This window comes from Gymnoscopelus braueri (genome assembly GCF_963280865.1).
Source record: "Gymnoscopelus braueri genome assembly, chromosome: 2".
Taxonomy (NCBI): Eukaryota; Metazoa; Chordata; class Actinopteri; order Myctophiformes; family Myctophidae; genus Gymnoscopelus; species Gymnoscopelus braueri.
In genome coordinates, this window is record NC_137604.1 from 17,779,457 (window position 1) to 17,851,545 (window position 72,089).

The following is a 72,089-nucleotide window of genomic DNA, read 5'->3' on the forward strand; positions in this document are numbered from 1 at the left end:
CATCTCAATCGCTTTTATTGATGTCAATATTGCTTATAGGCAACAAATAATTGTAATTTAGCAAAGAGCTACTGTCATATATGTTATGTTTTAATTAGAATGACCAAACCCCTTGAACTTAAACAGTAAACCATGCAACACAAACTCCATGGTCTTACCAGAGAGGAGGATGATCAGAAGTAATTCATAATCCATAGCTTCTCTGTGAGTAAATAAACAGCAACAGTTATCACCATGTAAACACAGACAAGATTAATTCATAGTGTACAATTTACAAATGTACAATTTAGGCATTTAGCAGACGCTCTCAATCCAGAGCGAGTGTAACTGTATCCAGATTGCAACTTTAATGTCATAACTTAAACATCACTACATAACTTATGGATTATTAGGACAATAAAAATAAAACATATCCTTTAAAAACAGTATGTGGACAATACTGTCAATAGAATGGTTTTGTGGTGTGCTACTTTAGATCAATAATATATTGATTATTGTAGCCTAAATCTAGGGTTTTAAATAAAATTTACTTAAAATAGTTGAAGGATAAATCAAATAGATTTTATTAAACTTTCAGATTTGACTGAAATCTGACTTAAAAGAGTATTTTATTAAAAAAAAATGTAATATGTTAAACATTCAAAACCATTTCCCACCAAATTCCTCCTTTTGATATACAGTTTAAGAGGACATTGTCTTCAAACCAACTGCCTGTAAAAGGTTAAATGAAAAGTACACTCACCATTTGAAAACTCAATGTCTGATGTTGCAACCGTTGATTTGTATCAATGAAATGGAGTGAATCTCTCAGAGCTGGACACCTTTGCCTGAACTTTGATAAGACACCTTTATTTTGTAGTGTAGTTGCAAGCCTTAATTATTTTCATATGCAAATACAGGGATTTTGGGATTGGGATTATGGAAAAGTTTCAGTGACCTTTTGGTCAAGGTGATCACTGGCATGTTGTTTACTGCAAGTATTTATAAGGATTGGTTCTCTATTTTTAATATGCTGGCTATTCAAAAATTGCAGATCTACTGCACCAGCTCGCAACAGAACACATTTTGAGAGATTATACTGCATGTAGAGCGGATATTTTCCAGAAATGTAGTTGGACGTTTTTGCCTATAATGGCCAAAAGAGGGACACCAGGGTTAAAGCGTTTAAAGTTTGAGTAATCGCTGATATAGATATATTCTTAGTTCATGCATAATAGAGAGATCAGAGGCAAGCAAAATTAAAAGGTTTTCTGGGGGTTTGGGACCCCAAATATTGTTCTGGAAAAACAAATGTTATTTTCCACATGTTCAGTGGAGGAGGTGAACAGATGAAGCTCAAATGAAATGTTTGTTGCTGTTGCACAATATGTTTACCCTAATTTGCTGTTAGTGTAGGGTGACTGACCCTTGTAGGGTGACTGTCCCGTTTTCAAGCTGTGTGTCCCGAGTCCCAACAAATATCTCATATAAATATGTCCCAGTTTTCAACATTCACCACAAAATTCTCCCGGTTTTCGCCAGAATTGCAATAATAATAGTTGTTTTCAGTGGTTGCGCCGTAGACGTTTATCATGTTCTTCACCTAACCAATCAGATAACATGAACAAATGCATTGCGTGTCTGAATTCAACGCTGAGGCTGATGTTTGTCGTTCTTTGCCTGTATACAACACCTATGGTGCGTATACATATACATGTGCACGGACGTGCATGAATGGGCACGCGTGGACGACGAACGTGCGTGAGCATTGATTCAAGGGCCCCGGTTTGAGGGGCTGAATATTTGGTCACCCTGTTAGTGTGCAAGAAAAGACAGTAAAAAAATGCTTTTTAAATAATACCTTTATCAAAGAACAGAGTAGAACCCCACTATCATTTAATGTGAAATATGCAGTATACTCTACGGTTTCATGCAGATCAATGTAACAATTTAACTCTAGAAAGCTTGTTTTGTGGCAGCGTGGCCAGCAGGAAAATTTAGACTATAATCACTTTGACATTTATTTTTGTTAAGCTTGATTGATTGATTGAGCAGTTTATTGAAAATGATTCAAAAGGATAAATACACAAGAAAGCCTTTAGGCTTGTTTCCATTGTGGTCTTTTTTATATTCATTTATATATTTGTGTATACTTAAATGCCTTTTTTTGCCTTATATAAGGCACTTTGAATTGTAATTTGCAACTTCAGAAAGCTTGTTTTGTGGCAACATGCAAGTAGGAAAAGGTAAACAATATTCTGCACTTTGACTTTTATTCTGTTTTTTGTATCCTTAAATGCCCTTTTTACCTTATGTAAGGTACTTTGTATTGTCATTGTGCATGAAATGGGATATACAAATAAATTTGCCTTGCCTTGTCTGGGTCATGCCCAGCCATGTCCTCTCCCTTCAGTCAGGTTCCCTGTAGTCACACCATCACGCATTAAATAAAATACTGCAACTTTTTTAGAGGCGAGATAAACTGCCTTTTTCCTCTTTCCTTTTCTTTTCTTTTTTTCTTTCTGTTTTCTGTTTTTTCAAAACCCTGTTGAACAGTAACATGACTCATGAGATCATTTGTACCTAATTTGTTGGGGTGGGTCTGCACCAGACAGTGACATTCATAGCATTTGTGGTGCCCAGTATTGTCTAACTGAATTCACTTTTGGCTCTGTATTGTATCTCAGTCCCCTCAATGTGCGATCAAAATCTACTGCAAACTTTGGATCCAGTCATAATCAAGGGAAGCTAAGGGAGTATCAAACATCTGAATGATACATGTTTATCACATTGCTCCAGAGATAGTTATTTGTACTGTATGAGTAGTAGCAAATGTGTGTTATAAAGAAAATCTACAGGCGGAAATGAGTGTGGCCTTTATGGGGAGTTGCATCATGATCCAACAAAATCACCAGTGAAAGTAATTATTGTACAACCTATGGTTCGAGTCCAAAACATTAAGTGGCCTGGCATAGCACCACCATGAGGCCAATAAACATGTGGGGTGGAGTGTCTTCCTTGGCCTACTGGGAGTGTGCATACAAAGTTTAATGCCAATCAGTCCAGCGGTTTCTGAGATCAAAGGCTTACACACGTGCGCGCACACACACACATGCGCACGCGAGCACACACACACACACACACACACACACACACACACACACACACACACACACACACACACACACACACACACACACACACACACACACACACACACACACACACACACACACACAAGCTCAAGCACACAGGGTGAACACATAATGTTCATCCGTCGGCATTCCGGCCTGGCACAGATAACTAACAAGTGCATATCATTAACCACTCAAGACCAAATTCTAAAATAGCAAAAATAGCAGATCTATAAGCTTGTGAGATTTTATACTATTTTTGCTACTTTTTATTTCATTTTAGAGAAATGTTCACCTATAATAACATTAAACTTTTCTCCAGTCATTCTCTGTTCTCTGGGGCCCCTCCCTCTCCCCAGACTCCAGACTAGAAAATGGACATTATTGGGGTCATAATGAACATTGTTTGGGGTCCCAGACCCCAAGACACCTTCCTGCAGTGAAAAATGATTGCTATAAGTAGTAGCATTATGACTGTAACAAAAGATTGTAAAAAATGACCGATAGTAGCTTTTGGAGGATTGAGCAGATAGTTGACCCAATTTAACCACTTGAACCTTGGGATGCTAATTCTGGGGCTAACATTCGGCGAAGATAGCAGATCTATAAGCTTGTCGAGCTTGTAGATTTGCTAATTTCGGCAAAGATATTCATTTGAGTGTAGAGTGAAAACAGGACAGGGCCTAGTATAGCACAGAGGCTTGGAGGACTCCGGTCAACAAAGTTTAAATGGCCTAATGATATGCTGTTTTTCTAAAGATGGTGTGACAACAGGGAAGCTGAGTGAAGGGAGAGGACATGCCTGGACCCAGACAAGGCAAGGCAAATGTAATGTATTTGAATTTCTCATTTCATGCACAACGACAAATAATTCAAAGTGCCTTACGTAAGACCAAAAGGGCATTTAAGGACAGATAGATAGATAGATAGATAGATAGATAGATAGATAGATAGATAGATAGATAGATAGATAGATAGATAGATAGATAATATAGATAGATAGATAGACATTTTATCGAGAAAATAAAGTAGCAAAAAAGCTTTCCACAGTATTGTTACATAATTGATCTGAAACCATAGAGTATATATTCTATAATTACCATAAAATTACAGTGGGGTTCTACTCTCTTCTTGGATAAGGGTAACATTACGAAATCTAATATTTGTCTTTTCTTTCATTTCTTGCACACTATCAGCAACAGGCTAAGCGTATCTCCATCAGGAGTATTGTTTTGTGTAAGAGCATTTAACCCTCTACTGTTCAGCCTCCACATGGAAACCTCCACATGTGTGTTCCCAGAACATTATTTGGGGTCACAGACCTGCCTCTGATGTCTCTATCATGATTGAAGCATGACCTAAGAATAATGTCTACATCTGTGTTTACTCCATTAAGGGTGTATGCCATTGTACAGTTTTGCCTTGTGGAAAAGTAGACAACAGCACTGTAGGCTATGAATACTTGCTGTAAAACAAGACAACAACATTCGGGGAGCTGCCCATTGGTCCAACAGCCCTCTATTCCAAAACCCCAACCGTTTGAAAAATGTTAGGTTAGTTTGAGGTTACGGTTAGTAATAATGTGCACCGTCAGCAGTGGTGGAAAAAGTAAGTAGTAAAGTAAACGTCAGGAATTCAAAATGTACTTGAATAAAAGTACAATAGTATTGGTATCAAAATGTACTTAAAGTGCCGAAAGTAGAAAGTACTCATAATGCAGAATGTTCTATTTCAAAAGCTTTTTAAAATAGCAGATCTACAAGCTCACAATGCGTCGCATCGCGACGCATTGTGAGCTTGTAGATCGGCTATTTTCAAATGGCCGAAATGTATGTAAAACTGAAGTGGTTAATGTATGTTTAGTAATAAAAATCTAAATCTAAAAAGTAACTAGTAACTTAACATTTCAAATAATTGTAGTGAAGTAAAAGTATTTTCCTCAGAGATGTAGAAGTAGAAGTAAAAGTACTGAAACTAAGAAATACTTCAGTAAAGTAGAAATACCTCAAAATTGTACCAAAGTACAGTACTTGAGTAATGTACTTGGCTACTTTACACCACTTTACACCACAATGTAGAAATACTCTGTTACAAGTAAAAGGCCCGTGTTCAAAATGTTACTTGAGTAAAAGTACAAAAGTATTGGCATCAAAATATACTTAAAGTACCAAAAGTAAAAGCACTTTTTGAAAATAGCCGATCTACAAGCTCACAACGCGTCGTGAGTAACTAGTAACTAAAGTTTTCAAATAATTGTAGTGGAGCAAAAGTACAATATTTGCCTCTGATATGTAGTGGAGTAGAAGAAAGGTACAGAAAATGGGAAATACTCCAGTAAAGTAAAAATTCCTCAAAAGTGTACTTAAGTACAGTAGCCTACTTGAGTAAATGTACTCAGTTACTTTACACCACTGCCTGTAAGTTTCTCTGCATAAGAGTGTCTGCTAAATGTCTAAATTGTAAATTGTAGGAACTATTCACCGAAAGTTCCCTGAACCTTTTCCACAATCCAAATCCTACACTCCCCGTATTTGCATATGAAAATAAAAGGTGGCAACATCACTAGAGGCTTGTCACGTATGTGTCTTAAACTCAGGTGAAGGTGTCCAGCTCCGAGATATACTTCATAGTTACATTTTGATCAAATCAACAGTTGCCACATCAGACATTGAGTTTTCAAACGGTGAGTGTATTTTTCATTCATCTATTTACAAGCAGTTGGTTAGAAGACTGATATGCCAGTGACAATTATGTTGTAATCTACAGTAGTAAATTACACACCACAAAGCAATTTTGTCAATGACAGGCGTTCTTTTTGTCCACAAACTGTACACGAATGATATTTAGAGTTTTCTTTTGCTTTTATGCCAGACGTAGTGTGAAGTGTGCTGTTTTATAATATAATGATAATATTTTTTATCACAACATAGATTAATGTGTTTACATGGTGATAACTGTTGTTGTTTATTTCCTCACAGAGAAGCTATGGATTATAAATTATAAATTATAAAATAGCTGATATACAAGCTCATAGCACGGCACTCTGTGCCGCCCTATGAGCTTGTATATCTGCTATTTTTGAATAGCCAAAATATAAAATAACAGTTGAAGTGGTTCAAATCTAAAATGACAGAGCCTTTCCCGTTCTTAATGGGTTAAACGGCTTTCGCCATTTGTATTAAAACATAACGAGACCATGGCAGCTGTTTGCTAAACTACAATATTTGTTTTAATATATTCCTTTATGCCATGAGCAATATGGACATCAAAGAGACATATTGAGATGGCAGTTAGATTTCAGAAGGAAAACATGCCACTGAATTACTTTTTTGAAGCCCTACAAAATGTCTTCTAGTTGACCAGATGACAATCTTCATGTTTGCATCATTTTGTGCACGCCAATAATGAGTCAAATATGATGTTTTTGTTGTTACCCGGGGAGGTGGAGGTTGTTGTCAGGATAAGTATTACCTGAACACCTTCTTTAGCTTTAGTTGGGAGGCTGTGTCAGTGATATTGTACAGTACAAAGATTACAGCTGGAACTATCTACTCTGTTTCAAAAGGCCTGAGGTCCTCTCTCCTCGGTTATTTATTTCACCACATTAACCACCAGGGCCGTGCACAGAGCACTGAGGGGGAAGGTGCTCAAACCCCACAAAAAACGGCATATCTGGACGATTTTTGGGGTGGTCTTTTTGTGGGGGTCCCTCGTGCCATTTCACACAAGAAATGTGGTTATGCTAATGGCGCAAGATGTTCCACAATAACTTGGGCCATGTCATTGGACAATAAAATAAAAACATATTTTCTGGTTTCTAGTATTGTGGAGAAAACTTTGACTGAAAATAGCTGATCGACAGCTCGACGTGTTGTAAGCTTATCGATCTGCTATTATCTGCGAAAGCTTTCCCCACAATACCGAAGCTGGAGTTTAAGTGGTTAACCCATGTGTGTCCCTATTATGGGTTTATTTTCAAAACTGGACAATCATTTCTTTGTTTTGTACGTAGTCCTTGAAAATAGTCAATCTGCAAGCGCACAAAATGTCATGAGTTTGTAGATCAGCTATCGATATGTTCATGTATGTATGTATGTATGTATGTATGTATGTATGTATGTACAACAATGTTAAGGGATGTGTCAATGTACAGTACAACAAAGTACGTACTGTATGTAGGGCTTAAGTGGTTAATATCTTTAAATGTAGTAGATGATCCAGTCATTTTGGCAACCAAAGAAGCATCATAATGTCGCCTACTCAAACTAATTGTGATGCTTGTCCTTGGTTGCCAAAGTGACTGGATACACATTTAATGACTTTGTGAATGGCACAACAACTCAAAAAGTTCCATACTGACATTGATTCCAATATGTCAAACTTGGTACCAGTTCTGATGTCAGTGTTTGGTGCAATACCGGTCAGAAACATTCTGGTCATAGTTTATTATTTATTATAACATTTACAGTTGACTTGGGCATATATGGCTCCATTCAAAGCAGTGTCCCTGCCCAATCAGATCATTCTCCATTGTAATCTAATTCTTGTGCAGGACACAGACAAACCTTTCTGTGGTAATAATGTGTACAGATCCAAGGCATGACACAGGTTTTCAGTTCTATCTGTACTTATAGATACTAATGATGTAATAGATAGATTGTAAGTGATCAGTTTAACTTAATTGTCAGTGAAATACATTGATCGGGTAGAAGAGAGCTTTCCTGATATACATCCTTATGATATGGATACTAGAAAATGTTCTCATTGTCCGTGGAGACATTGAAATCCATGCTGGAGCTGAAGAGTATATATATATACTGCCAACCAGCTACAAGGCACTCCATAACCTGGCTCCCCCCTACCCTCCATCCCTGTGTCCCTCCCCGTTCCCTCAGGTCCAGTGATGCCGGCCTCCTGGTGGTCCCTGCAGGACCAAGCTCCGGACCCGGGGCGACAGGGGTTTCTCTGTGGCTGCCCCTCCCTCTGGAATGCACTCCCCAACCATACCCTCCCTCCATTCCTTCAAAACCACCCCGAAAACCCACCTTTTTCCAGCTGAGGTCGAGTTGAGAATGTTCTCAACTTGTTTTACTGTTTTATTACTGTTATACTTATCTTTTTGCTTGTTATAGTTTTTTCCCCTAATAAAGTTGTGCCCCCCCCCCCTCCACACACGCACGCACGCACGCACGCACACACACACACACACACTTACTGTATGTAAAGCGACTTTGAGTTCTTAGAGAGGTGCCATATAAATGTGATGTATTATTATTATTATCATTATTATTATTGATCCATATTGATCATGTACAGTATTTCCTATGGATGTAGTCAGCGATGTAGTTTTATTTCTGAAAAGTCGAAGTTGTTGGAGAATGTGTTTTGAATCCAGAATGTTATCTAAAGCTGCACCACTATGTTGATGTTCCCCACAATACCGCACCAAATGTTTGCCATCGAGCTAATAGAGCCAGCCTGCTTGCACAGGGGAGGAACTGAATCTTGACCTTCAGGTCAAAATTCATGTCAGATCCTGTGTCTAGGTGAGATGACCTTTGACATGATCTAAATGTCTCAATAGAAGAGCAGAGAGACAAAACACAGCCACCCCAATTGTATATGTTATGTTTTATTAACATACTCTATCATACAGATTGGACAAAATGACATTGTACAGTATTAATTAAAAACAGTTACATTGTGCCACTCTAATTATCAAAACAAACAAACAAACAAACAAACAAACAAACAAATAGTATTTGTTGCAAACATTTTGTTTGAATGTATGACTTATAGACAAAGCAGGTCCTTATAAACAATGTTGTCAGAGATTCCCTCCTCTTCTTCCACATTCAAATCTCATTCCCCTGCTGGAGAAGGTTGTGTTGAGTTGCCCATATGCAAATACGGACTGTAGGAATGGGAATTATCGTCTACAGTCCAACCGAAAATATATTTGCACATCTCATTTCGAATGCAAAATGACAAATCAAAGTGCCTTACGTGAGACCAAAAGGGCATTTGAGAGAGAGAGAGAGAGAGAGAGAGAGAGAGAGAGAGAGAGAGAGAGAGAGAGAGAGAGAGAGAGAGAGAGAGAGAGAGAGAGAGAGAGAGAGAGAGACTTCCACTCCCTTCTTGGAAGGTAGAGATAAGGTGCACGGCCACCATATTGGCTAGAAATTGGGCCACATTTGTGTTTACTTGAATAAAGTTCCAGTTTGCACATCCACACTATAAATGTTTTATCAATGATGCCCCTGTCAAGTATTTTTCTCACCCAAAACATCTATAAAAGAGTTTTATAGTACCTTGGCTCTGTCTTTGCCCTCATTAACAATTCCAGGATCTATTACCTATATGCCATTATGCCACGCCTACAGGAACAACCCCTCATGAATATGCTAATGTGCCACGCACCCACGCCCCTGGAATCAACATGCAGAATAAATAAAATAAAAATAATTACAATAATAAACAAACACATCTCGGTCACACATGTATCACTATGGCAAAATACAATTTTAGACTCACTCACACTGTGTGTGAGTGAGTCTTTGGTGCACACATCAAGAATTTGGTGCACACATCAGAATTTGGTGCACATATCAAAACAAAATATTTTTAAATCTACAGTACTCCACACACCAAAAAGCAATTATGTCAATAAAAGGGCTTTTAACTGTCAACATACGTAAACAATATTTTCTTTTTGTCTTCGCCAGGCCGAAAGGCATGGCCGAGACTATGCTTTGCACCCTGTCCGTCCGTCTGTATGTGATTCTGTCTGTGTACAGTAAATGGTAAATGTATATAGCGCTTTTATCCAAAGCGCTTTACATTGATTGTGCCATTAACCCATTCACACACACATTCATACACCGATGGCGGAGGAAACCATGCAAGGCACCAACCTGCTCATCAGGAGCAATTAGGGGTTCAGCGTCTTGCTCAAGGACACTTCGACACTAACTCTAAGGGAGCGCCCCAGCCCGGGATCAAACTGGGAACCTTACGGTTTTCCAGTTCACTCTACCCGGCCACTCTACCCCTGAGCCACTGCCGCCCCAGTACAGTACAGCTATATACCATTGGCTTGATCGCAGCGAAACTGTGCACACACACTTCCTGGATGCCAGAGCAGAACCTCTGCCCCAAATTATTCACATGGGCCTGTTATAGTGCCACCAGGAGGCCGATTTGTGCAAAACACATTTTTTGACAGTACTCCTACAGATTTTGTCCAAACATCACGCAAATCGGTACACAGTATCTCTATAGTCAATATAAACAAAACAGGTCTTTCAGATGTTTCATATTCCATCCTGATTGGCTAAGATTGGCTTCCAAAGTTTGCAGGATTGGTTTGTTTTGAACAAAATGCCTCAAATCATGAACACAGCATTCCATTTCCGTGAAATTTTGCACGCACATTCCGACTAGGCCAAGGAAGAAATGCCACTTGAAAATGTTCAAATCAGCCTCATGGTGGCGCTATAACAGGCCGATTCACGTTTTTACCTATAAATACACCGATCTGTATAAAACTTTGTATGTGCACTCCCTGGAGGTCAAGGAAAAACGTTTGCCCTGCATTTTTCACATCTGCCTTTTATAACGCCACCAGTTATTATTTAAAAAAATAAAAATAACAAAATAAAAAGAAATTAAACAAAAATAAAAATAAAACGATTCACAGGAGGCAGGCAGTGATCACCCCATGTGCACAGTGCAGTACAGTAGAAGTAAAAGTATTGAACATGGGAAATATTACACACACACACACACACACACACACACACACACACACACACACACACACACACACACACACACACACACACACACACACACATCCTGGGCACTACACTCCCTCTGCCAACCTAGGGAGATCTCAGAGCCAAGCTCATGCCTCCTTCAATGCATGAGAGCTAACAAGTCTTCTTATCACCTGACAGGGGGCAGTTTCCCCGGTTGGACGTAGCGCGTGGAAGGAACACGTTATTCCAACCAGTTCCTTTCCCCTCCGTCAGGCGCCCCGGCTGGCCAGGGGGAGGCAGTATAGTGACCAGGATTACTGCATGTTTTTGTGAGGTATACCTACCCTAGGGAACACGGAGAGAACATGCAAACTCCACACAGAGAGGCCCTTTCGCCAACCCCACCTAGGGTATGGGCACTGATGCACTGATGACGTGGAGGAGAGGACACGCCCCCAGCGTCCCCTGGTTTCATATTCTTATCAACATGGGAGTGGAATGCTATGATTTATTTATACAAATGTGTGTATGTATGAGTCCCTTTCCAATGTGTTTGTTCTTTGTTCTTAAAAAAGGGGATGTTTTAGTGTATCCTTTCAAAAGGTTTCTATAGCACATGCACAAAAAAATATTTAGTAAGATAAGATTTGAAAAGATGGTAGTGTCTTCCTTGGTATTACTGGCAGAGTGCATGGAAAGTTTGGCATCGACTGGTCCAGGCAGGAAAGAACTAAAATATAAAATAGCTATCACTAACACCAGTGTGCACAAGTTGTCAATGACTGTAACATCACTCCAAGTGTAAATAATTGTCATTCAGTGTAATGCGAAGTGTTTAAATAAAACAATTTAAAGAATGCCCAATGCCCATTTTTTATAATCACAAGGTTGTATATCAATAATTGTACTAGAAATGTACTATCTATAATAAAAACAACATTATTTTATCTTGAATTCCACATATTTGATGAATGTTTATTACATTGTTCAGTGAAAAAAATGTAAAAGCTATGATTTTTTTTGTTGTTGTATGGGTCACTTTCCACTGTGCTATTCTTTCAAATGGTTTCTATTGGACATGCACAAAAAATATTTAATAAGATACCAAGCTTTGCAAAAATATTTGGGGAGTGTCTTCCTTGGTTTACTGGCAGCGTGCATGAAAGGTTTGGCATCGACTGGTCCATGCAGCTAAATAACTAAAATATAAAAGCCACTTTACACTATAGCACTAACACCAGTTAAGTCTAATGGGACATTGCCGGGCATGTAAATAGAGGTGCCAGAGTGTGACGCCTCCGGCTTTTGAGGAAGCTGCCGTATTTGACGAGTTGGGTTGAGAATGTGTAGCGAAATGTTCTCGAAATATTTGCAGTTACTTGAATCTCTAGCCAACCAGGGGCCTGTTCCTCAAAAGGTGAATTAAAAAAGCCTGGCCTTAAGCCAAATCCAGGCTTGACAAAGTCGGGTCCGAAAAGCCTCGTTTATTCCGTTCCTCAGACGCCAAGCCAGGCTGAAAAGGAGCAACTTTGTCGAGCTAGGCTATGTCAAGCCAGGCTGTGTCCAGCCAGGATAATGAAGCCAGGCTGAATGGGCGGCGATTCACCGGCGACGTATTTCTATAAAAGACCATGAACTCGAGCGCAGATTCCTTGAACTTGACCAATCATGGCAGCGGGGAACAAAACTCGAGCAGCGTTTTTCTCTGTGGCCGAACAGCAGCAGCTCATGCAAGCATATGAGGAAGTGAAACATGTTATCAACAGAAAATGAAACGGGATCGCAATAAATAGATCCAGGGAGAAAGCGTGGCAAAGTATTGCAAGCACACACAGAGTGTGTGAGCGTGTGTGTGTGAGTGTGTGTGTGTGTGTGTGTGTGTGTGTGTGTGTGTGTGTGTTTGCGACGGACGGTCAACAGGACGTACGGACGGGACGGGACGGGACGGGACGGGACGGGACGGGACGGGACGGGACGGGACGGGACGGGACGGGACGGGACGTACAGACGGGACGGGACGGGGGGGTTGACCGCGACGGGATGAGCGGGGGACGGGACGAGACACGCAATAACCCCACATTTGCAAGACCACTTTGGTAGAAATTTGGGTTGTGTTGTTACCTTGCCATCATGATGTAACTCCAAAGGTGGACAAGAAATAAAAAATAATTTCTCCATTGACTAGAAATTGATAATTTAAAATATGCTCCTTATTGACTTGCAAAGAGGCTCCTTTAAACCCGTAACTAATAATGTATATATATATTTAAATATATGTATGTATATATATATATATATGTATGTATGTGTTAGACATTTTTTATAATATTTAAAAAAAAATTGGTAATATATTATCAAACATCTAACAACAATATGAACTATAATGTTAACAGAGTGACAATGACATATCACATGAGTTATTGTGAAACAATTATGATTCATGGTCACACACTATTTCAGTAATATAATTACATTGATTATATCTTATTGTATTGATTTCATTTTATTTGAATGCAGGGTCATTCAAATGAGTCCATTTACAAACACATGTGTTGAATTAACTGTGGAAAAACTTGAAGAACAAAGACACTGGATTAAGTAAGCTTGGCTGTTAGCCTGCGCCTGACAAGGCTAACTTCACAGCTAAATTGCCATGGTAACTAAGGTAGGCTTGCTTCAATTCTCTTTTGTGGAATCGGATAAGGCTAAACTTAGCCAGGGTGAACTGGCTAAACTAATCTTCAAGATAATTCACCTTTTGAGGAACCGACTCAGCTCTAATCCTGGCTAAATTAAGCCAGGATAGGTGGTAAAGCCAGGCTTTAGCTCTAATTCACCTTTTGAGGAACAGGCCCCAGGGAGTAACTAACTTTCAACTGCGCTGGAAGACTCCCACAAAACAGGAGAGTCCTGAAGTTGGAGAACAACACTTTCCACAACACGCCTATATATTGTCGGTTACTTTCTTAATAGTGGATAGAATTAATCTACCAGACAGACAGACAGACAGACAGACAGACGAGTTTTTGTTTAAATATTTGTATTTTAGAATAAAATAAACTGTACGTAAAGGATATTTTCATATTTATTTCCCTCCTTATGCCCATTGCATTAAAACATAATCAGAATCAGAACAGAATCAGTTTTATTGTCACATCACAGGTTTACAAGGTAAAGAAGTGGGTGAAATTCGTTTTTGTACATCGTTCCCATCGCAACGTTAATTTCCATAGAAAGAAGAGGGGGGGGGGAGAAGAAGAGGGGTGGGGGGCAAGTGGGAAGGAGATCAAAACAAGAGAGCAACAGAAGGCCAGACAAGTTATCTACATATTTATACACATGAGATAGACACAGATGTGATTGAACTTTTTTTTTGGCTGTTAACGATAGTTTTCTTTAAAATACGATTCAGGTACGATCATTTAACATTTCCTATTTGGCAACACTGCTGCTACGTGCTGAGGCTAAACCTGTCGTCATAAGGAGTATTGTATTGTGTAAGAGCATTTAACCTTCTACTGTTCAGCCTCCACATATCTTTTCAGCCTCCAATTACAATCATGTGGTTTCAAAATCACTTTGTGTTCCCAGAGCATTATTTGGGGTCCAAGACCCCTAAAAACAAATGGGCCTCATTCAGCAACGGTACTTAAGAGGAAATTTCTTCTTAAACCCACTTAACACATTGGGTGCCAGAGGTTTATTAAAATATTATACGTTGAGTGCCAGCATTTCTTCCATCCACTTGCGTTTTTTCGTGCTGTGAGAAGCCCCGACGAGGAAGTGCATGTAAACAAAGCGTGCGTGCGAGACGGCGGAGGGTCCCGACTAACGCCTGGAACAATAATATTTCCAACGCGACCCTCCATTGCAGCGTGATCGCCGATCGAAAACGGCTCGTTTCCACCACATTAAAAAGAAATGGAGATATTAAGCTTTTAATCAAGGAGATAACATTGAAAACGCCGACCGGAAGGATTTTTGACATGGAGCCACATCCAGCTTCTTCTTCTCAGAAACTCCTTGGGTGATGTCAAAGTTTCGTTTTAGCGCCCCACGTGGCCCACATGTATAAAAATAGAATTGGGTCAAAAACGGTCCGGACCGTTTTCGGCACTTCTCGTTTGGACCCTCAAAAACGGTCCGGACCGTTTTTGGCATTCAATGTGTTAAGAAGTTTTTAAGAAGATTTCGGTATACTCCAATGTTTTCTTAGCTGTGATATGTTCTTAGGTAAGAACAGAATCTACGCACACTTTCTTAAGAGGATTTTTTTTCTTAGACCCATTTAAGAGGTTTTTAAGAAGATTTTGGTATACTCCAATGTTTTCTTAGCTGTGATCTGTTCTCAGGTAAGAACAGAATCTACACACACTGATGAGCACTCTTAGGCTGGCCTTTGAGTTCTTAAGTGTGACATATTTGTGCAAAAATAATTAATTCTCGAAGTTTCTTCAATTCTACAGTTGTATAATATAGGATTTAAATTACAATAATATTTCTTATCATATCTTTAGAGCAGTGGTTCTCAAAGTGTGGTCTGGGGACCCCCAGGGGTCCTTCAGGGAGTTTCAGGGGGTCCACAGCAAACGAAGAACAGTTTAATCACTTTAACCCTATTTTATCCTTTGTTTGAAAATAGCCGATCTACAAGCTCACAACACGTCCCATTACTGGCCATTTTGAGCTTGTAGATCGGCTATTTTCGAGACATTTTGATAAATCTTGAAACATTTTCCCTGGCAGAAAATATTTTCAGGTGGGGGTCTGCAGCCAAATGCATGTCAATTTGGGGGTCCTTGACATGAAAATGTTTGAGACGGGTCTGAAATTACAATCTAACCCAAACGGACCCGGTTGAGTTGAAGCCCAAGCCCCATACCTAACCCATAACCCCCACCCAACCCACCCTCATCACCCCCCATACCCCCACCCCCATATCCCCGACATTCGCCACACCCCCATTTTCCAGTCCCCTTCCTACCTGAAAGCCCCCCTATAGCCTACCCACCCGTCATACCCATCCCCATACCCCCCACATAGCCCCCTACACCCCTCCTTGCACCACCATATCACCCACCACACCCCTATTTCAACCCCATTACATACCAAGCAGCTGCTACCCTCCATATCCACCCACCAGCTTTCAGTAATAAAATGTTTTATATCCACGCTACTCCTGAACATGAAATATGGATAACATTTTTAACAGCTAATTTCAGCAAATGTACATTGATGTCTAGTGGTGATATGTTGATTAATGTGAGAGAAATGATAAAATACATGAATTAATTAAATAAAATAATTTGCTGTTCACTTCAGAAGTACCTCCACAGATCTATTAATTTATTTATTTTTATGTTTGGAGTCTGGTGTTCCACCATCTGTAGACTTATAGTTTAGGTATTCTTTACTTCATTCTCTCAATTTTATTTGTGTGTGTGATTTCCTGTGATTTCTGTGTGCAGCAATCACACACAGGTGTGACTGCAGGCAGAGCCATGCAGTCATGCCTTATATGGGGATTGGTGGGGCGGCTCCCTATGGTAATTAGGATGAACTGGCACACCCCTTCAAGTTACAAGGATTGGGATTCATCATCATCAAGAACATAGTTACGAACAATTCTGCCTTTTAAGAACGTTTCATGAATCTGACACAACTTCTCTTAGGAATTCACTTAGGAAGAAATGTAAGAGGAAACATTAGGAACTTATTGCTGCATGAGGCCCAATTGTTCTTGCCACTGATGTCTCTATTATGCATGAACTAAGAATATATCTACTGTACATCAGTGTTTATTCCATTAAGGACGTATGCCATTGTACAGTATTACCTTGTGGAAACGTGGACAACAGCACTGTATAAATACTTGCAGTAAAACAAGACAACAATAGTCAGATTTTTTTTGTATGTAGGTTTAGAGTTAATAATAATAAAATGCTTTGGAATAAAGAGCCATCCGACCAATGCCATGGCACCCAACATGAGCCAAGCTGTAGTAACTATTAATCAAAATGTCACTGAAACTTTTCCATACTATTTGCATATGAAAATAAACGTTTGCAACAGGATGGATTAAAGAGGATTAAAGTTCAGATAAAGGTACCAGCTCTGAGAGATTTACTCCACAGCTCCAGTTCTTCAACACGCACAACATCAGACACTGAGTTTTCAAACGGTGAGTTTATTTTTCATGTATCTACAGGTGGTTGGTTAGAGGACTGGTACACCAGCGTAAGGAATAATTTGGTGCAGAAATCAAAACAATATATTGTTAATCTGCGGCTACACCACAAAGCTGGGTTGAGCTGAAACCAAATTTCCCCTAACGGTGCAGTGTTTTGACATTGACAGCAAATTTAGATTTAGTTTTAGCGTTGTGAGCTTGTAGATCTGTTATTTTCAGAGCGCAACACCCGAGCGCAACCGAGCAAAATGAATTGTCTTTTAGTTGTACTGGATCTCTTCTCCACTAGTCCCTCCCTAACATTTTAGTCTAGTTTGTATTTGTTGACGAAATTGTCGATATATTTAGTCTCAGTTTTAGTCATTGTAGCTTAGTTTTAATTTAGTTTTAATTTAGTTTTCGTCAGTGAAAAAAGGTAGTCGACGAACATTTTTCGTCATAGTTTTAGTCGACAAAATCAACACTGCGGTCAATAGTAAAGCAATTCTGTCAAAGACGGGGCTTTTTTGTCCACCTACGTAAAGGACATTTCATTCTTCTTTTCCTTTTAAATTAATGTTGTGATGTTTTCCTCATGAAATTGTATCACAACATATTGATATTTTCTGTGTTTATATGGTGATAACTGTTGTTTATTTCATCACAGAGAAGCTATGGATCATGAATTACTTCTGATCATCCTCCTCTCTGGTGAGACCACGGAGTGTGTGTTGTTATTTCTTGGATATAGCACTCAAATTTACTTTTTAAGCGCATTGGTCATTTGTATTAAAACATGAGGCCATGGCACCTGTTTGCTAAACTACAATATTAAAATGTTCCTTTATGCCAATAAGCAATATGGACAAGAAAGATTGAGATATTAATTGGATTTCAGTGCTGTAGGTGCAAAGGCACAGAATAACTTTTTGAAGCCCGACACAATGTCTAAAAACAATTGGACAAAATCTGTAAGAGTTGTAGCAAAAAGATTTGAAATCATTGGACCGACATTCTTCCACGGCCTATGTGTGCAAAATGTACACCGTTCGGGCTGTTCAAAGACAGACAGACAGACAGACAGACAGACAGACAGACAGACAGACAGACAGACAGACAGACACACGGATAGACAAACACACGGATGGACAGGGGTGAAAACACAATGGTGGAGTTAAAGATGCATGTATCAAGCTCTAAATCCACTATTCTTGATCTCTTCAGGATTCTACATACCCTCCTGCTGTGTGCTTCGTGAGTATCACGTTGTTAACTTGAAAAAGACCTGGATCGATGCTCAGAGCTACTGCAGAGAGAAGTACACTGACCTGGCCACCATAGAGAACATGGAAGATGTGGAGAGTCTGAAAGCAGTCAACACTGTCAACTCTGGCACATGGTTGTGGTTTGGACTGTATGATGACCCCAAATCCTGGAAGGGAACCATAGGCCATGATGTCAACTCTTGGAGATGGTCAGCCGTTGATGCACCGATCAGGACAGAGTATCATAACTGGAATTCTGGCCAGCCAAATTATCGTTTATCCACAATGCTCTGTGTGTTAATCACTCCTTATGGTTTTTGGTGGGATGCACCTTGTGAACGGGAAAAACATTTTGTCTGTTATTATGGTAAGAATACCTTCTCTTTTTTTTGCCTAAACAATCAAAAATAATGATATCATACTTAACACACACATGTGTGCACACATTGTACACAGATTGATTTTACATACAGAAGTTTATAAAAATCTAAATAATCTACAGTACTCATACTACAGTACAACACACACACATGTCATGTGTGCATTCACTAGTACACACATACTGTACGCAGATTGATTTTACATACAAAAGTGTCTGCAGGCATTTGGTCCATAGTGACACTGTTTCACTGTTCTCTTCCCTAGATAATGGAGTCCAACAGAAATATATTTTAGTCAAGAAGGCATCATCATGGAAGGCTGCCCAGCAATACTGCAGAGATCGTTACACAGACCTGGCTGTTATCAAAAATGCTGAAGAGAACAACCAAGTTGTGTCTTTATTTGAAACAAATATTAATGCATGGATCGGCCTTTACAGAGTAGCATGGACATGGTCTGACCAGAGCAACCTCTCCTTCACACACTGGGCTGATAAACAGCCCGATAACTCTCGTCCAAATACACATTGTGTAGCATTGCATTCCTCACACTTTACTTGGAATGATGGAGACTGTTTTGTAAAGTATGCATTCCTCTGCCACAGAGGTGAGTGTCTTCTCCACAACACAAAATCTTTAGCACAAAAGATCAACATTATCTGTATAGGTCCTATGTTTTTTTTTTACACATTATTTAGTTTTTTATGTGGTGTATGTGTGTGTGTGTGTGTGTGTGTGTGTGTGTGTGTGTGTGTGTGTGTGTGTGTGTGTGTGTGTGTGTGTGTGTGTGTGTGTGTGTGTGTGTGTGTGTGTGTGTGTGTGTGGGTGCGCGCACGTGGGGTGAGGCAGCTGTTCAAGGAGTGAAGGTGATGAGGATGAAGATTCAGACTGATGCTGACCTGACAAATCCAGACATTAGTGTCCAACTCCTACAACAGGTAATCAACTCTTAAGGATATTTAATGCTTCAGAGAAAAAGTGTTGTGTGTCATTTCACTTGACATATTTCTTTTGTCCAACAACATAACCCGTCTTTTTTTATCCGGCGATATGTCATAGTGGTGACGGGCACTGCACTCCCTCAAGTCCTTGCCAATGCGCGCACTAAATTTGAAGTCGGTCGGTCCCATATAAGCACATATATAAGGCCATATATGGGCACAGCGGTCAGATCTGTGGCCACTTCACACAATCTAGCTATCACTAACAACATGTGTGCACTCTGTTGCCAATGACTATAACATCACTCCAAGCATAAATATGAAACATTATTAATTCTATAGCCTTAAACTATTTTACGAGTTGGGTTGAGACTGTGTAGAAAAATGTCCTCGAAATGTAGAGCAATAGCTGCCCTTTAGCAGGCCAGCAGTAAAAAGCTTCTCATGTCTTATTTTCCTCTTCAGTTACGTGAATCTCTAGCCAACCAGGGAGTAACTAACTTTCAACTGCGCTGGAAGACTCAACCCAAAAAACAGGAGAGTCCTGAAGTTGAAGAACAACACTGCAAATCCACAACAATCCTAGGTTAACTTCTTAATAATGGATAATATCAATCTACCAGTTGACTGACAGACAGACAGACAGACAGACAGACAGACAGACAGACAGACAGACAGACAGACAGACAGACAGACAGACAGACAGACAGACAGACAGACAGACAGACAGACAGACAGACAGACAGACAGACAGACACGGATAGATGGATAGATTTGGGTTTCCTTTTCATTTCAGGTGAAAATAATTGTAATTATTTCCAAAAGAACATTTAAAAAGTGTTTTTTTTTATTTACATATTTTGCTTTTAGAATAAAATAAACTGTACGCAAAGGATATTTTCATGTGTATTTTCCTAATGTCCATTGTATTAAAACATAACATAGATAAACACAGCTACAAAACGACATGCTTTTATTGATTGATTGACATTTTATTTACCTTATATTTTAAATTATACTGATATGCAATTATTTTAATTGTAGTAATTAGGCATTAGTTGCCTCTTTCAGAAATTATTATTTTTGTGCAAGCTCCATCATTCATACTGAGGAAGAAATTATGTTATGCTATTATGATTGTTTATTATATTTTACCATCACTTATAGTACTTGAATAATACATTGTGACATGATACCTATTTGGTAACCTGTTGGAGCCAAGACGTCTCCGCTAGGCCTGATAGCTATTGTTTATGTTACAGCATATCTGTTATGGTTCAGCTTGTCCTTGTAGCAGCTAGTATAACTATGGTCTGAGCCCTGTGATCGCTGGCAGAAAAACCTTACCGATCTGTGTCAGACTGTGTGTCTAACGTAAATCTCCCCATTATATCATGTAAATTAAAACATAACCATCACCACCTACAATATCGTCTGTGACTCCTATTGCCTCATCAATTACTGATTGATCCAGAATTCCAAGGCAGTAGCTTTCAGGGGGGGGGGGGGGGGGGGTGGGACGACAGAGAAAGGGAGAGCAAGGGGAAAACATAGGGGGAAATGAAGACAATAACATTTGAACCCTCAGTCTATGATTTGAACGCATAGCATAGGTTAGACATAAGGTGCACGTACAAAAAATATAGCAGCAGGTGCATTACATGAAGTACAGCACTAGGACGGTATAGACATAGGCTTACTGTATGTACTTGTGACATAGTCCACATGAGGTAAAAAAGAAAATAATCATGGATCAGCAGGTCCACATGTAGGAAGGTAGTTTGCATAGGGTCAAATCCACAGTATGCAGCTGTGAAAGATTTCAATGACTGTAATCAGAAGGAATGATTCCTTATTTAAGGCAGAAAGTGTAATGTCAGATTTCATAAGATGTTTTCCATAGTTTCCGTATGTATGTATACTGTATGTATGTGTAGTTGGATGTTTCTCACTAAATGCACACACATGCACTAACCCACGCACGCATGCACACAAACACACACACACACGGCCACATGCACATGCACACATACACACACTTACACGCACACAAAGGTACTATAACCACCAGTCAACACTGTCTATAACCACCAGTCAACACAAGCCCTAATGTGCTTCCCTGCGGAACCCCACAGTTCACTGGGAGGGACAGGGTTCCATTGACATCAACCACTTGTTCTCTTCACCCAAGGTAGGATTTGAGGTAGGTCAAAGGTGACTAGTTGACTAGTGGACAAATATTATGCCCCCACACCACCTCTGCCAATATCCTAGGGTGATCTTGAATTCACTTCACTAATTATATTTGAACATACATAAACTAAACTCTTTTCACTGATCCCATTGCAATTAATTAAGGTAGTCTACTGATCTTTCAAAATAATGTTGGGAATGTTGGAAAAAAATCAGGCTTATAGCCTGGCATTGGCCAGACGTGGATTCACTCTCACGTTCCTCCCCGGTATCAGTCTGGACTTCGGCCCATAGGGAGCGAGTATGAGAAATCAGAAAAAGATTTTGATGCTTTTCACTGTTGTACGGACAGCAGTTGAAATGCAGTCACTGATTGGCCCGATCAATTTCTGATAAAGACAGTTTGTCTTTATAGTGCCAACTTCTCAGTAACTAATATAACATTACACTGAGAACTATAAGACTGTTCATAATAAAACCGTTTGGCACGTTTAAAAAAATACATAATTTTAACATCACTTCACATTCTTATACACCAGCGCACCGGGAGCAACTGACGCTTTAAAGCCAGCCCAACGTGAGTTGGGGGGATGGGAGCAGCAGCATACAGAACGGCCACTGAAATATTTGTTTGGCTCGGAGCCACAACTTAAATAAATCCTTCGGGAAACGGGATGTACGGACCACCAAACGGAAAGTGAGTGCCACAAAGTAATGAACAAATGGAAATGGAAATGTGTTTGGATTTCAATTTTTATATATTGGTTTTAGTGGGATTCCTAGTAAACCCTGTGTTATGGATGGTGTGACGGACATGCCACTGGAAAGGCACCTGGTTAGTTTGTTTGTTGGTTTGTCATCTTATTGTTGTGGGCTTTTATTGTTTGGTTGGTACTTTTTATGCTGCATTTGTGGTTTGATATATGCACCTTTTATTGGTTATGTGGGACATGTGTTGATTTATGACAGTTTATTGAAAAATACTTTTTGTTTCTTTAGTTTTCACGTTGATCTATAATAAAGAATCTTCAAAATCATCAGTCGGACTCCAACCTCTTTCATGCCCAGCTGGGAACTGCTACAGTCTTCACGTTACTTCCTTTCTTTGATGTAAACACAGTCAACGTGACTGTGACGTATAGCCATGTAATTTGGTGACGCATCCGATCGCAATCGCCATGGCCGGAGCGGAACATGGCAGAAATGTAGAGCTAAGGCCAACCCTCTCACGTGAACTAATATAAGCGACGTGATTGGTTAAAAACCTTAACCAAGAACAGTCAAGATTGGCTAAGTTAAAGATATTTAGTGTAGAGTTAAAACACTATAGTATAGAGTCCTGGGGGCTCCAGTCAACTAACTTTATATGCAAGCAGGGGTCTTCAACAGGGGGTCCGGGACCCCTAGGGGGTCCTCAGATCTACTACAGGGGTCCGCCAAATGTGTGATTTTTTTTTACCTTAACCACTTCAACCATAGTATCCCTTTTTCTGAGGAGAACTTTAGCCAAAAAGAGCAGATCTACAAGCTCACAATAACGCCTCGCGCTGCGAGGCGTTATTGTGAGCTTGTAGATCTGCTATTTCTGGCAAAGAGGTATATGTGTAGAGGGGGAAAAAGAGCAGACCAAGTAAACAAAAAAAAGTTTAATCTGAAACACTATTTTATACAATATAGTGGGGGTCCCTGCTTCATCTCTCTCTCAGCTAGGGGGTCCCTGCTTCATCTCTCTCTCAGCTAGGGGGTCCCTGCTTCATCTCTCACTCAGCTAGGGGGTCCCTGCTTCATCTCTCTCTCAGCTAGGGGTCCCTGCTTCATCTCTCTGTCAGCTAGGGGGTCCTTGGCCTGAAAACGTTGAAGACCCCTGGTTTAAGATATGCTTTGTTGTGACAACAGGGAACCTGCCTGAAGGGAGAGGACATGGCTGGACATGATCCAGACAATTAAGGTAAAATATTTGTATATCACATTTCATGCACAATTACAATTCAAAGTAACTTACGTAAGACCAAAAGGGCATTTAAGGATAGATGGATAGATACTAGATAGATAGATAGATAGATAGATTTTACCCTCGGTACGACTTATGATCAAATCAATAATGCCAAAATGCAAAAACGATAATTTAGCCAGATCACAAAAAAGGTGTATGACTTTACTAAATTCCCCGGCTGCTGATTCTTGATATGGTTTGGCTTTTCAAAATAAGTCAGCAAATAAGGTAAATAATTATGACCATAGATGCATGTTCTCTCTAAACCAGAACGTCTTTCCAGTCCAGTTCCAGGCATTTATTTGAGTAATAAGGTCCAGGAAGTTGCCTGTATCCACGCAGCGTATGTGATGCATTTTCCTCAAGTAGGCGTGTTTCTTACTTTAAATAAATATTACATATTTACACCCGTAATTTGTCTTTTTTTTTCTCTGTGTTAGTGTGTACAATAGTTTTCTTTAGACTATGATACGTTTAATCCTCTGGTACGATAATTCAACATTTCACATCTGACAGTGAATGAAACAAAGCCTTAAATAGTATCATTGGTAACACCTGTGAAGGAAGTAAGAAGTGGCCCAATATCTTAAGAGCATTTAAGGCAGGTACAGACTGCAAGACCTTAAAGTGGTCGGGGGGTCATCTGATCGTTAAGCATAACACACTGCAGGAGTTTATTTCTTGAAATCGGCTGTCATATATCGTTGTGGTTTTCACACTATATGATTGATCCCCGACAAGGGCTGACACACTGCAGGATAGTTCACTAGGATGCTATCTCCAGAGTCAGACCCAATACATACATTTGTGTTTATTCCAATTCATTTTAATCGACGTATCCCGTGATATGCCTCTCTCCCTCTCCCCCTCTCTCTCCCTCTCTCTCTCGCACGTCAAGTGCGCTGAAGTCAGTGACAGCGTTGCCATGTCCGCTTATTATAAGCGACTTTGGGATACTTTTTCTGTAAAGTTGCTTGAAAGTGTAGTTGCTTTTTTGGCCTTGTTTCCTAATATTGTTTGAACCAGTTGTTCTAAAACATTTTCATGGGAAGGACCCCCAAATTAATAATAATAATTAATTGTCCGCAGAGGCGCAGACGACCTCCCCCTTCTGAGAATATGTTGTGCCATAGACCCCCATACAAGATCTGTGTGGATTTGGAAAATATTCCACAAATTCCCCCCCCCCCCATAGCCTATCTACAACGTGAGCTTGTAGATCGTCTATTTTCAAGTATCCAATGTATTTGTATATAGGCTTCATGCATAGTCGCTTGTTGGGCTTGTTTTCACAAACCTGGTTGCTTATTTCTCTCGCAAAATCTGGCAACACTCAGACAAACATACACACACACACACACACACACACACACATACAGATCGCTCGCTCTCTGCGTCTCTCTCTCTCTCTCTCTCTCTCTATCTCTGTGCAATAGTCTCAAATAAACAGCCCCCTTCGAGCACGCTCGCTCACTCTGTTTTATAATAATGTTTAACTTAATACAGGACTGGACAGTAACTATGCGGGAGATCTGTTTGTTGTGGACCTTCCATAGCCACGGTGGCTGTAATGTGCTCTCATTGGCTGTGGCGCTGATCTCCTCGCAGACCCCTTTCATACTGTATGATACTGTGAGATGTCTAGTCGGCGACATAGCTGAATATCTAACATGGTAGTTATCTGAAAACGGTCGGAAAGCCGTCGCAGAGCGGATTATCGCGCCCATATCGTCTCGCGGTGCCTTTCACACACAGCGAGCATTATCTCGCAGATCAAAGGCCGATCTGCGTCAGATCGGGAGGTTTTGTCGGCGAGCGCCAAAAAATGTCGGCGACAGCAATCTCGGACCAAATCTCCTGCAGTGTGTACGAGCCCTTAACCTTCTCCTGTTCAGCCTCCACATATCTTTTCAGCCTCCAATTACCATCATGTGGTTTCCAAACCACTTTGTGTTCCCAGAACATTATTTGGGGTCCAAGACCCCTAAAAACAATGTTCTTGCCACTGATGTCTCTATTATGCATGATGCATGAACTAAGAATATATCTACTGTACGTCTGTGTTTATTCCATTAAGGACGTATGCCATTGTACAGTATTACCTAGTGGAAACGTGGACAACAGCACTGTATAAATACTTGCAGTAAAACAAGACAACAATAGTCAGATTTGTTTTGTATGAGGTTAGGGTTAGAGTTAATAATTTATAAAAGGCTTTGGAATAACGAGCCATCAGACCAATGCCATGGCACCCAACATCAGCCAAGCTGTGGCAACTATTAATCAAAATGTCACTGAAACTTTTCCATACTATTTGCATATGAAAATAAGAGGCTTAAAGTTTAGGTAAAGGTACCAGCTCTGAGAGATTTACTCCATAGCTCCAGTTCTTCAGCACTCACAACATCAGACACTGAGTTTTCAAACGGTGAGTGTATTTTTCATGTATCTACAGGTGGTTGGTTAGAGGACCGGTACACCAGTGTCCTCTTATATCAAAAGGAATAATTTGGTGCAGAAATCAAAACAATATGTTGTTAATCTGCGGTAGTAGACTACACCACAAAGCTGGGTTGAGCTGAAACCAAATTTCCCCTACCGGTCTCAGTGTTGATTTTGACAGCAAATTTTGATTTAGTTTTAGCGTTGTGAGCTTGTAGATCTGTTATTTTCAGAGCACAACACCTGAGCGCAACCAAACAAAATTAATTGTCTTTTAGTTGTACTGGATCTCTTCTCCACTAGTCCCTCCCGAACATTTTAGTCTAGTTTGTATTTGTTGACAAAATTGTCCATATATTTAGTCTTAGTTTTAGTCATTGTAGCTTAGTTTTAATTTAGTTTTAATTTAGTTTTCGTCAGTGAAAAAAGGTAGTCGCCGAAAAAAATTCGTCATAGTTTTAGTCGACAAAATCAACACTGCGGTCAATAGTAAAGCAATTCTGTCAAAGACGGGGCTTTTTTGTCCACCTACGTAAAGGACATTTCATTCTTCTTTTCCTTTTAAATTAATGTTTTCTTCATGAAATTGTATCACAACATATTGATATTTTCTGTGTTTATATGGTGATAACTGTTGTTTATTTCATCACAGAGAAGCTATGGATCATGAATTACTTCTGATCATCCTCCTCTCTGGTGAGACCATGGAGTGTGTGTTGTTATTTCTTGGATATAGCACTCAAATGTACTTTTTAAGCGCATTGGTCATTTGTATTAAAACATGAGGTCATGGCAGCTGTTTGCTAAACTACAATATTAAAATGTTCCTTTATGCCAATAAGCAATATGGACAAGAAAGATTGAGATAGTAATTGGATTTCAGTGCTGTAGGTGCAAAGGCACAGAATAACTTTTTGAAGCCCGACACAATGTCTAAAAACAATTGGACAAAATATGTAAGAGTTGTAGCAAAAATATTTGAAATCATTGGGCCAACATTCTTCCACGGCCTATGTGTGCAAAGTTTACACCGATCGGTCTGTTCAAAGACAGACAGACAGATAGACTGACAGACAGACAGACAGACAGACAGACAGACAGACAGACACACGGATGGACAGGGGTGAAAACACAATGGTGGAGTTAAAGATGCATGTATCAAGCTCTAAATCCACTATTCTTGATCTCTTCAGGATTCTACATACCCTCCTGCTGTGTGCTTCGTGAGTATCACGTTGTTAACTTGAAAAAGACCTGGATCGATGCTCAGAGCTACTGCAGAGAGAAGTACACTGACCTGGCCACCATAGAGAACATGGAAGATGTGGAGAGTCTGAAAGCAGTCAACTCTGTCAACTCTGGCACATGGTTGTGGTTTGGACTTTATGATGACCCCAAATCCTGGAAGGGAACCATAGGCCATGATGTCAACTCTTGGAGATGGTCAGCCGTTGATGCACCGATCAGGACAGAGTATCATAACTGGAATTCTGGCCAGCCAAATTATCGTGTATCCACAATGCTCTGTGTGTTAATCACTCCTTATGGTTTTTGGTGGGATGCACCTTGTGAACGGGAAAAACATTTTGTCTGTTATTATGGTAGGAATACCTTCTATTTTTTTTGCCTATACAATCAAAAATAATGAAATCATACTTAACACACACATGTGTGCACACATTGTACACAGATTTATTTTACATACAAAAGTTTATAAAAATCTAAATAATCTACAGTACTCATACTACAGTACAACACACACACATGTCTTGTGTGCATTCACTAGTACACACATACTGTACACAGATTGATTTTAAATACAAAAGTGTATGATTGGTCTGCAGGCATTTGGTCCATAGTGACACTGTTTCACTGTTCTCTTCCCTAGATAATGGAGTCCAACAGAAATATATTTTAGTCAAGAAGGCATCATCATGGAAGGCTGCCCAGCAATACTGCAGAGAACGTTACACAGACCTGGCTGTTATCAAAAATGCTAAAGAGAACAACCAAGTTGTGTCTTTATTTGAAACAAAGATTAATGCATGGATCGGCCTTTACAGAGTAGCATGGACATGGTCTGACCAGAGCAACCTCTCCTTCACACACTGGGCTGATAAACAGCCCGATAACGCTCCAAATTCACATTGTGTAGCATTGCATTCCTCCTACTTTACTTGGAATGATGGAGACTGTTTAGTAAAGTTTGCATTCCTCTGCCACAGAGGTGAGTGTCTTCTCCACAACACAACTAAGTTTCAAATCTTTAGCACAAAAGATCAACATTATCTGTATAGGTCCTATGTTTTTTTTACACATTATTTAGTTTTTTATGTGGTGTATGTGTGTGTGTGTGTGTGTGTGTGTGTGTGTGTGTGTGTGTGTGTGTGTGTGTGTGTGTGTGTGTGTGTGTGTGGGGGTGGGGGTGGGGGTGGGGGTGGGGGTGGGTGCGCGCACGTGGGGTGAGGCAGCTGTTCAAGGAGTGAAGGTGATGAGGATGAAGATTCAGACTGATGCTGACCTGACAAATCCAGACATTAGTGACCAACTCCTACAACAGGTAATCAACTCTTAAGGATATTTAATGCTTCAGAGAAAAAGTGTTGTGTGTCATTTCACTTGACATATTTCTTTTGTCCAGCAACATGTCACACAACACTTTTTACACAACCCTTCTTTTTTTATCCGGCGATATATCATAGTGGTGACGGGCACTGCACTCCCTCGAGTCCTTGCCAATGCGCGCACTAAATTTGAAGTCGGTCGGTCCCATATAAGCACATGGCCATATATGGGCATATAGCGGTCAGATCTGTGGCCACCTGTTGGGTTGAGACTGTGTAGAAAAATGTCCTCGAAATGTAGAGCAATAGCTGCCCTGTAGCAGGCCAGCAGTAAAAAGCTTCTCATGTCTTCTATTCCTCTTCAGTTACGTGAATCTCTAGCCAACCAGGGAGTACCTAACTTTCAACTGCGCTGGAAGACTCAACCCAAAAAACAGGAGAGTCCTGAAGTTGAAGAACAACACTGCAAATCCACAACAATCCTAGGTTAACTTCTTAATAATGGATAATATCAATCTACCAGTTGACTGCCTGACAGACAGACAGACAGACAGACAGACAGACAGACAGACAGACAGACAGACAGACAGACAGACAGACAGACAGACAGACAGACAGACAGACAGACACGGATAGATGGATAGATTTGGGTTTCCTTTTCTTTTCAGGTGAAAATAATTGTAATTATTTCCAAAAGAAAATTGCTAACGTTTTTTTTTCATTTACATATTTTGCTTTTAGAATAAAATAAACTGTACGCAAAGGATATTTTCATGTGTATTTTCCTTTAATGTCCATTGTATTAAAACATAACATAGATAAACACAGCTGCAAAACTACATGCTTTTATTGATTGATTGACATTTTATTTACCTTATATTTTAAATTACACTGATATACAATCAATTTAATTGTAGTAATTAGGCATTAGTTGCCTCTTTCAGAAATTATTATTTTTGTGCAAGCTCCATCATTCATACTGAGGAAGAAATTATGTTATGCTATTATGATTGTTTATTATATTTTACCATCACTTATAGTACTTGAATAATACATTGTGACATGATATCTATTTGGTAACCTGTTGGAGCCAAGATGTCTCCGCTAGGCCTGATAGCTATTGTTTATGATACAGCATATCTGTCTATCTACTGTATCATATTCAGCTTGTCCTTGTAGCAGCTAGTATAACTATGGTCTGAGCCCTGTGATCGCTGGCAGAAAAACCTTACCGATCTGTGTCAGACTGTGTGTCTAACGTAAATCTCCCCATGATATCATGTAAATTAAAACATAACCATCACCACCTACAATATTGTCTGTGACTCCTATTGCCTCATCAATTACTGATTGATCCAGAATTCCAAGGCAGTAGCTTTCAGGGGGGGGTGGGGGGGGGGGGGGGGGGGACAGAGAAAGGGAGAGCAAGGAGAAAACATAGGGGGAAATTAAAACAATAACATTTGAACACATAGCATAGGTTAGACATAAGGTGCACGTACAAAAAATATAGCAGCAGGTGCATTACATGAAGTACAGCACTAGAACGGTATAGACATAGTCTTACTGTATGTACTTGTGACATATAGGTAAAACCACATGAGGTAAAAAAGAAAAAATCCACATGTAGGAAGGTAGTTTGCATAGGGTCAAATCCACAGTATGCAGCTGTGAAAGATTTCAATGACTGTAATCAGAAGGAATGATTCCTTATTTAAGGCAGAAAGTGTAATGTCAGATTTCATAAGATGTTTTCCATAGTTTCCGTATGTATGCATACTGTATGTGTAGTTGGATGTTTCTCACTAAATGCACACACATGCACTAACCCACGCACGCACGCACGCAGGCACGCACACAAACACACACACACACACACACACACACACGGCCACATGCACATGCACACATACACACACTTACACACACACACAAAGGTACTATAACCACCAGTCAACACTGTCTATAACCACCAGTCAACACAAGCTCTAATGTGCTTCCCTGGGGAACCCCACAGTTCACTGCAAGGGATTAGGACAGGGTTCCATTGACATTAACCACTTGTTCTCTTCACCCAAGGTAGAATTTGAGGTAGGTCAAAGGTGACTAGTTGACTAGTGGACAAATATTATGAACAAAAGCTATCGCCTCTTACCACCCCCCCCCCCCCCCCCCCCGCCCCCACACCACCTCTGCCATTATCCTAGGGTGATCTTGAATTCACTTCACTAATTATATTCGAACATACATAAACTAAACTCTTTTCACTGATCCCATTGCAATTAATTAAGGTAACGTAAATCTCCCCATGATATTATGTAAATTAAAACTTAATCATCACCACCTACAATATTGTCTGTGACTCCTATTGCCTCATCAATTACTGATTGATCCAGAATTCCAAGGCAGTAGCTTTCAGGGGGGGGGGGGGGGACGACGACGACGACAGAGAAAGGGAGAGCAAGGAGAAAACATAGGGGGAAATGAAGACAATAACATTTGAACCCACAGTCTATGATTTGAACGCATAGCATAGGTTAGACATAAGGTGCACGTACAAAAAATATAGCAGCAGGTGCATTACATGAAGTACAGCACTAGGACGGTATAGACATAGGTTTACTGTATTCACCCAAGGTAGGATTTGAGGTAGGTCAAAGGTGACTAGTTGACTAGTGGACAAATATTATGAACAAAAGCTATCGCCTCTTACCAAAGTTTGCAGGATTGCTCCGTTTTCAACAAATCATGCCTCAAATCATGAACGCAGCTTGCGATTTCCGTGAGATTTCACACACACATTTCCACTAGGCCGAGGAAGAAATGCCACTTGAAAATGTTCAAATCAGCCTCATGGTGGCGCTATAAATGGACGATTTGTGTTTTTAACTATAACTGCACCGATCTGCATGAAACTTTGCACGCACACTCCCTAGAGGCCAAGGAAAAACAACTGACCTGCATTTTTCACATTTGCCTTTCATAGCGCCACCAGGAGGCCGACTTATGTAAAACACATTTTTTGATATTAAGCCTTCAGAATTAATCCAAATTTCACGCACATCGGTACACTTGATCTCTATAGTCATGTGATCAGGATGGATCTTTTAGAATTGTCATATTCCATCCTGATTGGCTAACATTGACATCTAAAGTTTGCAGGAGTGGCCCGTTTTGAACAAAATGCCACAAATCATGAATGCAGCGTCCGATTGTGGTGACACTTTGCACGCACATTCGCACTACATTGAAGAACAAATGCCACCCTTTTAACATTGCCCTATTATAGCGCCACCAGGAGCCCAATTTTGCAACACTTTTCTTTTTTATATTACTCCTACAAATTCAAACATCATGCAAATCGGTACACATATAGTCAAGTGATCAAGATGGTTCCGTCCAATTTTTCATATTCCATCCTGATTGGCTAATTCCGAACATTGCTGCCCCACAATAACCTACCTGACCTGGCGGAGACCTGTGCTCCGAGGAGCACTTTTTCTAGTTATATTTGAACATACATAAACTAAACTCTTTTCACTGATCCCATTGCAATTAATTAAGGTACTGTACCTCTTTCAAAATAATGTTGGAAATGTTGGAAAAGCATCAGGCTTATAGCCTGGCATTGGCCAGACTGATAACGTTCATTCACTCTCACGTTCCGCCCCGGTATCAGTCTGGACTTCGGCCCATATAGGGAGCGAGTATGAGAAATCAGAAAATGATTTTGATGCTTTTCACTGTTGTACGGACAGCAGTTGAAATGCAGTCACTGATTGGCCCGATCAATTTCTGATAAAGACAGTTTGTCTTTATAGTGCCAACTTCTCAGTAACTAATATAACATTACACTGAGAACTATAAGACTGTTCATAATAAAACCGTTTGGCACGTTTAAAGAAATAATAATTTTAATATCACTTCACATTCTTATACACCGGAAGCGCACCAGCACACTAGGAGCAACTGACGCTTTAAAGCCAGCCCAACGTGAGTTGGGGGGATGGGAGCAGCAGCATACAGAACGGCCACTGAAATATTTGTTTGGCTCGGAGCCACAACTTAAATAAATCCTTCGGGAAACGGGATGTGCGGACCACCAAACGGAAAGTGAGTGCCACAAAGTGAGTGAACAAATGGAAATGGAAATGTGTTTGGATTTCAATTTTTATATATTGGTTTTAGTGGGATTCCTAGTAAACCCTGTGTTATGGATGGTGTGACGGACATGCCACTGGAAAGGCACCTGGTTAGCACCTAGCTGGAGAGGGAAAACGGTGAATGTCATTTTTATGTTTGTTTGTTGGTTTGTCATCTTATTGTTGTGGGCTTTTATTGTTTGGTTGGTACTTTTTATGCTGCATTTGTGGTTTGATATATGCACCTTTTATTGGTTATGTGGGACATGTGTTGATTTATGACAGTTTATTGATTATGTGTTTATACTTTTTGTTTCTTTAGTTTTCACGTTGATCTATAATAAAGAATCTTCAAAATCATCAGACGGACTCCAACCTCTTTCATGCCCAGCTGGGAACTGCTACAGTCTTCACGTTACTTCCTTTCTTTGATGTAAACACAGTCAACGTGACTGTGACGTATAGCCATGTAATTTGGTGACGCATCCGATCGCAATCGCCATGGCCGGAGCGGAACATGGCAAAAATGTAGAGCTAAAGCCAACCCTCTCACGTGAACTAATATAAGTGACGTGATTGGTTAAAAACCTTAACCAAGAACAGTCAAGATTGGCTAAGTTAAAGATATTTAGTGTAGAGTTAAAACACTATAGTATAGAGTCCTGGGGGCTCCAGTCAACTAACTTTACATGGTTTAAAGATATGCTTTTTCAAGTGAAAGATGGTGTGACAACAGGGAACCTGCCTGAAGGGAGAGGACATGGCTGGACATAATCCAGACAATTAAGGCAAATATATTTGTATATCACATTTCATGCACAATTACAATTCAAAGTAACTTACGTAAGACCAAAAGGGCATTTAAGGATAGATAGATAGATAGGCCTACTAGATAGATAGATAGATAGATAGATAGATAGATAGATAGATAGATAGATAGATAGATAGATACAGTAGATAGATAGATAATTTTACCCTCGTTACGACTTATGATCAAATCAATAATGCCAAAATGCAAAAACGATAATTTAGCCAGATCACAAAAAAGATGTATGACTTTACTAAATTCCCCGGCTGCTGATTCTTGATATGGTTTGGCTTTTCAAAATAAGTCAGCAAATAGGTAAATATGACCATAGATGTTCTCTCTAAACCAGAACGTCTTTCCAGTCCAGTTCCAGGCTTTTATTTGAGTAATAAGGTCCAGGAAGTTGCCTGTTTCCACGCAGCGTATGTGATGCATTTTCCTCAAGTAGGCGTGTTTCTTACAATAAATAAATATTACATATTTACACCCGTAATTTGTCTTTTTTTTCTCTGTGTTAGTGTGTACAATAGTTTTCTTTAGAATATGATACGTTTAATCCTCTGGTACGATAATTCAACATTTCTCATCTGACAGTGAATGAAACAAAGCCTTAAATAGTGTCATTGGTAACACCTGTGAAGGAAGTAAGAAGTGGCCCAATATCTTAAGAGCATTTAACCTTCTCCTGTTCAGTCTCCACATATCTTTTCAGCCTCCAATTACCATCATGTGGTTTCCAAACCACTTTGTGTTCCCAGAACATTATTTGGGGTCCAAGACCCCTTGTTCTTGCCACTGATGTCTCTATTATGCATGAACTAAGAATATATCTACTGTACATCTGTGTTTGTTCCATTAAGGACGTATGCCATTGTACAGTATTACCTAGTGGAAACGTGGACAACAGCACTGTATAAATACTTGCAGTAAAAGAAGACAACAATAGTCAGATTGTTTTTGTATGAGGTTAGGGTTAGAGTTAATAATTTATAAAATGCTTTGGAATAACGAGCCATCAGACCAATGCCATGGCACCCAACATCTAGCCTGGTAAACCCTCCCTCCGGAAATCTCAATTCCATTTCATTTCAGGAGTGAGTCTGGCCTGATCCGCCTGTCTGCAATATTGGCTGTGCTGGAGTTGGGCGGGAGTAATACCGTTGACTGACAACCCCTTCAGCCAATGATAATTTTTCCCCTTCAGCCAATCAGCAGTTCACCAGTCTTAATGTGACGCGACGGGACTTTTGAGACAGCCATACCCAAAATGGGTTGCCTTTTTCGGGTACAATGGTGTCACTGCCCGCCCCTACCGGTTCTCTAATTATTATTTTTTAAATAGGCTTTGTCATGATTAATTGACCACATATATGAAGTTAAACAACTAAATTCTATCCAAACGATATCTTATAAGTAAATTCCGTGCCTCAAAATAGAAGTTAGAGAGCTTTTTGAAGTAAAAAAATAGCGGAGAATTGGCCGCACAAGAAAAAGATGGCTGCCGTTCGTGTTTTGGGCTCACTCGAACTCGCCACCTGATTGGCCAACGTAAGCTGTCAATCACAGAACAATGAGCGACGACGCTGATAGGCGCGGCCGTTTGGCATACACAGCCAATATTGCAGAGAGGCGGTTCATGCCAGACTCACTCCAGGAATCAAATAGAAATGAGATTTCCGGAGGGAGGGTTTACCAGGCTACCCAACATCAGCCAAGCTGTGGCAACTATTAATCAAAATGTCACTGAAACTTTTCCATACTATTTGCATATGAAAATAAGAGGCTTAAAGTTCAGATAAAGGTACCAGCTCTGAGAGATTTACTCCATAGCTACAGTTCTTCAACACTCACAACATCAGACACTGAGTTTTCAAACGGTGAGTTTATTTTTCATGTATCTACAGGTGGTTGGTTAGAAGACTGGTACACCAGTGTCCTTTTATATCAAAAGGAAGAATTTGGTGAACATATCAAAACAATATATTGTGAATTTGCAGTAGTGCACAACAAAGCTGGGTTGAGCTGAAACCAAATTCACAAGATATTGATATTTTCTGTGTTTATATGGTGATAACTGTTGTTTATTTCCTCTCAGAAAAGCTATGGATCATGAATTACTTCTGATCATCCTCCTCTCAGGTAAGACCATGGAATGTGCATGTTGTTATTTCTTGGTTATGGCACTCAAATAAACTTTTTAAGTGCATTGACCATTTGTATTCAAACATAACATATGAGGCCATGACAGCTGTTTTCTAAAACAAATACATTTAAATTTTCCTTTATACGGACATATGGACATCAAATAAAGATTGAGATGGTAATTGGATTTCAGTACTGTAGGTACACATGGCACAGAATTACTTTTTGAAGCCCTACTAAATGTCTACAAAGTTTTTGACAAAATCTGTAAGAATTGTAACAAAAATATTTGACATCATTGAGCCGACATTCTTCCACGGCCTCCTGGGAGTGTGTGTGCAAAGTTTACGCCGATCTGTCCAGCGGTGCCAGAGATTAGCTTTTCAAAGACAGACAAACAGACAGACAGACACACACACGGAAGGACAGGGGTGAAAACACAATGGTGGAGATAAGTATTCATCCAGCTCTAAATCTGCTATTCTTGACCTTCAGGATTCTACATACCCTCCTGTTGTGTGCTTCGTGAGTATCACTTTGTTAACTTGGAAAAGACCTGGAGCGATGCTCAGAGCTACTGCAGAGAGAAGTACACTGACCTGGCCACCATAGAGAACATGGAAGATGTGGAGAGTCTGAAAGCAGTCAACTCTGATGGCAACTTGATATGGTTTGGACTGCATGATGACCCCAAATCCTGGAAGGGAACCATAGGCCATGATGTCAACTCTTGGAGATGGTCAGCAGTTGATGTGCAGATCAGGACAGAGTATAATAACTGGAGATCTGGCGAGCCAAATTATAGTAAAGCAACACAGCTCTGTGTGTTAATCAATCTTTATGGTTTTTGGGGTGATAATCCTTGTGAACAGGAAAGACATTTTGTCTGTTATTATGGTAAGAACGTATTGCCTATACAATCAAAATAATGAAATCATACTTAACACACACGTGTGCACACATTGTACACAGATTGATTTTACATACAAAAGTGTATGATTGGTCTGCAGGCATTTGGTCCTTATAGTGACACTGTTTCACTGTTCTCTTCCCTAGATAATGGAGTCCAACAGAAATATATTTTAGTCAAGAAGGCATCATCATGGAAGGCTGCCCAGCAATACTGCAGAGATCGTTACACAGACCTGGCTGTCATCAAAAATGCTGAAGAGAACAACCAAGTTGTGTCTTTAGTGCAAAGAAAAGATGATCCATGGATCGGCCTTTACAGAGAAGCATGGACATGGTCTGACCAGAGCAACCTCTCCTTCACACACTGGGCTAAAGCCCAGCCCGGTAATCAGGGGGGCGGAAATCAACATTGTGTTGCCATGTTTTACCCACAGTTAACTTGGGCTGATATAGAATGTAGTCAAAAGCGTGCGTTTTTCTGCCACACAGGTGAGTGTCTTCTCCACAATACGACTACGTTTTTTTGCACAAAAGATCAACATCATCAGTATGGTCCTATGCTTTTTTCATAATTTGTGTGTGTGTGTGTGTGTGTGTGTGTGTGTGTGTGTGTGTGTGTGTGTGCGTGCGTGCGTGCGTGCGTGCGTGCGTGCGTGCGTGCGTGCGTGCGTGCGTGCGTGTGTGCCCGTGGCAGCTATTCAGGTGAAGGTGATGAGGATGAAAATTCACACTGATGCGGACCTGTCAAATGCAGAAATTAATGACCAACTCCTACAGCAGGTAATCAACTCTTAAGGCTGTTTAATGATTCAAAGAAAAAGAGTGACATATTTCTCTTGTCCAGCACATAGTCTCTCTCTCTCTTGTGTGCTCCATACCATTATGTGCTCCCTGTAGGAGGTGGAGAGAATGAGGTCTGTCTTAATCTCGTGGGAAAGTGAAGATATTTTACTAAATGCGCGTTTTCTGGCATTACATTTCAAATGGATATGAAACTAGAGGACAACTAGCTGACCCCAAGTTAATTATTGTTGAGTACAAACAAGCGTTACAACTTTTAATGCAGTCGCAATGAGTCCCCTCCCCATGTTCTATGGCTGATGTAGGATATGCTTAATATAAATGTACTTCCGCTGGCTATTGTGCACATACTTAGTAATATTATTATTGTCGCGCTCAATGTCGACTATGGAATTCAGCGTGAGAGAGAGAGAATTAGAGCGAGAACTAGACAGATGGAGAGAGAGAGAGATAGAGAGAGCATAGACAGAGAGAGAAGAGAGGGGGGAGGGAGAGACAGAGAGAACACAGATAGAGATATAGAGAGAAATAGACAGAGAGAGAAGAGAGAGAGGGGGGGGCGGAGAGGGAGAGATACAGAGAACACAGAGAGAGAAATAGAGAGAGGGGGAAAGAGAAAGGGGGAGGGGAAGACAGGTAACTTTAGTAGTCAGCGTTTTACTGTGTTTGCATCATTAGCTGTGCATTATTGCTTACAATCAGTGCAAATAATTGCTGTTATTTGCATCAACATTGACCATGTGGTCCTCATGTCTTCTATTCCTCCTCAGTTACGTGAATCTCTAGCCAACCAGGGAGTAACTAACTTTCAACTGCGCTGGAAGACTCAACCCACAAAACAGGAGAGTCCTGAGGCTGAAGTTGAAGAACAACACTTCACTGCAAATTCCACAACAAGCCTATAGGTCACCTTCTTATTAAAGGATAATATTAGTACCAGGTGACTGACTGACTGACTGACTAACTGACTGACTGACTGACTGACTGACTGACTGACTGACTGACAGACAGATAGATTGGGTTTCCTTTTCAGGTGAAAATAGTCTTTGAATTGTGATAATTTCCCTAAGAAAATATGTTTACATATTTTGCTTTTAGAGCTGTACGTAAAGAATACTTTCATATTTATTTTCCTTTTATAGCCATTGTATTTAAAACATAACAAGATACACACAGCTGTTTGCAAAACTACAATGCTTTTATTGATTGATTGATGTTTTATTGACAAAATGTTCATACCTGACCTTATATTTGACATAATACTGATATGCAATTATTTTAGACGTAGACTACATGTAAGTATAAATTAGGCATTAGTTGCCTGTTTCAGAAATTATAATTTTTGTGCAAGCTCCATCATTCGTAGTGAGGAAGAAATTATGTTATGCTCTTATGATTGTTTATATCTAACCTTTATATTTTGCCATCACTTTAGTACTTATATAATACATTATGATATGACATGATATTTGGTAGCCTGTTGGAGCCAAGATGTCTCCGCTAGGCCTGATAGCTATTGTTTTATAGTTACAGCCTATCTGTTATGGTTCAGCTTGTCCTTGTAGCAGCTAGTATAACTATGGTCTGATCCCTGTGATCGCTGGCAGAAAAACCTTACCGATCTGTGTCAGACTGTGTGTCTAACGTACTTCTCCCCATGATATCATGTCAATTAAAACATAATTAACCATCACCACCTACAATATTGTCTGTGACTCCTATTGCCTCATCGATTACTGATTGATCCAGAATTGCATGACAATAGTTTTCAGAAAAAGGGTTTGGGGTTGGGGGTGGGGGGTGGTCAAAGAGCGGGAGAACGCAAGTACAAAACATAGGGGTGAAAAAAAAAAGAAGATAAGTACATGCATACACATAGCATAGGTTAGACATAAGGTGCAGCCCTATCTTGCACGCTGCCTTACCCCTTATCCCTAAACCTTTTCGGGATTTTTTACTATTTTGAAAATAATTTAAAAATTGTTCAAATAGCCGATCTACAAGCTCACAACGTGTTGATGTAGATCGGTTAGTTGAACTTTTTTTAAATGTTTCTCAAAATAGTAAAATATGGCTAATAAGTTTAGGCATAAGGGGTAAGGCGGCACACACAATAGGGCCCTATATAGTCTTACTGTATGTGCTAGTGACATAGTCAAAGAGGGAGGTAGTTTGCATAGGGTAAATCCACAGTATGCAGCTGTGAAATATTTCAATGAATGTAATAAGAGGGAATGATTCCTCATTTAAGGCAGAACGTGCAATGTCAGATTTCATAAGATGTTTTCCATAGTTTCTACAAAAATAAAATAAAACAGCAATCATACAGCACTGCCTCACATGCTATGTGTGTACGGTATGTATGCATGTACGGAATGTGTGTAGTTTGACGTTTCTCACTAAATGCATACACACACACACACACACCCACACCCACACCCACACCCACACGCACACGCACACGCACACGCACACGCACACACACACACACACACACACACACACACACACACACACACACACACACACCTTCCACCCTGAGCTAGCAAAGTGTTGGAATTAGCTGGGTCATGGGCTTAAGGCTGAGTAGTAGTCGAATCCGTTTTTTTTGGGAGGTCTGAAACTTAGTTTTTATAGTGATATTGAGGTTTTGGAGATCCAAGAGGTTTAAGCATATTCAAAATGGCATTGCATGAGGGCTCCAGCTAGAGTAGAGAACAAGAACACATTGCAGTTGCAGGCTACTTTCACATCGTTAATGTATAGAAGGAAAAGTAACAACCCTAGTATGCTTCCCTGGGGAACCCCAAAGTTCCATTGATCAACCACTTGGATAACACAGAATAAGACAAAAGGATAGCACAAAAAGACCCAGGGGGCTTGTTTCCATCCCGTTGTATTCCACATAGTTTAACCAGTTTAACCACTTGAAGCATCCCTGGGACGCTAATACTGGGGTGAACATTATGTGAAAATAGCAGCTCGAAAATAGCAGCTCTACAAGCTTCAAGATTGGCTAAGTTTGGCAAAGATATTTAGTGTGAGTGAGTGAGATAAAACACTATATGGACCCTACGCACGCTGCCTTATCCATTATGCCTAAACTTTATAGGCCATTTTTACTATTTAGAAAAACATTTTGAAATTGTGAAAATAGCCAATCTACATCGACAAGTTGTGAGGTTGTAGATCGGCTATTTGAACTATTTAAAAATGTTTTTCAAAATAGTAAAAAAAAAAAATATATAGGCATAAGGGGTAAGGCGGCGCGCAAGAGGGCCCTTACATAGTTTTGCTATAGTAGGCAGTACTAAGCACAAAAAATGGCCAAATCGTTACGCGGCGGATAAAAGCATGAAATTTGATACAGATGTCCCTTGGCTCATCCTAAAACATCCTAGAAGGGGTGCCCAAAAAAATCTTAAACAGGAAGTGAGTTATGGACAAAATTAAAAATGGCCACCTAAACTGTTGCCCGTTGACTCAAAAGACACCAAAAGAATCTCCAAAAAGCATGAAATTTGGCACATATGTTCCTTGGGTCATCCTAAGACATCCTAGAAGGGGTGCCCAAAGGAATCCGAACAGGAAGTGAGTTATTGACTAAATTGAAAATGGCCGCCTAGTGTTGTCGATTGACTCAAAAGACAACTAAAGAATCTCATAAAAGCATACAATTTGGCACACATGTCCTTTTGGTCATCCTAAGACATCCTAGAAGGGGTGCCCAAAAAGATCTTAAGCAGGAACTGAGTTATTGACAAAATTGAAAATGGCCGCCTACAGTGTTATCTATTGACTCAAAAGACAACTAAAGAATCTCATAAAAGCATACAATTTGGCATACATGTCCCTTGGGTGATCCCAAGACATCCCAGAAGGGGTGCCCAAAAAAATCTTAAACAGGAAGTGAGTCATTGACAAAATTGAAAATTACCGCTTACAGTGTTGTCGATTGACTCAAAAGACAACTAAAGAATCTCATAAAAGCATACAATTTGGCATACATGTCCCTTGGGTCATCCTAAGACATCCTAGAAGGGGTGCCTGAAATTATCTGAAACAGGAAGTGAGTTATTGACTAAATTGAAAATGGCCTTGTACAGTGTTGACAGATGATGCAAAAGACACTCATTAAAAATAATCTCATAAAAGCATGACATTTGGTACAAATGTCCCTTGGGTGATCTGAATGCATCCTAATGGGTGCCAAAAAAAGTTTTAATAGTCTCTCAATGTAAAACACTCCTCCCACACGGGCTGCACTGCTACAATATTCAAATCGAGCAGCCAATCTGGCATTTGGTCCAGAAGCCTGAAAGCTATGCAATCTCTACCATCTCCTGACAAATATGGATGGATTAAAGTCGCTGATTCGTGGACACCTTTATGGACACTCTTGCCAGAGGCTGCTTAAGTTTGTAGAGAACTCAAGTGTGGCTGCAAAGCTGAGCCCTTCTGTTCGAGAAAGTGTAGATGCCGGGATGCTGGGTTACCTTACAGAGCATTATGCCAATGTGCTGGTAATTGCGAAATGGCACACATGAATACATGTAGTTACTAAACACTAATCACAAAAAAACAGTAATGATCAAGAAGAAAATACATGAGAAGATAGTGTAAAACAAGCAAGAAGATGTAGAGTGCAAAATAAATAAGATGCAGAGAGTAAAATAAGAATATGCAGAGTAAGATAAGATGCAGAGTAAAATAAATAAGAATATGCAGAGAGTTAGATAAATAAAGAAGATTCAAAGAGTACAATAAAAAAATAATGCAGAAAGTAAAATAAATAAGTGATGTAGAAATTAAAACAGAAGGTAGACTACAAAATACGGCAGGTTATGCACTGCATAACCTGTCGTATTGGTCTGCATAATATGCAGACTGCCATGGTCAACTGTTTAAACAGCCATTTAGAATTTCTTCAACATGGTCCCTTCCTAAAAAGTTTAATAAACAAGCAAACAAACAAATAAATAACCCCTTCTAGGATATATTAAGAAGCACTCAATGTACGTACCAAATTATACACTTTTATGACGTCCCTTTATGTTTTCTTTTGTGTCAACTGCTTTAGGCGGTCACTTCCTGTTTAAAACCTTTTTGGGCACCCCTTGTAGGATGCGTTCAGATCACCCAAGGGACATTTGTACCACATTTCATGCTTTTATGAGATTCTGTAGGTATCTTGCATCATCTTTCAACACTGTAGGCGGCCATTTTCAATTTAGTCAATAACTCACTTCCTGTTTCAGATTATTTTGGGCACCCCTTTTAGGATGTGTTAGGATGACCCAAGGGACATATGTGCCAAATTGTATGCTTTTTGGAGATTCTATAGGCTTTTTGAGTCAATCGCCAACACTGTAGGCGGCCATTTTCAATTTAGTCAATAACTCACTTCCTGTTGAAGACTTTTTTGGGCACCCCTTCTAGGATGTCTTAGGATGACCCAAGGGACATGTGTGACACATTTTATACTTTTTGGAGATTCTTTAGTTGTCTTTTGAGTCAATCGACAACACTAGGCAGCCATTTTCAATTTGGTCAATAACTCACTTCCTGTTTCAGATTTTTTTGGGCACCCCTTCTAGGATGTCTTAGGATGACCCAAGGGACATGTGTGCCACATTTTATGCTTTTTGGAGATTCTTTTGGTGTCTTTTGAGTCAACGGTCAACAGTTTAGGTGGCCATTTTGGATTTTGTCCATAACTCACTTCCTGTTTAAGATTTTTTTGGGCACCCCTTCTAGGATGTTTTAAGATGACCCAAGGGACATCTGTATCAAATTTCATGCTTTTATCCGCCGCGTAACGATTTTTCACTTAGTGCCCCCTACTACTAGTGAAAGATGGTGTGACAACAGGGAACCTGACTGAAGGGAGAGGACATGCCTGGACATGACCCAGACAAGGCAAGGCAAATGTATTTGTATATCACATTTCATGCACAATTACAATTCAAAGTACCTTACACAACACCAAAAGGGCATTAAGGATAGATAGATTGATAGATAGATAGATAGATAGATAGATAGATAGATAGATAGATAGATAGATAGATAGATAGATAGATAGATAGATAGATAGATAGATAGATAGATAGAAAAAGTGCTCCTTGGAGCACAGGTCTCCGCCAGGTCAGGTAGGTTATTGTGGGCCAGCAATGTTCAGAATTTGCCAGTCAGGATGGAATATAAAAAATCGTACGGAACCATCTTGATCACTTGACTATAGAGATAATGTGTACTGATTTGCATGATGTTTGGACAACATTTGTAGGAGTAAAATAAAAAAGAAAAATCGGCCTCCTGGTGGCGCTATAATAGGGCAATGTTAAAAGGGTGGCGTTTGTTCTTCAACGTAGTGCGAATGTACGTGCAAAGTTCCACCGCAATCGGGCGCTGCGTTCATGATTTGCGGCATTTTGTTCAAAACGGGCCACTCCTGCAAACTTTAGATGTCAATGTTAGCCAATCAGGATGGAATATGAAAAATCAAACAGATCCATCTTGATCACATGACTATAGAGATCATGTGTACCGATTTGCGTGACATTTGGATAAAATCTGAAGGCTTAATCTCAAAATATGTATTTTACATAAGTCGGCCTCCTGGTGGCGCTATAAAAGGCTAATGTGAAAAATGTTTTTCCTTGGTCTCTAGGGAGTATGCGTGCAAAGTTTCACGCAGATCGGTGCAGTTACAGTTAAAAACGCAATTTGGCCTTTTATAGCGCCACCATGAGGCTGATTTGAACATTTTCAAGTGGCATTTCCTCCTCGGCCTAGTGGGAATGTGCGTGTGACATTTCACGGAAATTGCAAGCTGCGTTCATGATTTGAGGCATTTAGTTCAAAATGGACCAATCCTGCAAACTTTGGAAGCCAACCTTAGCCAATCAGGATGGAATATGGAAAATCAGACAGATCCGTGTTGATCACATGACTATAGAGATAATGTGTAATGATTTGCGTGATGTTTGGATAAAATCTGTAGGAGTAATATAAAAAAATTGATTTTGCACAAATCGGCCTCCTGGTGGCGCTATAACAGGCCAATCTGAAAAATGACCTAGTTGCTTGTTTCTCTCGCAAAACCTGGCAACCCTTGAAAAATCATCATCAATCATTCATCCCATAGGCGGGGGGGCTGTAACCATGACGACAGTCCCATCAGCCGGGCCGAACTCAGAATTTCCGCTGTAATAAACATGTTGAATTGTGGCGAAGAGAAAAAGGGGCTTCCTCACGGTGTGCATATAATGATCAATCAATGTGCAAGTGCAGAGCAATTGCTTAAGCCACTGAGGAGAACCAAGCAAGATTGACACACTGACTGATGACTGAGTGATGACTGACTGACTGACATTCCTGAAATGATATGTAGGTAGGATTGCGTCACCTTCCTAAAATAATGGCGTAATTCATTTTTTGTGGCTTTTTATTTTTTGAAAAGATCATGCTGTACCCACCCCAGTAGTATAATGACCTATGTCAAGAGTGTGACCTAGACCATTTAATTTAGCGTAAGTCAAGAATATATGACTTAGGGAATGTAATGTTGCGTAAGACAATGTCACTTAAAAAAAAGTTAAATAAGCAGAACGTTTTTGTGTGAGGTTAGGGTTAGAGTTAATAATGATGTGCTTCGGAATAAAGAGCCATCAGACCAATGCCACGGCACCCAACATGAGCCAAGCTGTGGCATCTATCAATCAAAATGTCACTGAAACGTTTCCATACTATTTGCATATGAAAATAAACATTTGCAACATCACGAGAGGCTTAAAGTTGAGGTAAAGGTACCAGCTCTGAGAGATTTACTCCAACTGTTCTTCAACACTCGCCACATCAGACACTGAGTTTTCAAACGGTGAGTGTATTTTTCATTTATCTACAGGTGGTTGTTTAGATTAGAAGACTGGTACACCAGTGTCCTCTTATATCAAAAGGAAGTCAATTTGGTGCAGAAATCAAAACAATATATTTTTAATCTACAGTACACCACAAAGCTGGGCTGAGCTAAAACCAAATTTCCCCCACAGGAGCAAGCAGGTCAATATTAGTAGTAATATTAGTAATATTAGTAATTCTGACAATTTTTGTCCACACACACGTAAAGGATATTTTATTGTTTCTGTTCCTATGAGTAAGTAATGTGGTGATGTTTTCTTCATGAAATTGTACCCAAACATATTAAAATTGTCTGTGTTTATATGGTGATAACTGTTGTTTATTTCACCACAGAGAAGCTATGGATCATAAATTACTTCTGATCATCCTCCTCTCAGGTACAGTAAGACCATGGAGTGTGTGTTATTTCTTGGTTATGGCACTCAAATTAACTTTTTAAGTGCATTGGTCATTTGTACTAAAACATAACAAACGAGGCCATGGCAGCTGTTTGCTAAACTACAATATTTACATTTTCCTTTATGTCTATAAGCAATATGGACATCAAAGAAAGATTGACATGGTAATTGGATTTAAGTACTGTAGGTACACATGGCACAGAATGACTTTTTGAAGCCCTACAAAATGTCTAAAAAGAAAAATATTGAAAAAATTATGGGGCAGATATTCTTCCACAGCCTCCTGGGAGTGTGCATGCAAAGTTTACGTCCAGCGGTCCAGCGGTGGCAGAGATTAGCTGTTCAAAGACAGACAGACAGACAGACAGACAGACAGACAGACAGACAGACAGACAGACAGACAGACAGACAGACAGACAGACAGACAGACAGAGAGACAGACAGACAGACAGACAGACAGACAGACAGACGGATGGACGGGGGTGGACAGGGGTGAAAACACAATGGTGTAGACAGGGACGTGCTGGCCACTGGGAAATTCGGGAAAATTCCAGAACGGCCGCGCCATTTACGGGCCGCCAGACGGCCGTTTTTTGCTCCCGTTTTAGGATTATTAAGGTAATTTCCGGGTCGCGCGGCCCAATTATTAGTTACATTACTGTTGGGCTGGGACGTTTATCAGCAGTGGCGCAATTTACACAATTTACATAGGGTGGCGCAATTTACATAGGGTTGCCCCCCCCCCGTTGACAAAACAAAACGGTGGGCCGGTTCGGAAAATCCCAGAGCTGAATTTTGGTCCCAGCACGCCCCTGGGTGTAGATAAATATTCATCTATCAAACTCTAAATCCACTATTCTTGACTTTCAGGATTCTACATACCCTCCTGCTGTGTGCTTCGTGAGTATCACTTTGTTAACTTGGAAATGACCTGGAACGATGCTCAGAGCTACTGCAGAGAGAAGTACACTGACCTGGCCACCATAGAGAACATGGAAGATGTGGAGGGTCTGAAAGCGGTCAACTCTGTCAACTCTGGCAGTTTGTGGTTTGGACTGTATGATGACCCCAAATCCTGGAAGGGAACCATAGGCCATGATGTCAACTCTTGGAGATGGTCAGCAGTTGACGCACCGATCAGGACAGAGTATCATAACTGGCGTTCCAGCGAACCAAATTATGCTGTATCCACATCACTCTGTGTGAAAATCAGCCAGGATGGTTTTTGGGATGATAAACCCTGTGAAGGCAAAAGAAGTTTTGTCTGTTATTATGGTAAGAACTTATTGTCTACACTGTATACGATCAACACACAAACTGAACACACAGACTGGCATGTACATGTGTGCATTCACTTGTGAACACATGCATGCACACATACGCAGATTGCGTCAATGGGAAAAACGTTTGTTGGCAATTATGAAGTATTATAATATTTTATACTTATAAGTCATTATAATAAGCTTATAATGTGTTATAAAGCATTTTGAGTATTAATGAGCGTTTATAACTGTGATTATACAGGCTTATGAGCAGATTATAACGTATTATGTAGCTTGTGTTTATAATGCATCAGGTACATGGAATGCATAGCAAGTGTTACCCACACGGTCTGTAATACAAGTACTTGTGCACATGTACACAGATTGATTTTAAATGCATGCGCTCATTTGTCTGCAAGCAATATTGGTCCATAGTGACACTATTTCACTGTTCTCTTCCCTAGATACAAATGGGGTCCAACAGAAATATATTTTAGTCATGAAGAAGTTATCATGGAAGGCTGCCCAGCAATACTGCAGAGATCTTTACACAGACCTGGCTGTTATCAAAAATGCTGAAGAGAACAACCAAGTTGTGTCTTTATTTGAAAAAAATACGAATCCATGGATCGGCCTTTACAGAGTAGCATGGACATGGTCTGACCAGAGCAACCTCTCCTTCACACACTGGGCTGATAACGAGCCCGATAATAAAGACAGAAAGCAACATTGTGGAGCCGTGATTTCCCCACAGTTTTTTTGGGCTGATGTAGATTGTAGTAGAAAGGGTGCGTTTTTCTGCCACAGAGGTGAGTGTCTTCTCCACAACACAACTACGTTTTTAGCCCCAAAAAAATCAACATTATTAGTTAGGTCCTATGTTTTTTATGTATTATTTTGTATTTTGTATTTTGTATTTTGTGTGTGTGTGTGTGTGTGTGTGTGTGTGTGCGTGCGTGCGTGCGTGCGTGCGTGCGTGCGTGCGTGCGTGCGTGCGTGCGTGCGTGCGTGCGTGCTCGGGGTGAGGCAGATATTCAGGAAGTGAAGGTGATGAGGATTAAGATTCAGACTGATGCTGACCTGACCAATCCAGACATTAATGAACAACTCCTACAACAGGTAATTAACCCTTAAGGCTCTTTAATGATTCAGAGAAAAAGTGTTGAGTGTCACTTGACATATTTTTTTTGTCCAGCAACACGTCACTCAACACTTAGTACTAGTAGGTGTAGTAAGTCGTGTAAATATATTTGTGTTATCAAACATACAGTTGTGAATGTTCAGTTTTATCGTAAATTGATCTTCAATTGTTTATTCATTTATTTACTAAATCTAAACGTACCTTGAAGAGATATTTTTCAAGTCTTATCAACATGGGAGTGGAATGCTGTGCTAGTTTATGCAAATGTGTGTATGCATGTTTGGGTCAATTTCCACTGTGTTGTTCTTTAAAAGTGTCTTTAAGAGTGTCTTCCTAGGTTTACAGGCAGCGTAAATGAAAAGTTTGGCATCGACTGGTCCAGGCAGGAAAGAACTAAAATATTACACTTTCCATAAACATCAGTTGGAAACATGTGTGCACCAGTTACTACTCCGTCGCCAATGAATGTAACATCGATCCAAGCATATAAATGAAACATTAATATTTCTATAGCATAGCCTATAAACTTCCCTATGTGTGGGAAATGTAGAGCAACAGCTGCACTTTAGCAGGCCAGCAGTAAAAACCTTCTCATGTCTTGTATTCCTCTTCAGTTACGTGAATCTCTAGCCAACCAGGGAGTAACTAACTTTCAACTGCGCTGGAAGACTCAACCCAAAAAACAGGAGAGTCCTGAAGTTGAAGAACAACACTTTACTGCATATTAATCTACCAGGTGACTGACTGACTGACTGACAGACAGACAGACAGACAGACAGACAGACAGACAGACAGACAGACAGACAGACAGACAGACAGACAGACAGACAGACAGACAGACAGACAGACAGACAGACAGACAGACAAACAGACAAACAGACAGACGGATTGTTTTGGGTTTCCTTTTCAGGTGTGAAAATAATCTTTGCATTTTTATCATTTCTAAATTGCTAAATGTTTGTTGTTTGTTTACATATTTTGATTTTAGTATAAAATACACTATACGTAAAGGATTATTTGTATTCATATATATATATATATATCCTCATATTTGACATAATACAGATATGCAATTATTTCAGTCGTAGACTAAGTTTCAGAAATGATTATTTTTGTGCAGGCTCCATCATTCATAGTTTTCAGGAAAAGGTGTGTGTAGGTTGGGAGAGCAAGGAGAAAACCTAGGGGGAACACATGACCAGATGAGGCAATTGAGGCAAATTTGTATATCACATTTCATGCACAATTGCAATTCAAAGTACCTTACCTAAGACCAAAATGGCATTTAAGGATGGATATATTGATAGCAGTAATATTTAGGCTCTATACACAGCAACCATATTGTCAAGAATTGGGCCACCTCGTACTTCCACTAACTAAGGTTGTGTTCCATCTAGTCAGAGTCAGGGTGCTGATATTGTGCATGTTGGCTCACTGGACGAGTTCTGCTACATTAACTGGAACAGAGCCTTAACCAGTATCATTGGTAACACCTGTGAAGGAAGTATGAAGTGTCCCAATGTCTTGCCAATATGGCTGCTTAATAGGCTATACTTATCTTCATCAGTAGAATTGTATCGTGTAAGAGCATTTAACCTTCTACTGTTAAGCATCCAGTCTGTTCAGCCTTCAAGTACGGTAATGTCTCTGATGTCTCTATTATGCCTTTTAGGGGCCAATTGTCATTGTTTTATTTTGAGTGAATGCATGATTAAGATTAAGAATATTTTTTGTAAAAGGTTTATAGCTGGTATTTTGATTACATAACAAATGTCATGTCTAAAAGGTCTAATGGATAATCTGTTTGATGTTTAAAATAGGGCCTACTTAGTCTGTATTTGAAGCACCTGTGTATAAATGTGATGACATCACACTCCATTTTAGTGAGGTCTACTTGTTTTTTCGAAGGGGTCCTTACGGAAAAGTAGACAGCACTGTATTAATACTTCAATCGGACCAATGCCATGCCACCCAACATGAGCCAAGCTGTAGCAACTATGTCACAGAAACCTTTCCATAATATTTGCATATGAAAATAAAGGTTTTGCAACCTCACCAGAGGCTTTTCAAATACATTTATATGTCTTAAAGTTCAGATAAAGGTACCAACTATGACCAAATAGGGGGCTACAATTGCAAGCGTTTCAGTGCTGATTTAGAGTATATTACATAATTAAGTGCAACAGAGCCATATTAATATGTATGGTTTATTTTTCACTGTGTTGTTCTTTAAAAAAAACTGTCCTTTCAAAAGGGTTCACAATGACAAACACGAAAAAAGCTGAAATAACATACACACTGCTAAAATAGCCTATTTGGGGAGTGTCTTCCTCGGTATGCTGGCAGCCTGCATGAAAAGTTTGGCATCGACTGCTACAGGCATAGGAAAGAACCAAAATATAAAAGCCACTTTACACAATAGCACTAACACCAGAGCTTTAGACCATACACTGTGTGCACCAGTTACTACACTGTTGCCAACGACCGATGAGCACAAACTCCAAGCATAAATATGAAACATTATTTTTATACTACCAAATGCATGGGATCTGTAAAAGTCAAATGGGGCACCACAGGCACGTACATAGAGATGCTAGAGGGCGCCAATGACTATAAAAATGGGACCCAACACCTCCTTGCAGGGCACTTAGCATCAAGGGTTGAATTGTGGCAATTGTGACACTAGCGTCATGTCCAGGGGATGTACATCAAGCCGCCTCACACTACAGATACTAGAGACAAGGCTTACTTTAGAGGGCGCCGAGAGTGATGCCTCCGGCTTTTGAGGAAGCTGACGTATTTGACGAGTGGGGTTGAGACTGTGTTGCAAAATGTCCTCGAAATGTAGAGCAACAGCTGCCCTTTAGCAGGCCAGCAGTAAAAACCTTCTCATGTCTTCTATTCATCTTCAGTTAAGTGAATCTCTAGCCAACCAGGGTCTAACTTTCGACTGCGCTGGAAGACTCAACCCACAAAACGGGTCCTGAAGTTGAAGAACAACACTTTACTGCAAATTCCACAACAAGCCTATTGGTCACCTTCTTAATAATGGACAATATGAATCTACCAGACGAACAGACAAACAGACAGACAGATAGACAAATGATTTTGACAAACTTTCTAAACTTATAGGTCACCTTCTTAATAATGGATGATATTAATCTATCAGGTAACCGGACAGATGGACGGACGGACAGACGAATAGATAGATAGATTCGGGTTTCCTTTTCAGGTGAAAATAATCTTTGTATTGTAATAATTAATAAATAATAATAAATAAACATGGGTCAACATTTCTAAACTTTTGTTTTGTTTACAAATGTAGCTTTTAGCACACATTACACAATACTGTAAAGGCAATTTTCAGATTTATGTTCCTTTCATGTCCTTTGTATAAAAAAAGAACATGATATTACAAAAAAAAGAACAAAAAGAAACATGCATCGGCAGGTTCACATGCAGTGGGGAGGTAGTTCGCATAGGGTGAAACCCACAGTATACAGCTGTGGAAGTTTATAATGAATTGAATGAAAATATGTAACAAGACATTTCAAGTGTTAGATTATAGTAACTATTACATTTTCTCTCTTTTTTTTAAATACCCTGCAAACATAATATACATCTCTTGAATACAACTGCTTGTTTTGTAAATTTGTAAAAACCGTTCCGTTCCCGAAACCACCTCCGGAGGAAGTTTCGGATCCGGATCATGCGTTTTCGGGTACGGTACGCTGCAATGTGAAAGCAAGCGTACCATTAGACGGAAGTGGCCCGCTATTTGGAATAGGTGACGGTATATAAACTCGACAAAAACAGCCAACAAAAACACCGCTCTTCTAGCCGGTGCTACTGAATGAATGAAAACGCCCCAGAATGCATTGCGCACTTAAGGTGGGCTGGTGCATATTACTCTTAAGGTGGAACATAACAATTGAAATAATAATCAACTTATATGGGAGCCTTTCTAACAATTTTACTCATTCAATTCTGAACCGATTCTTAAAATTTAAAATTCTCTATTAGCTGTGAAGGGCCTTCTTTCATGTCTATCAGTCATGAAACATTGGCGGGTCTCCATCGCGCATTTCAGGTGCGCGAGCAGCGCATATAGTATATCTTGTGGGTATCTTGTGGAGTTTCAGCTACTATGCATCCCAGAAATATATAGCTTATAAGGCTTTGTAATTTGAAATTTGTAAGTAAATATGGTAACTCATTTAGATGTAGGCCTACGTAGGTTTATAGTTTCCCAAGGACTATAGCCGTTTCACTCATGATGCAATTTCTCTTTCATAACAGATACATACATGTGCCAGATAATCCCCACACCAAGAGAGTCAAAAAAGAAAAGACGTTGGATTGATGTACTTTATTTAGACATGAGACATGAGAAACAGTACATGGAAGTACAATTCACAATACAAGGTTTCAGTCATTCAGTCGGACTTCACTGTATAGGCTACTATAGTTGCCTTTTCATAAATGATATATTTTTGTACTTAAGCTGTCGTGAAAGTTTATAATATTTAGAGAAATTTAAAGTTTCAAATACAAAAGTATTAGTAGTTGTGAAGGTTAGCAAACTGGACATTTAGACTGAATGTTTCCTGTATCCTCATCTTGCGCTAATGCACACAAGTGTTTCACCAGGTTTTATTTATGTCGTTTCTCATAAGCGTGCATCCGTTGTCCGTCAACAACACAGCCTTCTGACTTCTGTGCGCTCATTGCCCTCAGTGCGCTCAGACTCTCTCACCAGCCGCAACTCCGCCCCCTTGCTTTCAACATATTTAAACGCATATTTGTGCGAGACCAGCACAAACATTGTCGCATAGTTGATGACGTCTGTGTCCACAGAGGAAACACTATGTGCATGCCGCCACCTGTAGGATCGGGGGTGTATATGCATGTGTTCTCTGGTGCGATAGGATCTATGCCCAATGTGAATGCAGGCCAGCATTCGATCTGGGAAACGTTTTCAATGAAAACGGATCCAGTGTGAAACCAGATACTCACACAGACTTTTTACTTGCTTACCTTACTTTACTTTCTACCACTTGTTGTTAGCTTGTTGTTCAGTGAGAGTAAAGAGACACACTGAGAGAGAGAGAGAGACAGACAGACAGACAGACAGACAGACAGACAGACAGACAGACAGACAGACAGACAGACAGACAGACAGACAGACAGACAGACAGACAGACAGACAGACAGACAGAGAGCGAGATTGGGAGCAGTGTTGCCAGATTTTGTGAGAGAAATAAGCAACTAGGTCTATGAAAACAAACCCATAAAAGCGACTATATGCCACATGAGCACTTTAAACTATACATACATTGGCTATTTGAAAATAGCCGATCTATAAGCTCACAATGCGTAGGAAAATCTCTGCTATTTTCCCAAAGAATTATCTTGGGTACGGGAGTCCCTGGCACAAACTATTTTCAGATGGGGGTCCGTGTGGACAAATACATATTAATTTGGGGGTCCTTGACATTGTTTTAGAAGCACTGGTTTAAACAACATTAGACAGCAGGCCACATAATTTTGTGGCCTGTGATATAGTCCAACATTTTGGACTATATCACTTTGCTGGGGCTGTAAATCTTTGATTTCCCCCCTTATTTTAATATAAGAGAATACATTCTGGAGGTATTTCTACCAAGTAAGATAAAAAAATAACATTAGGTTCCAATATGGCGGCATATTTTCCAATATGGCTGCCGATATATTGCAGTAATGTACATCTGCTGATGGTTGGTTAATCCACATGAGCTTGTAGCACATGTATTTGTATTAATTACCACACACAGAATCCATTTATAGCTTTTTAATGACCTAGGGCAACAGACTTTTCAATATGTCTATATGTATATTCACCAATAAATACAAAAACTTGTATATATATGGATATTTTCTCAAACAGGTGCTGACTTTTTTCTCTTTCCGTGGAAGGACAAAACTGTATGGTCTCTGCTGAATGCATGAAAGAAGCAAAGACCTGATGAATTTGATACAATAGCTGACGCAATTTCATGAACAGGAATCCATCTGAGGTCCTTTGGCAGCTTTTTCAAACCAAGTCTTTGTGTCTGGGTAGCTCAGTCGGTAGCACCTTTGGATCACATGGTCATGGGTTCGATCCTGGGCACCGGCAACTCAGTGTATGAGTAGGTACGGTGAGTGTGGCGCTCCACCTCAGCAATACCAGGGGTCTATAAGACTCCTACGTTCTCAGCTGATACTGACAATAAGTCTCTCAGACTTACATGAACAAGTGTAACTGCTATGACAACAACGTCAGTATCTGAGCTGCGAATCATGGTGTGTCAGATGCTATCCTCTGCAGCTCTGCCTCAGATACTGGCATTGTTGACATAACAGTTTCACTGGTTCAAAGACTTGGCTTGAATTAGCTGTGGACTGCCTTTGGAAGGAGGGAAGGACCTCAGATGGATCCCCGTTCATGAAATTACATCAGCTATTGAATCAAAGTCATCAGGTCTTTGCTTCTTTCATGCATTCAGCGAATGCCTTTCAGTTTCGTCCTTCCATGGAAAGGGAAAAAGGTCAGCATGGCAGACAGACTTCTCCAGAAGGACAGAACGTGGCTTCCACACTGGACGGATCTTCCGGCAGTGGCCAAATCATGTCAAGAGCTGACACGATGTGGATGTAGAAAGGCATGTTCTGGCCACTGCAAATGCTTTAAGTTTGGACTTATCTGCACACCCCTCTGTGGTTGCAGTTGCTAGTACACTGGCTTGTCACTTGCCTAGCCACCATTGTAAATGAGAATGTGTTTATAATGACTTAATAACAAAACAAAAAGTAAGCACTAAGCTTTACCAAGCTAATAAATCACTTTAAAATGTTCCATAAATGGATTCTGTGTATGGTAATTAATACAAATACATGTACTACAAGCTCATGTGGATAAACCATAAGCAGATGCACATTTCTGCAATTTATCGGCAGCCATATTGGAAAACATGCCGCCATATTGGAACCTAATGTTATTTTGTATCTTACTTGTTAGAAATACCTTCAGAACATATTCTCTTATATAAAAATAAGCCCCAGCAAAGTGATATAGTCCAAAACATTGGCCCAGTTGCAGCCATTTTGAAAACTGGTGGTGGCCATCTTGAAATCTTAGGAATTCTGCGTGGCCAGAGGTTGATTATCAATTAGGGTCATATGAAGATCATCTGTGCCAAATTTCTCGCTTGTATCACCAAGTGCACTACCGTATCAATTTTCCGCCCCAATAACCCGCAACTACTAATATTTACGAGAGACTTAACAGAAAAACAAAGCTCAAAGTGGCTTATAATATAAGCGGATATGGCAACACTGACTGGGAGTCTTTCCGTGAGTCTTTTCCCACATGGAAACGGAGGTGACAGGATGCTTGTTACTAACTGTTCCGCCGAGCACCAGAGGGAGGCAGGGAGGTGCGTGCCTTTACCTGCCTCGCTACCCCGCTAGCTGCTAATGAACCTGCCTGCGCTGTGCTCCACTCACCCCATCAGCTGGTAATGCACTCATTCTTTACCATGAGCCTAATTACCTGCCTCTTTCACTGCATGGACACAGAGAGAGAGAGAGAGAGAGAGAGAGAGAGAGAGAGAGAGAGAGAGAGAGAGAGAGAGAGAGAGAGAGAGAGAGAGAGAGAGAGAGAGAGAGAGAGAGAGAGAGGGAGGGGGGGGGTACTTGAATAAAAGCACAAAACAAAAGAAAAAAGAAAATCATTATTTTATTTTAATATCAATGTTATATTGAAAGGTGAACCACATAAGAAAAATGTAATAACAATATAACATCTGTGTCGGGTGGAAACCTCATAATGTGGTTTGTCCAAAACTGTGCGTGGTTTTGTGGCTCTGCTACTTTTGCTACTTGGTGTGACGCTGTAGTATGATCAAGTAGGGCATTAATTTACGGGGAAAAAAACACACACAGAAGTTAGAATATAGAGATTTTAACAGCAACAACATGGTGGTGAGCAGTGGAGCCAGGTGTTCGCCGCAGGTCTTGACGACGCGCACTCCTGGCGTTCACCTGTTTACAGTGGTGCAGTGGTGGTTCTATCTTTGGTGGTACGCTATTTAAATGACGTCACGCGCACATCGCTTAAAGGAGGAGTTCACCCCAAAAAATGACTTATTTTCTATCAATTACACCCCCCATGAAGCCTTTATTTCATGGATTTATTTTTGTTTTTGTGGCATTCCTAAGCCAATAATTTGATGACCGGGTGTATTTCCAGTAGGAGACACAAATAATCTACTTTGTGTCTCCTACCGGATACATTAGCCGGTAGGAGACAGGAATCAAATTATTAGCTTAGGAATGCGACAAAAACAAAAAAGAATCCATGGATTTACATAGGGTGTGCAATTGATAGAAAATAAGTCATTTTTTGGGTGAACTCCTCCTTTAACACCTCCTCAATTGTCCTCAATTGACTACAGTATGCACAAACCTTCGCTGGCCGTCTATCCACCAGACCCTGCTCCAGAGACTACCCCATGTCCTCCATGAGTCATGACCTTCACTGGCTCCCAGTCAAATACAGAATACATTTCCAAACACTACTCACTACTCACCACCTACAAAGCCCTCAGCAACCTGTCTCCCCCCCCCCTACGCCTACGACCTCCACCGCTAGCATGCCCCCTCCCGCTCCCTCAGGTCTTAAAAATCCCCAGGACCAAGCACTGAAATTGGGGTGACAGGGCTTTCTCTCTGGAACTCACATTAAAGCTGCCCCCACCATGCATCTCTTCTTTTAAAACCGCGCCCTCAAAACCCACCTCTCCAGACTTGCCTTCCCCACCTAATCCCATTTCCTCTTTTTTTTTACCATTCTAGTTTGTTTTATTTATTTATTATTATCATCATTACCTTTTTTTTGCTTTAATAAAGTTATTAGGGGGCCAAGCACGAAGTACGTAGGCACAGTATTGTATAATTCTTATTATTACTAATATTATGATTATAAATAATATTAATAGTAATATTAGTAGTAGTAGTAGTAGACTGGTGCACCGGCCTACTCGGGAACGATGCAAGTCGGGAACGATGCGAATAGGGAACGCATGCCCCACCCGGTTATGCAATACCCATTGTGCCCATATATGGGCATATCGGTTGGATCGGCGGTTATGGACAACTGGATCTCCATATAGCCTATGCCTATATATGGGCATATCCAGTGGTGTGTTCTAGGTTCTTTCGGAGGGCATACGATGTGCTCGACATGCGCGCTGTCGTGGTTACGCTCGCACGTGGTCAATGGATGAAATGGTTAGTAGAGGGCAGCTCTTTTTTTTCAAAATATTCAACGTATATAGCGTAACACGGTAGAACACACCACTGGGTATATCCGTCGGATCGGCGGTTCTGGACAACCTCCTATCCGAACGACTCGACACCAGGCACTGCACTCCCTCAAGTCCTCACTGATGTGTGTGCCGAGTTTGAACCAGTACAAACTGGAGAGCATCAAGGAGCTGAAGAAGAGAGTGGAGGAGAACATGATCACAGTACTTCTACTTAAGTACAATTTTGAGGTATTTTTACTTTGATGGAAATGTTTTAATAGCCGATCTACAATACTAGTTACTTCGTAGATTTCAATTATTATTGGACATTTTAAATATATCTATTATCTACAAGCTCACAACGCGTCGCTTTGTGACGTGTTGTGAAAAAGTCTCTTGGAGCCATGACCAAAACCAAACAGGAAGTCGGGCATTTTGAATTGATAGTGCCGTTTTTGTGTATTTCATTTTCACAGGTTGTACTTTAACAAACTCCTCCCAGGCGGATTATCAGATCCGCCTCAAATTCGCTCAGAGTACACAAAAGATGTTAACGATGAAAATGTATCAAAAGCTTGAGTTTTCGTAAAACTGCGTGACCGTGGCAAAGCGTCAAACTTCAACGCCAAACAGGAAGAGAGAATAGCCGATCTACAATTCCTATTGGCTGGGCTTTAAACAGCCATAACTTTGGTTCGCAGCCTGCTACTGAGTACAAATTTGGTATGTGGACTAAGACCACCAATAGGGACGAGCTTTAATTTCTGAAGCTCCGCCCCCTCTGTCTTCCTATTGGCCGGCCTTTAAATAGCCATAACTCAAGTTTTTTTCTTTTTTTCTGAATATTTTTTTTTAAACTTTTTTTTTTCAATTTTTTTTTCAAATGTTTTTTTTATTCAAACTTTTTTTTCTGTTAAAATTATTTTCCTTTTTTAGGTTTCGGTTCATTTGCTTAAGCTACGTAGCCTTAAAGGCTTGTATCTTGGACAGAACGTCGAGGGCCCGTTCATCGCTGCTTGCAGCTTTAATTGTGGGATCGCTTTAGCGATCACACTAATGTTATCTTCACTATTTATAATTATTAATATTATTCCCCCCGTTTTTTGGGTCATTTCAATGGAGAAATGCCATTTAGTGACGTCATAATGCATAATGCCATTCTAGTGAATGGTAATGCCATTCTAGTGACGTCATAATACTGATGTCATTGTATTATGACCCTACTATAACACTACTAACACTATGAATACTCAATACCAGCAACATTCTTAGCGATCCCACACTGTTTCTTCAGAAACAGTACTTTCTAGTTTAATTTGTTTTCCAAAAATTGTTAACATTAATTGCGAGAATATTTTTCACATCTCGTATGGGTGGACTTTTTTTTCGAAATTTTTTTCCCCGATATTTATTTATTTTTTATTCAAACTTTTTTTTCCTGTTTTTTTTTATTTTCCTTTTTTAGGTTTCGGTTCATTTGCTTAAGCTATGTAGCCTTAAAGGCTTGTATCTTAGACAGAACGTCGAGGGCCCGTTCATCGCTGCTTGCAGCTTTAATTTAATTTGTTTTCCAAAAATTGTAGAGTTCTACAATGACGTCATCAATATAACATCATCCACATAACGTCATCAAAATCTCTGTGTCTTTTGTTCTTGCTCAAATATGGAGTAATGTCATCAATATGTGATAGTGTGATGTCAACTCTAAACTGGTCTGTTTAAAGAGAAACCAAAACGCAGCACCACTGGATAAAAAAGTTATCAACACAGCACAGGCCGTCTTTCAGAATCAGAATAAAACGTCATTGTCGCATCACAACTTTTTAGTTTTCTGTAGTAAAGGAAGGAATACTGACCAACTTGAACCTGCTCCTCACTCGTTCAGCCGAGAGGGAATTTAACAAGAACCAGGATTCAAAGTGAAAGTAAACTTAAGGGAACATTCTAGAGGAGGGGGTATTAACACGACTTAACTGGCTGAATTCCTGAGTGTTTGTAGCTTCACTCAGAGACTATGGCTTTAGTAGTGTCTTTTTCAGAAGAAGGTTTTTCCTGTCCTGTGTGTCGTGACATATTTAAAAGTCCTGTTCTCCTGCCATGTAGCCACAGCTTCTGTAAAGGCTGTGTACGGGAATGGTGGACATATAAGGAAAAAAGGGAATGTCCAGTTTGTAAGAAAATCAGTCAATCAATGGATGATCCACCCAGTATCCTGTCTCTGAAGAACATGTGTGACAGCTTCATATATGAGAGACGTCGTAACATGGATCCCAAGGTGGCAGCCCAGGAATCCCTGATGATCTTACAGGAGTATCTGAAGGTCATTGATGAAGTAAAAAAAAACAGTGACCAAGCAGCAGAATACATTAAGGTCCAGACCCAGAACACAGAGAAGCAGATCAAGGACGAGTTTAAGAAGCTTCATCAGTTTCTACAAGAGGAAGAGGAGGCTAGGATCACTGCACTGAGGACAGAAGAGGGGCAGAAGAGTCAGATGCTGAAGGAGAAGATTGAGGATCTGAATAGAGAGATATCAACCATTTCAGAAACAATCAGATCCATTGAGGAGGAGCTGAAAGCTGAACACATCTCATATCTGCAGAACTACAACGCTACAGTAGACAGAGTCCAGTTGCAGAACCCAAAGCTTGACTCAGGAGCACTGATAGACACCGACAAATACCTTGGTAACCTGACCTTCAGAGTTTGGGACAAGATGAAGGACATTGTCTCCTACACTCCTGTCATTCTGGACCCCAAAACTGCCCATCCACAATTGATCCTGTCTGATGATCTGACCAGTGTGAGACTTGGAGATGTGCAGAAGCTCCCTGACAACCCAGAGAGGTTTGACTTCTACTACAGTGTCCTGGCTTCTGAAGGCTTTAACTCAGGGACACACATCTGGGTGGTTAAAGTTGGAGACAATGCAGACTGGTCAGTAGGTGTGATAGCAGAGTTTTCCGCTAACAATTGGAGGAAGGGTCCGAAGGGAGGTACTATGGATCAACACTGGGGAATAGGGTTAGATGAAAGTGGATACAGAGCATATTGCAGACAAGCATGCTACTCACCATGGTCATGTACTGGTCTCTTAGTGAGGCAGAAACCCTGGAAGATCAGAGTCAGACTGGACTGGAATCGAGGAAAACTGTCCTTCTCTGATGCTGACACTAACACTCACCTACACAGCTTCACACACACCTTCACTGACACACTCATTCCATACCTCTATATGTGTGATGATACGCTCCCTCTGGAGATTTTACCAAATAAGATACGTGTAACACTCTCCCGCTGAAGATGTTAGTTGGGGATGCATGCCACACCCAGGTATGCCTGTTGAACCCATTTAAGAAAAAAGCAGGTGTGCTTCCTCTGGATGCCTTTTTGTTAGGCAGTGGGTGCTCAGCTACAGAGACAACTCATTCAAAAGATACCACCAAAGTGGAAAAAGCCGCACTCCAGAAATAACAAGCGCAAGACAGGCTCATCATGCACATTCTTCTTATTTATTGAGAACGCTAAAGCATTTCGGCCCCAGCCTTCCTCACCTTTTTTAATCTGCTCTGAGGAAGTCTGAGGCCGAAAGGGATTAGCGTTCTCAATAAAAAAAAAGAAGAATGTGCGCCTGAGCCTGTCTTATACTTGTTATTTCTGGAGTGCTGCTTTTTCTACTTCGGTGGTATCTTTTGAACCCGTTGAACCCATCGTCAGACTACCCGTGTACCTGTCTGTCTGCCTAGGTACCTTTTATGCCCATATATGGAGATCTCTGATGTCATCAGTATACCCATATATGGGCATATCGGTCGGACCGGACGTTCCGAACAACCACCAATCCGCCAATGACTCGACACCAGGCACAGCACTCCCTCGGGTCCTCAGTGAAGTCGATCAGTCAGACGGTTCTCGAGATACATGAACTAGACAAGCACGCACATACAGTACGCACATTCATAGTAGGATGATGACCACACATGTGTTTCTTAAAAGGCAATTCAACTACATTTTAGAAACGACAAGATGTGTTCTAAGACAGTCAACCTGTTGTCGTGTCCACAAAAATGTCATTTAGGACAGTCAACATGAACTAGTGTCGCCGAAAAACGACATTCATTAATCAGTCATTATTCAGTGATGTCATCAAAATGCCTAGATCAGTGGTTCCCAAACTGTGGGTCGGGACCCAAGGGGGTCCCCAATTTTGGGGGGGGTCACCAGATGACAGTGAAGTGACAATTTAAGGACTTTTAAGACTTTTTTAATACCTAAAAGAAAAGAAGAATGTATCTTATTTGGTAAAAAGAATAAAATAAAAAAGACCATTACTGCATCAAAAGTAATCAACAAACTATACTATAAAAAAAAAAAATATACAAGAAAGAGGAAAACATTTTTAAAATACCCGCTCTACAAGCTTGTAGATCTGCTATTTTCACAATATTATGTACAGTATCTGTGGAACAGAGTCAAACTAAATGTAATGCCTACATTACAAGTGCTTATCAGGGTGGGGGGTGCCCAGTTCAAATATGATTAGTTTGGGGGGGCCAAATGGCAGGGCAGCAAGGCTATCAAATTATTTTTTATAGATTGAATTTAACATGCATTGAATTTAACACAGTATAGCTGTCAGTGAAATAAATAAATACAGATTTGCATTATTTCAGAATTCAGTGGCGCAGTTCAAATTTTCACCAAACCAAGAGGAGTAGGCAGCAATCAAAGTCCAGATACAGGCAGTCAGAACATGAGGAGGGCACAGGGACAACTAAAATACAAGGCAACAAGGAGGAACACGTACTAACATAAACTCACGCATGACTATATATTCAACTAACCAACAGAAACCTGAAAACCCAAGGGCATATAAATAGACAAGGACTAACTAGGCACAGGTGAACACAACTGACAATCAACACTGGGATAGGCTCGGGGACTAAGAGGATTACAAGTAGAAACACTGGCAAATTACAGGACTGGTGAAACAAGGCAGGTAACAGTAGTAACAGAGGAAACCAGGAGACACTAACATACTACAAAATAAAACTGCAACTAAGAAACAAGGAAACTAACATTACAACATAATTCGAGGAACACAACTGAAAAGTAACTCTAACACGAAAACAAGGAACACATGAAAATACAACAGACAGAGAGACAGAACATGTCACGGGATGGCTTCCAGACATCCCACAACATTGTCCAGAACATTGGGTGGCGGGGGTCTGGAAGGGGGGTCCAGGGGCTACAGAAGGGTCTGGGCCAAAGCACGGACTAAACCAGGCACAACATTAGAGAACTGGCAGGGACAGGGCAAGGTACTGGACAGGTTGTGACAGGGCAGGACAGAACAGGACTGTGGAAAGGAACTGAAAGCTGGGCTAGCGGAGACTGGGCAGGGCAGAAAACAGACAAGCAGGCAACCACAGTAAACCAGACAAGGAGAAGCATATAAAACCAGGAACACAGAAACAAGCATACAGGCGAGCACACAAACAACATTCTTAGAACACAAGGACAAGCACAATCAAACAGACAATGAGACGGAACCAAAGCCAATAGACAGCACACAGACTAGCTGTAAAGCTGACAATCGGGCAACTACAGGAAAACAGCCATACACAGAGAGAAAACTGCACAGAGAATCACTCAGAAATGCAGGCAGACAGACAGGCAGACAAGCACAAAGACAAGCAGTCAGGCAAAGGGTGAGACAAACCCCGAGACCGACACGTTAACAGACAAATGGGCAGGCAGGCGGGCAAACATGTGGTCTGGCACAGAAGGTGGTTAAACGGGTTAGAAGGGAGACTAGAGGACTGGGGAGTGGACAGACGCACAAGTAGACTAGCAGACAGACACGCAGACAAACAGATGGGAAGACAGGCGGACAGACAGACGGGGAGAGTGACTAACAGGCTGGTACAGTAGGTGGGCCAACTACAGCCTTCACCAAAGGGCAGGACGTTCTAGAACGGAACAGAGGAGGCCGGGGAGAGGAAGTAGCCGCTTACTGAGGGCCTAAGATCTGGGGAACAAAGGGGCTGGCAAACGGAGGGACAAGGGAGCTAGGCTGAAGAACTGGGGAGGTAAGGCAACTAGGAACAGGGTAGCCTGGGATCAATACCTTTTCGGGTTTGTGATCCGGTCGGTAGCGGAAGTAACCCTACGTCACCGGGCGCGTCATCCGCGTCATCAGGTGGCCGGAACAGCAAAACCGGAAAGACTTCACCCCAAAATAACTCTGTCCGCGATCAAGGGCATTGTAATTTTGTTTCGTAAGTTCGTTTGGTATTTTCATCTTTTATTCCACTCGTAGCGACTGCCGAGACACGACTAGTAGTTGTAATCGATTCAGCATTTAAATGGGGATTCAGATTGGGGAAACAAACAGGGAGAACCAAAACAAAGCGGCTCCGCAAAACCGGAACGGCAAAATCCGGAAAGAGAATTCTTTTTTTTTTTTTCTTTTTTTTTTTTTTCCAGTAGGCGTGGCCTAGACGAGATCGCACAGGTCTTTAATAACGAATACCAGGCTTTCCTCCGAGGTGGTGTGTGTGTGTGTGTGTGTGTGTGTGTGTGTGTGTGTGTGTGTGTACGCGTGCGTGCGTGCGTGCGTGAGTGCGTGCGTGCGTGCGTGCGTGCGTGCGTGCGTGCGTGCGTGCGTGCGTGCGTGCGTGCGTGCGTGCGTGCGTGCGTGTGTGAGTCTGTGTGTGGTACATCCCTTATCATTTAAGTCGGCCGCCGTCGGTATGATACGGTTGAAATTATTATAATTGCGGTGCAGCCGAATATAATAGACAATTTGACACTGCCAATGTGAACAAGTGACCTAACTTGATGCAAGTCAGTGACACTTTGTGTCATTTGCATGCCAGAGAATGTAGTTAGTAAAATAGCAGGTAAAGCGAGCAGAACGCTCACTTTACCTGATTTACCACGATTTTGTAACCTTTTTTTTTTTACCCGGTGCCAATTTTCTAAGCTATCCTGGGCGCTACACTCCCCCCACCAGCCTAGGGAGCCCAGGGCTGAGCTCATGCCTCCTTCAATGCATGAGAGCCAACTGACCTTCTTGTCAGCTGACAGGGGGGAGTGTCCCCGGTAGGACGTAGCGCGTGGAAGGAACACGTTATTCCAACCAGTTCCCTTCCCCTCCATCAGGCGCCCCGGCTGTCATGGGGGAGGCGGTATAGCGACCAGGATTACTACATGTTTTTTTTAGGGTATTAACTACCCTAGGAGACACGGGGAGAACATGCAAACTCCACACAGAGTAGGGCCTTTCGCCAACCCCACCTAGGGAATGGGCGTTGATGACGCGGAGGAGAAGACACGCCCCCAGCACCTACAGCGTCCCCGGCGGGAAAAGTTAATCTTTTTTTAACTCAAATCTTTGCTTCTGGGCGTCCCTGGAACAAAACTTTTTCATTTCAAGGTCCCCCAAAATGATAGTTTTTTGGCCGCCGACCCCATCTCAAAATATTTAGTTCCAGTGACCCCCAGAAGCAAAGATTTGAGTTAAAAATGTATATATATTCAAAGATTTGCACAAAATGTTCAAGATTGTTCAAGATTTTTTTTTCCATTATTGAATAAACCTGCAACACCCCCAGTGAGAATATATGTATTCCAATCTTGCTTCGTAACAGGTACCAATACCAAAATGTCTCTCACCACACCACACACACCATGCCGTTGACTGTGCTTCACGCCGGTTTGCCTGTTTCCCAAAAAATAGGGCTCTACAGGTGCTTGTTGTTTTCAGAAATCTCGACTTTTTCATTGTACCTATACGTTTCTCTGTACTAACGGCTAACTGGATCATGTTTCAGTTACTGGATCATGTTTCAATAACTGGATCATGTTTCAGTTACTGGCTCATGTTTCAATAACTGGATCATGTTTCAATAACTGGATCATGTTTCAGTTACTGGCTCATGTTTCAATAACTGGATCATGTTTCAATAACTGGATGATGTTTCAGTAACCAATCATGCTTCAGTAACTGGATCATGTTTCAATAAATTATACATAGCCTGCGAGTTAGTTCTGGCAGCATACGCTCGAGAGGTTACATGCATGCTCATTATATGTGGCTGTTTACAGCGTCATGCAGACCCATACGGTAACCATACGGAGAGTTATCTGACAGAACTGGATCATGTTTCAGTAACCAATCATGCTTCAGTAACTGGATCATGTTTCCGTAAATGGATCATGTTTCAGTAACTGGATCATGTTTCAGTAACTGGATCATGTTTCAATAACTGGATCATGTTTCAATAACTGGATCATGTTTTAGTAATGGGATTAAGTTTAAAAAACTATCTAGAGAACAGTTTTAGTTTTTTATATATATATATATAATTTAGAAATATTCTGGACTGACATCCCAGTAATGAAATCACGAGTTGAGGACGCAACTAGTTGTACATACTGTATTGACTGTAGTTGGTACAATATTGACCCTAGATACATTATAAATGTCTAGCATTCAAAACCATCTGCAATGCTCTGGATACAGTATATTAGTATCCTTTTTTTGGTGACCAACTTTTTCTTTTTCTTTTTTCTTTAAAAAGTATATTAGTATCCTTATTGAACGGTGTGGTCAAGCAACAGCAAGGTAATATACTTCCACTCTTGACGTCACAAACGTTTGTTCAAATTGAATTTAAAGCATTTAAAATTGCCTGTTGCCCTGTGTTTAATAACATAACGTTACCGACTTTGTAGCTGGCCATTTTTCACATCAACTACCCAATTACTTCACATAGATATCAAACATAACTGATCCAAACTTTCATTTCTCTGTTGAGCAGAGTCGGGTGAAACACCACATCTATGCTGTTTTTCACTTTCCTTTTTTCTCTGCCATGGAAACAGGTTCATTATTTCTGTAGCTGGATGTCTGACCACCACAGTATGTCTTTTTTTATGTTTGCAGGCGATGTGTGTTTTCATGAGTCCCTCTGGTTTTTGTTTAACCTCACGTTCACAAATGAACTGTAATAACGACTTGCCTTTCAGTTTTTTCCCATGTTGTCTCATGTTGCTTTTGGGCTTTATCTTGGTGCAATGGTGACGAAAGGTACGAAATGAAACAGAACAAAGTTGAACCAAACTAAAGCAAACTTTGTCAACCAAAATTGCATCGTTGATGGCTCAGCATGGCAGTGTGATGCTGATTAGGGCTGCAACTATCCATTTATTTATCCATTTATTTTGGTGATTATTTTATCGATTACTTTTTTTTATTCATTGAATATCAAGAAGCATCTTTAAGGTTTTTTGTAAGTATAATTGACAACAACGATTAGCATGATGAACTACTTAAGGCCTCCCAGCAAGCACAGTCAGGACCCGGACGAATCAGTGACGTCTCGATTGGGGCTAGATCCAGTCAAACCAAGTCAGATCTGGCCCAGAATATCACCTGATCTAAACCAAAATAATTCCTGACCACGAAAAAGGACGTCCTGGATGAATCAGAGATAGTCCAATGGAGTCCACATCAAGTCAAATAACTAGTCAGATCTGGCCCAGAATATAACCTTATTTCAACTAACATAAATCCCACAGACAGAATATTTTGCCACTGAAAACTAGTCGAAGATAATGAAATAGTTGCAATATTTGTCAAATCACCTATTTTTCAATCCTGGTCTGTTATTATTGAAAATTGCATCTGGTGTCTGCATAGGTGCAGTGGCATAGCCTACCTTCACTTTTCCCGTGGGTTACTTTCGTATCAAAAGGGGCCTGAATATATATCTGAATATGTAACTACCCTAACGTATTGCTGGCTTACTAACAACATACATGCATGCACACTGATCAACATGTTTGTGCACTGAACACGTGTGTGCTGCTATAATAATAAATAAAATAGCTAAACCAAATAATATTAGTTTTAATTAAGAACGTGTACCATTAAAGCCAGGATCATGGCTTTAATTGTACATGTTCTTAATCGGGGTTCATAGCAGGAGTAAAATTACAACTCGCGGGCCATGAGTCCGGGAGGAAAATGCAATCCTCTCTTCTATTCCCACAGCTTGGCCAGTGGCCACCAAGGCTACGTTAAATCCCTGCAGTTCAGTCAGTCAGGGGAAAAAAATCTACTGGTAGCACAGAGTAACCTAAACAAGTGTGCTCCTCGGAGCGCAGATCCCCGCCAGGCCGGGTTGCCTAGACTAGGGTCCTCAAAATTTGGATGACAGTCATAGCCAATTGTAATGAAATCTGCTAACTGAGCGATACATTTTCATCACATGACTCCGATCCAGAGAATTTGTGTGACTTTTGAACAATATTTGAAAGGAGGACTGGCAAAAAGAGTATTTGGAAGAAAACGTGAAATGGGGGAAATCTAGCCTGGCACAAATGACTAGATGGAGTTGCATCATGATCCAAGGCATCCGTAGATTTTGATGACCTACTGTTCAAGAGTTATTGATGCCTTTGTGTGTTTTTAAACTTAAAACTTTGTATTAGTTGTGTACTGGGGAGGGGGGGTCTCTTAGCATTGCTTTGAACTTGATCATTGTTACCTTTTTCTTGACTTTTTATGCCATGTAGCACTTTGAGATTTGTGTCAAATGTAAAGTGCATTACAAATAAAATATATTATTATTATTATTATTATTATTATTATTATTAAAAAAATATTAAGATTTACAGTATAGGCCAAAGCGTGAAGCAGGCTGTTATAGAGCCACCATGTGCATACAGTTTCATGCCGATCAGTCCAACGGTGCCGGAGATTAGCTGTTACGGACAGACATAACAATGTGTCCTTGCATAGATTAACTTTTCAAAGTTAAGGGGGCAAAATGGAATGAGTCTTTCCCAACAAAACATGGACAAACATGGTTAATCAAGTCCTATCATGTCTGGTTAGATCTGGCCCTTCACCTTATTTCAACTAACATACGTAAATCCTAGAGAAAATATATGTTTCCACTGAAATCTCCTTGACAGAGGATAACTAAATTGTTAATGGTCAAATAACGTATTTAAAAATCCTGGCCTGTTCTTATTCAAAGTCGGATTATTTGCCAGCTTTTGTGTGACACAATAGAATCATTTGCACAGATGTAGGCAACAAGCTGATTTCATTGGAATATTTTGTGGACACATAAAACAAATCGACAAATTCTGATATTGTGAGGACCACCGCAGCATAATATCTGTAGGTGGCCAAATCCCTGTTCAATGTTATTTGTTTCGCTTTGGAGAGCTATGTGCCAGATCAATTCAACTGCTTAATTTGGTTGCATTTTGGAGTAAATGCACTTTGTATGGAATGCTGTATTTTAAACCTGAAATATTTTACACACTGACATAAATACTTTGGGTTTAGGCTAATGCTTTTTGGTGGCTTTTGACAACAGAAAACAGGCTTTTGAGAAGAAAACTCTTTATGACAAGGAAGTGTATGTGTACTTGCCCACCAATACCGTTTTGATGACGTTCTCCTGTGACTTTCAGTGATGTTCAGGACTAGGCCAAATCATGGCCGATATGGGGATGATCTTGACGTCATCACTAGGACATCGTATGGACGGCTTTTTAGTGACCTAAAACAGCCTGATATACGGCCAGTTTGGGTGATTATAAAGTTGTTTAGATGACGTCTTGGAAATGACGTCAAAATCAAGACGTCATGATGACGCCATGATGACTTAATGATGATGTTATAATGACATCCTCCGGTGACGTTCAGTACTAGGCCAGATCACAGCCGATATGGGGATGATCTTGACGTCATCACCAGGACATCGTATGGACGGCTTTTCAGTGACCTATAATGGTGGCTAGAGGAAGTCCATTTCCCAGCATGCACTGGGGCACCAAGGACTGTATTGTTCTTATTATTTGAATATGGGAATGAGTATTGGGGTTATGTTATGGGTCATTTTGTTCAGTGTTTTGTTGTGGTGTTATTTGGTGATTTATGTTTGTTTAACATTGGTTGAGCCAATAGAGAGTTGTCATGGCTCTTATAGGCAACCAGACCTCAGGCCTTTACAATACATTGCTCTTTGACACTTTGCTGCACGCAATCAAATCAATATCAGCCAGTGTCTTGTATAAATGAAAACTTGTTTAAATGGGCCCAAAATAGGTGACACAAAGCCAGATAATGTTGTGGTGACGGCTGTCAGTGACGTTCAGAACTAGGCCAGATCACAGCCGATATGGGGTCGCTTATCACCCAAACTGGCCGTCTGTTTTAGGTCACTAAAAAGATGTCCATACGATGTCCTGGTGATGACGTTCAAATCATCCCCATATCGGCCATGATCTGGCCTAGTCCTGAACGTCATGATGACGTCATAATGACGTCATGATGACGTTGTTCGGTGACGTTCAGGACAAGGCCAGATCACAGCCGATATGGGATGATTTTGACGTAATTTCCAGGACGTCATCTAAGCGTCTTTCTCATCACCCACACTGGCCGTAATAGCGGCTGTTTAAGGTCACCACAAAGCCGTCCATAAGATGTCCTGGTGATGACGTCCAAATCATCCCTACATGGGCTGTGATCTGGCCTAGTTGTGAACGTCACTGAAAGACGTCATGATTACGTGTTGAGCGGGACGTCATCTAAGCGTCTTTTTCATCACCCAGTCTGGCCGTAGGCTAATGGGCTGTGATTTGGCTTAGTCCTGAACGTCACCGGAGGTCGTCATCATAACGTCATCATGACGGCATTGTGCTTGCTGGGCTATGTTGTACTTTTTCATACAAAAAAAATGCAAAAATAGACGATATACAAGCTCAGATATGTTAAATTCTATTTTCAAAAGCATTTGAGGGGGGAAAAAAGCAAATTTTCAAAATATGCCCCCAAAATTATTTTTGTAATTTTTTATTAAAGGTAGGGTAAGTGATTTTCTTTGTTTAAAATAAGTGTTAAATAGCTCTATATTCTGATAGTACTCATTGCTATAGAGTGTTTGTTCAGTAAAAGGAGTCTCCTTGTCTCTCCACCTCTTTATAAAACACAAAATGCATTTTCGTTTCAGTTTCAGTTTCATTTCCAATTTTATCCAATCAGGATAGATAACTCAATCAGGATATAGATTAAACAAGTGAAATTGGAAGTGATGACACTAAGAAATGAGCAGGCAAAATTGGAACTGGAACACTATAAAAATGAAGCTTAACTAGAAAAAGTGCTCCTCGGAGCACAGGTCTCCGCCAGGTCAGGTAGGTTATTGTGGCCTCCTGGTGGCGCTATAACAGGCCAATGTGAAAACGGTGGCATTTCTTCTTAGGCCTTACATGGCAATCGGACACTGCATTCATGATTTGAGGCCTTTTGTTCAAAAAATGTGTTTTGCTAAATTAGACCTGCTGATGGCACTATAACAGGCCAATGTTAAAAGGATGACATTTGCTCCTCAACATAGTGTGAATGTGAGTTTGACCGCTATCGGACGCTGCGTTCATGATTTGCGGCATTTTGTTAAAAACAAGCCATTACTGCAGATGTCAATCTTAGCCAATCAGGATGGAATATGAAAAATCAAACACATCCGTCTTGATCACATGACTATAGAGATCATGTGTACCGATTTGCGTGAAATGTGGATAAAATCGGAAGGCGTAATATAAAAAAGTGTGTTTTACATAAGTCGGCCTCCTGGTGGCGCTATAAAAGGCAGATGTGAAAAATGCAGGGCAAAGGGTTTTCCTTGGCCTCTAGGGTGTGCGCTTACAAAGTTTTACACAGATCGGTGCAGTTATAGGTAAAAACACGAATCGGCCTGTTATAGTGCCACCATGAGGTTGATTTGAACATTTTCAAGTGGCATTTCTTCCTCGGCATAGTGGAAATATGCATGCAAAATGTCAAGGAAATTGCATGCTGTGTTCATGATTTTAGGCATTTTGTTCAAAACGGAGCACTCCTGCAAACTTTGGAAGCCATTTTTAGCCAATCAGGATGGAATATGAAAAATCTGAAAGAGCTGTTTCGTTTAATGACTCTAGAGATACTGTTTACCGATTTGCAGGATTTTTTGAAAAAATCTGTAGGAATACTGTCAAAAAATATGTTTTGCACAAATCGGCCTCCTGGTGGCGCTATAAAAGGGCCATGTGAAAAATTTGGGCCAGAGTTTCTGCTGTGGCATCCAGGAAGTGTGTGTGCACAGTTTCACTGCGAGCAAGCCAACGGTGCCGGAGATTAGCTGTACACAGACAGAATGACGGACGGACGGACGGACGGACGGACAGGGGGCAAAACATACTCTCTCGCCATGCCTTTCGGCCTGGCGGAGACAAAAATGGGTACTTTCTCCTGATTGGCTGAGATTTTGACACCTACCGGAAAATGTATTTTATGTTTATTAAAGAGCTGGAGAGACATGGAGACTCCTGTTACTGAA

At 40.5% G+C, this 72,089-nt stretch overlaps 1 protein-coding gene across 1 annotated transcript; it reads left to right on the top strand.

Moving 5' to 3' along the window:
- The first annotated feature begins 35,609 nt into the window (after window positions 1-35,609).
- Window positions 35,610-38,621, top strand: LOC308073538 (macrophage mannose receptor 1-like). Its single transcript, XM_080412475.1, has 6 exons — window positions 35,610-35,647; window positions 35,866-35,909; window positions 36,408-36,809; window positions 36,969-37,313; window positions 37,519-37,604; window positions 38,396-38,621. The coding sequence occupies exons 2-6, from the start codon at window positions 35,873-35,875 to the stop codon at window positions 38,528-38,530; spliced, it is 1,005 nt and encodes a 334-aa protein (XP_080268601.1). The 5' UTR covers window positions 35,610-35,647; window positions 35,866-35,872; the 3' UTR covers window positions 38,531-38,621.
- The last annotated feature ends 33,468 nt before the right edge of the window (window positions 38,622-72,089 follow it).

Bases quoted from the DNA above. Each gene is read 5' to 3' on its own strand.
- LOC308073538 (XM_080412475.1), top strand. From the start codon at position 35,873: ATGGATCATGAATTACTTCTGATCATCCTCCTCTCAG. The intron at 36,810-36,968 runs GTAAGAACGTAT...TCTCTTCCCTAG, and splicing joins ACATTTTGTCTGTTATTATG to ATAATGGAGTCCAACAGAAA. The intron at 37,314-37,518 runs GTGAGTGTCTTC...TGCCCGTGGCAG, and splicing joins TGCGTTTTTCTGCCACACAG to CTATTCAGGTGAAGGTGATG.